This window comes from Mauremys reevesii, linkage group 13 (assembly GCF_016161935.1).
Source record: "Mauremys reevesii isolate NIE-2019 linkage group 13, ASM1616193v1, whole genome shotgun sequence".
In the NCBI taxonomy this organism is placed as follows: Eukaryota; Metazoa; Chordata; order Testudines; family Geoemydidae; genus Mauremys; species Mauremys reevesii.
Genome location: NC_052635.1, coordinates 865,396 through 936,540, shown reverse-complemented (window position 1 = coordinate 936,540; position 71,145 = coordinate 865,396). Strand labels below are relative to the sequence as shown.

General features: G+C 50.1%; 4 gene segments (V, D, J or C); all 4 read right to left on the bottom strand.

The window, feature by feature from the left end:
* Positions 1-37,813: 37,813 nt before the first annotated feature.
* LOC120380706 lies at positions 37,814-40,030 on the bottom strand. The segment is given in 2 exon segments: positions 37,814-38,166; positions 40,015-40,030. Coding segments are annotated over 2 exon segments (369 nt in total).
* Positions 40,031-40,188: 158 nt separating this feature from the next.
* LOC120380705 lies at positions 40,189-40,750 on the bottom strand. The segment is given in 2 exon segments: positions 40,189-40,484; positions 40,699-40,750. Coding segments are annotated over 2 exon segments (348 nt in total).
* A 5,091-nt stretch (positions 40,751-45,841) lies between these two features.
* On the bottom strand, positions 45,842-47,212 carry LOC120380704. The segment is given in 2 exon segments: positions 45,842-46,137; positions 47,106-47,212. Coding segments are annotated over 2 exon segments (363 nt in total).
* Positions 47,213-50,091: 2,879 nt separating this feature from the next.
* LOC120380703 lies at positions 50,092-50,997 on the bottom strand. The segment is given in 2 exon segments: positions 50,092-50,435; positions 50,940-50,997. Coding segments are annotated over 2 exon segments (402 nt in total).
* Between the last annotated feature and the right edge of the window lie 20,148 nt (positions 50,998-71,145).

Sequence of the window (71,145 nt, the reverse complement as noted above, 5' to 3'; positions counted from 1 at the left end):
TGGCAAATCCATGCTGACTGTTACTTATCGCCTTATTTGCTAGGATTCTGCAATTGGATTGCTTAATTGTTTTCTCCATTATCTTTCCAGGTACTGATGTTAAACTGACTGGTCTGTAATTCCCCAGATTATCCTTATTCCCTTTTTTCTAGATTGGCACTATATTTGCCCCTTTTCCAGTCCTCTGGAATCCCTCCTGTCCTCCATGACTTTTCAAAGATAATCGCTTATGGCTGAGATATCTCCTCAGTCAGCACCTTGTGTATTTTAGGATGTATTTCATCAGGCCCTGCCGACTTGAAGACATTCAACTTGTCTAAGTCATTTTTAACTTTTTGTTTCCCTGTTTTAGCCTCTGATCCTACCTCATTTTCACTGGCATTCACTGTTGGACATCTGCATGAAGTCTGCGTATATAGAGACGACTAGGGCATGTGTGCTGAGATGCCATTTACAGTTGAGGGCAGTGCAATATTTATAATCAAGCTTTAACTCTGATTTTTCTTGCTGTCTTTGGCTTATTTATTTCTTGTTTGGTTAACTGATTAATTGGGGATTTTAGTCAAAAAGTAAATGGCATCACCGTATTCTACACTTTTGTGTAGCCTTTGCGAGGAGAAGTAACTGTTCTGATTGCATGAAGGTTTGTTTAAATTAACATACTCTGTCTTCTTCAATGTTAGAAAAATACTCAAATATTTATAGTAAAAGATACTTGGCTAAAAGAAGTCCACATGTGTAGGATAATTCTTATTTGATCTCTTTCAGCCCTGGGTCCAGTGTAGTGATGGAACCAAAGAATAACCTAATGCCAGGCATGAGAGCACCCAGGTCCTTGCCATATAGCCTATCCTGGAAAAGCAGTAAGTGCAAAGGCAGGTGGTTTCCCCGTTCTTTAAGCTGGGGCCTACATGTTAGCTCAAAGTGGAACGGGATAACTTTTCTCTGTATTTGTATTCCGTGTGTCAGCATTCTCCTACATAAACTGAAATGCTTTTATTCCCACCATCAGCAAGTGGAGATGGAGAGCTCTGTAACACAGTCCTCCCTAGAAGCAGGTGTGTTTCTGTGGTGGGTGGAGTATCCTCTGTGTCCAGGTTTTATTTCACTATAGGCGGCATTGTGGCAAAGGTTGTCTGGCTCCATGTATTGCCCCCATTACTATGGCATCTGACATCTAAATGTCAGATTATTATTCACTGCTATTGGTTGAACAAAAGTCGAGGCTTACAAACAGGTCTGAGTTTGGCACAGTGGAGCTCAACACAGTTGTAGTTCTTCAGGTATAGCTGCTACGGGAGTCAGTGGAAGCTGTACATGTGTGTAGCAGCTGTAGCGTTTGGTTTGGTTTTGCAAAACCTGATTGAAATCTCATAGCTAGGGTGTGTCTATCCAAGGAAACCTACCAGTATTACTTCCAAGGGGATGTAACCTAAACTGAAAAGGCCTTTGTTATTTGAAATAAGTGTTCACATAGGAAACCACCCACATAGTGGTGTAGTAATGTGTACTCCTGAGAGAATTCTGCGCTAAAAAAATAAACATTCTGCACACAATATTTTAAAAATCTGCATATTTTATTTATCAAAATAACACAATATAATCACACCAGTTTCAGTTATTTTGGTAATTTAATTCAAAATACCTGTCAGCCAGCAAAAAAGATTCCCCCAGGAGTAGCGAGTCAAAGACACTCCTCCAACAGCCCAGTTCCTGTTTCTCTGTTACGCTTTTGTTGGGCACCTGTCTGAGTGTGTCACACATGTCAGCTGGACACATCTTGGGAGAAATCTCTGCTCTTCCAGTCCGACACCCACACCCCCAGCGTCCAGCGGCCGCTCCCCCTGAGCACATTTTCCAAAAGTGGCACCTTTCCAGCCAGCACTGGACTCCGGAGCCGGGTTTTGCATGCGGCCGCCGGCTGGCTCTCAGCTCTGCACTGCCTTCCTGCATCCCCAGCCCGGCTTGCTCCGAGGCTGCGAGGGCAGCGGCTGGTTGCCTGGCTCCCTGGGGATGAGGAGGAGGAGGCTCCTGCCTGCCCACCCGCAGCTGCCCGGCTCACTAAGCTGAGCCCCGGTTGGCACATGCCGCCCAGGCAGGGGTGGGCTCTGCCGGGAGGGGAAGGGGCGGCAGCACGGTGGGAGGGGGCTGAGAAGCAGCAGCCCCGTTGGCCCCTGGCAGCCCCATGCAGAGCGAGGCGGCCACACGGTGGGTAAGGTAGCTCTGAAGCCCAGCTGGTGCTGACGGAGGAGGTGGAGAAGGAAAGAAAAAGGCGGGCGGGGGTGTTTCTCGTGGTCTGTCTTCAGTGGCGTCTTTTCTCTGCGAGCAGCGGCAGCCCGGGGAATGACTCTGCTGCAGTCGAGCCGCCGCTCTGCTCCGGGGGGTGCGTGGGGACGCCGGCCACTGCTGTCTCTGTGCTCTGAAGTTGGTCCAGTGGAGCAGGGAGGCGAGGATGACATCGGGCTCTCCCCCACGGAGGGGGCTGAGGGAGTGGCAGGACCAGGAGGCAAAGGAGAGACGTTGGGTTATTGCCCCCCTTCCCGTGCTTAACCCCCTCCCCTCTTTCTTCTTTCTCTCTCTGTGAATTATCACTAATTCAAAATAGTAGTGTGCAAGTGGACTGGATAATGGTAATAGCATAATCTCTTGTTGTAACATTCTAAACCCTACTACCTAATTTTTATATTAAACACTTACTATACATCATACAATAAATCCGACAGAAACAAAACCTAGGAAAACTTTATTCTTTCTGTGTCTTATTTAAAGTTTTCCAGTAATCTCCTCTTGCTTCAGAATGCCTCATGCATCACCCATACTGTTTGCAATAGGATTCAGCCTGTGGCTTGGCTGCTGACTCTTCACTGCTTCCTGAAGAGCTGGGAGCTCAATATTAATCTCAGACAGATACTATATCCAGAAGCACTACTCTGTATATGGGGGGAGAGGGGGGAATTATTGACCTTGTGCATATGTAATGGTGTTTGGTGTTTGTAAGACAAGGGTTAATAATCACACTTCCAAATTGCAATGAACTGTGGAGAAGTTCCTGTTTGGTGTGAGATGTTACTTATACCTAGATGCACTCCCCTTCCCCACCCCCAGCTCTATGCATGCTGGCTTGGGAATATCACTGCTGTAGTGTCAACTTTTAGAGAGCTTCACATGCACCTCTTCTAGTATTACGGTAAGTTAAAACAAGCTATAGTACATTGGGACACTAATACTCTATTACAGTGTTTGCATTAGCATATTAAAAGCAATAACACTTAACAGACCAGTGTATCCAGGACATAACTAGCACACTTCCCCCACCGATACCTAGTAGTTGCACTGTTATCTCCCATAGCTACTTACATTGCAGCTTTTTTTTGTTAAAACTAAATTGGGAAGAAAGACGATTGATTCAGAACTTGTTTAATGGTTACTTTATTGCTAAAGGGTGTAGGCTTGAAGGGAGGAAGGTTTCTATGATGTAGGCAAGATCAGGTGTTTTATCCAAAACCAGAATATGAATGGTGCTCTTCTTGGTGGCTGGCTGACCTTGAATTATTGTCAAAAGTTAGAGGGTGGACGCCTCTCCTTCCTCACATTTTGGTTGAGGATTCCATTGATAAGAGGATTGGCCTCAAATACCTGGTTGTAAGACTCTTCCATGGTATAGTTTTCATCTTGGGTGGCCCGGTCCTAATTATATTAAAGCATGTACTTTAGTCTTTGTAATTATCTGTTATAACTTGGTAGCTTTTTATGAAGGCAGAAGTAAAATAAAAGCTGCAATAGTTCCACAGTTAACTCAAACTGAAAATTTACATAATTTAAATAAGACTCCTAATCTTAATTTTTGCTTAATAAATAAGTCCATAAGAAAACTCTGTTGGGAAACTGCTACAGTTTACTTGAGAGTGCACTTCTCCTATATAGGTCATAAGAATCCTATCTGGCTGAATACTGGTTGCTCTTTCTTTCTTTGATCTGCAGAGCGACTGATGCTTTTCAGATGTCAGTTATGGGTACAGGAGGGTTTCATTGCATCTTATCTCTTGGCCCCAGCTACTGTTCTCCCTTCTTGTTGCATTGATAGTGGGTGGGTGTGTCTCACCTTTTTTTTTTAAATCATATGTGCTAGGGCCAGTCATGTCCTCTTCTCTCCTGATGTCAGTGTAGATGCAGGCAGTGCAAAATGTACTAAAGTCATATAGTATCTCAAATGCAAAGCTGCATTTCACTGATCTGAGGTTTGAAGAACAATGTGGAACTAGCTATTTTATGGGATGTCTAGATTTCATTCCTGTAGTAACAGAATTGGTGATAGGAAAGCAGGAAGAAGGGTGTGTGTGTGTGTGTGTGTGTGTGTGTGTGTACACAGCTTAAATTGGTTAAAAACCCTAACTTTCAGGACTCAGTGTTTCAAAAATGTTAGACTGCCAACCTGTGTCATAGAGATGTCTTTTGTTTAACCCCCCTCCCCCCCCCGTGAATAAAGCTACTTTAGGGGAAATTACTGCTTTGTAAACCCCGAAGAGCTATGAGATCTTTGCTCACCAATTCTCATTCTTGTATTTGTCATGCCTTTTTGGTGACTTTAGTATTACAATCTATTATAAATAAAGTGTGTTTCATTGATTTTTAAAATGAAATTAGTAACTGGAAAAAATGTCACAGGTTTAAAAAATACCGGCCAATTATAAACTACTGTATTGTCATTTACTTCCTAGAATCTAAAGTATATCTAAGTATAATCTGTGCAAACACTTCTGTTGCCTGTATCATTCTTGTGTTTTTATTTTAAGTACAAAATAAATATGTATGAGGAATTTAAAAGTATGTAATTAGTAATTTGATATGTCGGCTAGTGCCTTTTTTAATGTGTTCACTCCCCCTGATATTAGAACCTGGCTACGCCACTGAGAGGGAGAAACAGCCTGATGCTGGGTCCCAGGCTTGTACAGAGTTTCCTGCATGCCACTTCCTTCCTTCAGGACATGCTGGGAACTGCACCTGCATGAAACAGTCCAGCTCCCCGTCCCCCTGGCAGTGTCATGTATTTGCAAGTTGGAGAGCCAGGCTCTGGTTGGTCCCGCATCTGCTACTGACGGTGCTGCAGAGCTGCTGGCTAATTCTGCTGGCCGGGGGGGTGGGGTGTGAGGGGGAGGAAATGAATTTCCCCTATATACAAGCCTGGGTCTGTGCACAGCAGTGTCTATGGATGAGTCTATTGTCATTGTTGGGGAGTGTGGGCTCAAGACTTGGCATTTTTCTCAGTCATCTGAGTCCATCCCTGATGTGCTGAAATAGCTGTTACCCCGCCCAGAGTCTGATCCTGGGCTTCAGCTCCATGCCCTACTGTGAATGCCCTATCTCAGCCCTTTGCTGCATGGCTGTCCTGCTTTCCTGTCAGCTACACATCATGCCAGTGGAGGGGATGGGGGTCTCTGAAACTGATGTCAGGTTGTGGGAACTGGAAAAGGTTCAGAAAAGAGAAGCAAAAATGATCAAGGGTCTGGAATGGCTTCCATACAAGGAGAGACTAAAAAGATGACTAAGGGGGTTACGATAGAGGACTATAAAATCATGACTGTTGTAGAAAAAGTGACTAGAGAAGCATTATTTACCATTTCACACAATACAAAAACCAGAGGGTCACCTGATAAAACTAATAGGCAGCAGGTTTCATACAGACAGAAGGAGGTACTTTGTCACACAGTGCACAACTAACCTGTGGAACTCATTGACTTGGGGTGTTGTGGTGACCAAAAGTGTAACTGGGTTTAAGCAAGAATTGGATACGTTCATGGAGGATAGATCCAGGGGTGAGCTGGAGCCGGTTCGCACGAACCTGTTAAATTGAGAAGCGGTTTTAGAACCGCTTGTTAACTGGCTTCCCTGCGAGGGAAGCTTTGATGGGCTCTGGTTGGGAAGGGTGTAATTCCTCCTCCCGGCCCCCAGGGGGCGCTGCGCTGCGGGAGCCATGTGAGCTGCCTCCTGGCCCTGTTGCTGCTGCTCCTCGGAGCTCTGACCCTGGGGCTCCCGCTGCTGCCTGGTGGGTCCCTGGCTGCGTCCTGCTGCTCAGGCTGCTCCCCTGTGAGAGTCTGCACCTCCCCACTCCCCGCCCCAGCCACCCCAGCCAGCTCCTGTCACCTCCCCAGCCCCTGCCTGCACCCCTGCCCTGCCACCCCCATTGTACCCCTGCCTGCACCCCTGCCCTGCCACCCCCATTGTACCCCTGCCTGCCCCCAGCCCCTGCCACCCTCCCTGCCACAGTCGCCTGCAGCCTGCCCACAGCCGCCCTCTGCCCACAGCCGCCCGCAGCCAGCCCCTGCCACAGCCAGCCCCTGCCGCCTCCCCAGCCCCTGCCTGCACCCCATGCCCTGCCACCCTCCCTGCCTGCAGCCAGCCCTGTCTGCACCCCCTGCCTGCAGCCAGCCCCTGTCTGCACCCCCTGCCTGCAGCCAGCCCCTGTCTGAACCCCCTGCCTGCAGCCAGCCCCTGCCACACCTCCTGCCTGCCCCAGCCCCTGCCTGCACCCCTGCCCTGCCACCCTCCCTGCCCACAGCCAGCCCCTGTCTGTATCTCCTGCCACAGCCACCCCTGCCCTGCCACCCCATTGCACCCTGCCTGCAGCCAGCCCCTGTATGCACCCCGCCACAGCCACCCCCATTGCACCTCTGCCTGCCCCCAGCCCCCTGACTGCACCCCCTGCCCTGCCACCCTCCCCGGCCCACAGCCAGCCCCGGTCTGTATCTCCTGCCACAGCCACCCCCTGCCCTGCCACCCCATTGTACCCCTGCCTGCCCCCAGCCCCTGCCACCCTCCTGCCACAGTCGCCCGCAGCCATCCCCTGCCCACAGCCGCCCTCTGCCCACAGCCGCCCTCTGCCCACAGCTGCCCTCTGCCCACAGCCGTCCGCAGCCAGCCCCTGCCACAGCCAGCCCCGGCCGCCTCCCCAGCCCCTGCCTGCACCCCTGCCCTGCCACCCCCATTGTACCCCTGCCCGCAGCCAGCCCCTGTCTGCACCCCCTGCCTGCAGCCAGACCCTGCCACACCTCCTGCCCTGCCCCCAGCCCCTGCCTGCACCCCTGCCCTGCCACCCTCCCTGCCCACAGCCAGCCCCTGTCTGCATCTCCTGCCACAGCCACCCCTGCCCTGCCACCCCATTGCACCCCTGCCTGCAGCCAGCCCCTGTATGCACCCCTGCCACAGCCACCCCCCAGTGCACCTCTGCCTGCCCCCAGCCCCTTGTCTGCACCCCCTGCCCTGCCACCCTCCCCTGCCCACAGCCAACCCCCATTGCACTCCCTGCCTGCAGCCACCTCCTGCTCCCAGCTGCTCTCCCTGTGTGTCTGCACCCCCCGCACCTCCTCTGCCCACAGCTGCCCCCTGCCACCCTCCCTGCTCGCAGCCTCTGCCCCCCGCCCCCAGCCAGCCCCTGCCTGCACCCCCTGGCCAGAGCCAGCCCCTGCCACCCGCCCCTGCCTGCAGCCCGCCCTTGCCCCGCCCGGCCATCCGTCCGGCCCACAGCCAGTCCCTCCCTGCCCTCCCCGCTCAGAGCCACCCTCTGCTCAGAGCCAGCCCCTGCCCACAGCCAGCCCCTGCCATCTGTAGTGCCATAGCCCCTGCCGTCCATCCTGCTCCCTGCCACAGCCCCTGCCACAGTCCCTGCCTGAAGCCAGCCCCTGCCCGCAGCCCCTGCCCACCCCCCTGACCCCTGCCACAGCCCCTTTCCCCGCCACAGCCTGTCTGCACCACCTGCCCATAGCCAGCCCCTGTCTGCACCACTTGCCCACAGCCAGCCCCTGTTGCAGCCAGCCCGTGTCACACTCCCTGCCTCCAGCTAGCCCTGCCCCACGCCCCTGTCTGCAGCCAGCCCCATGTCCACTGGTGCCCTGCAGTTCTCAGGGCACTAACCTTGCACACCTGCTTCAATGGGGGGGGGCAGGGAGCAGCTGGGACCCACACATGTGCACACCCTAGGATGACCAGACAGCAACTGTGAAAAATCGGGACTGGGGTGAGGGATAATAGGAGCCTATATAAGAAAAAGACCCAAAAATTGGGACTGTCCCTATAAAATTGGGACATCTGGTCACCCTAGCACACCCCAAGGGAGTGGCGGGGACCCACACATGTGAAATGGAGCTCATTAAAAAAGAACTTTAGGTCGGGTTAACATACATCTGTATTTTCCCAGAGATGTCAGGCTTTTAGGTTCTTAAATCCCTGTCTGGGTGGTAAATTTTAAAAATTCCTCCCGGGAAAATACGGACGTATGGTAACCCTATTGGTACAAAAAATCCATACTGTGGCACATCTCTTAAATCAGAACTTTTTATAGGGAACCGGTTGTTAAGATTTTAGCAGCTCATCACTGGATAGATCCATCAATAGCTATTAGCCAAGATGTTACCCCCCTGCTTTAGGTGACTCTAAACCTGTGACTGCTAGAAGCTGGGCATGGAAGAGAGGGGTGGATCACTCCATAATTGCTCTGTTCTGTTTATTCCCCTTGAAGCTCTGGTAGGGGCCACCAATGGAGACAGGATACTGGGCGAGATGGAACGTGATCTGACCTAATATGGCAGCTCTTATGTTCTTATGAACTCTGCCACATATGACTCTTCACAAGGTTTTGTTCTCTTAAAAACTGATTCAGTTGCCCAGTGTCCTAATGGCCCTGTCCCCAAAGCATGGAGTTCAGGGTAACTATTATTAAACCGCCTCATTGTATTCCATGCCATTTGGATCTTATGGAGGGAGTTTCATGTACTTGCACCGTACTTACTTGAAAATCTTTTACCCCTTAGACAGCAACAAGCACTAACTGGAAGGAAGTGTGACCCACTGAGCGTTTGTCTTGGTCCCCTTGTCAAACTGTAGCTGTGACATCCTGGCCATAAAGCTGTCCTGTTCTGGGGATGCCTGAGGCTTCAAAGGAATTCTCTTGCAATATCTTGCTCTCTTTCAAATGGCCATTAGTTTAAACGTTACCGGGGGGGTTATGGTCTTTTACTTCTGAGTATCTGACAAAGTTTCTGTGATCTGGGCATCTGTTCCCAGTGTGAGCCCCACCAGCTACAGAGACTCTCCTTGATCTTGGGCAAGTTACTTAAGCTCTCTGTGCCTCAGTTTCCCCATCTATAGAATGGAGGGATAGTAATACTCACCCTGCAAGCTAAGTATTACTAGCTATCTGAGAGAATCAACATGTAACTTATGAAGCATCCTCAGATGGAAGGTGATGGAGAAGCACAAAATAGCATTATTAGGGTTTACGCTTTGAGTAGGAATTTGCCAGTTTTAAAAAAAAGCAGGCCTCTACTTTTGCAGGAGATCCCCATTGAAGTACACCCGTTACTTGATACCAGCTGTAAATTGCCAGGCAAAAGCATGAATGAACTGAGGATGCAGCATCGTGGGCGCAGTTATTTGCAGTGCAAAATACACTCCACATAAATGGGGGCTTGGTGTGAAGCTCATTTCTGTAGTTTTTGCACCCTTTATTTTTATCACTGTATTTTGAGCTAGCAGGTCAGGATTCATGTAGCTGTAACTCTGAGGGGCTGAGTAAAAGAAGCAGTGAGAGATAAAAAGACTTCCTTTAAAAGGTGGAAGTCAAATCCTAGTGAGGCAAATAGAAAGGAACACAAACACTGCCAACTTAAGTGCAAGAGTGTAAGAAAGAGGAGTTTGAAGAACGGCTAGCCAAAAACTCCAAAGATAATAACAAAATGTTTTTAAGTACATCAGAAGCAGGAAGCCTGCTAAACAACCAGTGGGGCCCCTTGACGATCGAAATACAAAAGGAACACTTAAAGACGATAAAGTCATTGCGGAGAAACTAAATGGATTCTTTGCTTCAGTCTTCACGGCTGAGGATGTTAGGGAGATTCCCAAACCTGAGCTGGCTTTTGTAGGTGACAAATCTGAGGAACTGTCACAGATTGAAGTGTCACTAGAGGAGGTTTTGGAATTAATTGATAAACTCAACATTAACAAGTCACCGGGACCAGATGGCATTCACCCAAGAGTTCTGAAAGAACTCAAATGTGAAGTTGCGGAACTATTAACTACGGTTTGTAACCTGTCCTTTAAATCGGCTTCGGTACCCAATGACTGGAAATTACCTAATGTAACGCCAATATTTAAAAAGGGCTCTAGGGGTGATCCCGGCAATTACAGACCAGTAAGTCTAACGTCGGTACCTTGCAAATTAGTCGAAACAATAGTTAAGAATAAAATTGTCAGACACATAGAAAAACATAAACTGTTGAGCAATAGTCAACATGGTTTCTGTAAAGGGAAATCGTGTCTTACTAATCTATTAGAGTTCTTTGAAGGGGTCAACAAACATGTGGACAAGGGGGATTCGGTGGACATAGTGTACTTAGATTTCCAGAAAGCCTTTAACAAGGTCCCTCACCAAAGGCTCTTACGTAAATTAAGCTGTCATGGGATAAAAGGGAAGGTCCTTTCATGGATTGAGAACTGGTTAAAGGACAGGGAACAAAGGGTAGGAATTAATGGTAAATTCTCAGAATGGAGTGGTGTTCCCCAGGGGTCAGTCCTAGGACCAATCCTATTCAATGTATTCATAAATGATCTGGAGAAAGGGGTAAACAGTGAGGTGGCAAAGTTTGCAGATGATACTAAACTGCTCAAGATAGTTAAGACCAAAGCAGATTGTGAAGAACTTCAAAAAGATCTCAGAAAACTAAGTGATTGGGCAACAAAATGGCAAATGAAATTTAATGTGGATAAATGTAAAGTAATGCACATTGGAAAAAATAACCCCAACTATACATACAACATGATGGGGGCTAATTTAGCTACAATGAGTCAGGAAAAAGATCTTGGAGTCATCGTGGATAGTTCTCTGAAGACGTCCACGCAGTGTGCAGAGGCGGTCAAAAAAGCAAACAGGATGTTAGGAATCATTAAAAAGGGGATAGAAAATAAGACAGAATATATTATTGCCCTTATATAAATCCAGATGTGGTCTCCTCACCTCAAAAAAGATATTCTAGCACTAGAAAAGGTTCAGAAAAGGGCAACTAAAATGATTAGGGGTTTGGAGAGGGTCCCATATGAGGAAAGATTAAAGAGACTAGGACTCTTCAGCTTGGAAAATAGAAGACTAAGGGGGGATATGATAAAATCATGAGTGATGTCGAGAAAGTGGATAAGGAAAAGTTATTTACTTATTCCCATAATACAAGAACTAGGGGTCACCAAATGAAATTAATAGGCAGCAGGTTTAAAACAAATAAAAGGAAGTTCTTCTTCACGCAGCGCACAGTCAACTTGTGGAACTCCTTACCTGAGGAGGTTGTGAAGGCTAGGACTAGAACAATGTTTAAAAGGGGACTGGATAAATTCATGATGGCGAAGTCCATAAATGGCTATTAGCCAGGATGGGTAAAAATGGTGTCCCTAGCCTCTGTTTGTCAGAGGATGGAGATGGATGGCAGGAGAGAGATCACTTGATCATTGCCTGTTAGGTTCACTCCCTCTGGGGCACCTGGCATTGGTCACTGTCAGTAGACAGATACTGGGCTAGATGGACCTTTGGTCTGACCTGGTATGGATGTTCTTATGTTCTTATGAGTGATGAATATGTTTCAAAAGCATAATGTCTAACAGTCTGGGTGTAATACTCTGAGTTAAGAAAAATCTGAAAATTGTAATATACTATGGGGGAGGGGAGCTGAGAGAGAGGTAATAATTGGACATATACCAATCTCCTAGAACTAGAAGGGACCTTGAAGGGTTGTTGAGTCCAGCCCCCTGCCTTTACTAGTAGGACCAATTTTTATCCCAGATTCCTAAGTGGCCTCCTCAAGGACTGAACTCACAACTGTGGGTTTAGTAGGCCAATGCTCAAACCACTGAGCTATCTCTCCCCCCAGTTAATTTCTATGGAAATGTGTTTTCCTCAGCTGTTAGGCCTGCAAATTCATCATGATATTATTTATATTGTTGTTACAACCAGGATCACATGGTGCTAAGGGCTGTACAAACAGAACAAAAAGACAGTCCCTTCCCCAAAGAGCTTAGAATCCAAGTAAGAATCTGAAAGTCACGCTGGCTTGTGCATTGCCAAGAATTAGAGATTCTGCACCTGGAACTCAGTTTGACTAATCTGGCTGTACACAAGCCAGCTCTCACTCTCAGCTGTGCTGGCTTTGCAGTGCTAACAGAAGTAGTTTGGTCAGTAAAGTAAGCAGAAAGATAACAAACAAATACACCTAAGTAGCAGGTCAGAGTAAAGGGAACTGTCTAATATCCTCGATTTTTCAAGCCAGTACTATACTTTAAAAATGTCCCATTAAGTGGATGTATTTAGAGCAGCAGTGAAGTTTGCATTTTGCCTTCAAAACACCCCTCTTTCGGACTCCTTTTTAACCAAACCTGTTGGGTATAACCAGATGCTTAATCACCTCCCACATTGAAAAAGCTAGCCAGCCAGGCCAGGATATTGTACCAATTTCACAATAAAACCTGTTTGGTGCATGTGCCTAGGGAGTAGAGGATGCATTGTTGGCAGTCCTCTGCTTTTTTTAAATGCAGAGGTGCATGGATGGGAAATTAGTACTTGGAAAAACAACTGCTCATCAGCTATTGCTACAGTCATCATTATGGGCGGACTGGCTGTTTTATGAGATAATAGATCATTTCCAGATGCTGGAAAGTAGGTATCCTGCTACATGTGGACTCTCCACCTGGAATCATTGGACAGGTACTGGAACATTTCACAGACAAAACCTGCAATTGGTCTTGTCACTGTATAGGCAGGCCACCATGGGAGTGTGTGCACCTGTATCTGATTAGATTTTTTTTAGTACATTAATCTTGTGAGATGAGGTTTTCTGAGAAGGATACTTGAGAGGAAGGGGGAATGGCTTAGTTCAATGCCTGAAGGTCACAGCATTGATAAACACACACTGGAGATGAATTCAGAGGTGTCTGTGTACATTTGGATTGGTTGAGAGTGAGTTAAAGCAGAAGGACTTATTCCAAGTGTGTGGTAACCACCCTTAACGTGCCCAAATAGAGCAGCTGGTCATAGAAAGCTTTAGCCAGCTTTCTAGCCAAGGTGTGTTGAGGATCCAGTCTAGCAGGGCTTCCCAGAGACCTATAGAATGTACCTGTGCTTCATATTTGATCTTTCTTAATGAATCATTGCACTACAGGCTGATGCATGGGATCAGCCTAGTTCTGCTGGGTAAAGTCACAGCAGTAAGGACGGTTGCTTGGTTTTGATTCCACTGAAGGTGTTGGAGCTCCAGCCAGACAGGCTGGGTCTATTTTGGGGAAGGAACTAATGCTGAGCTCACTCGGGTTGGGCACTAGTCCTGCCCTTGCATGAGCACAGCCAGAGGGGCGGGAATAATAGCAGCACCACCATACATTGGGACTTTGAATAGAGCAGTGAGATGTCTGCTTCCCCCAGTTAAGGAAGCTTTTCCTACATGTTGCTTGTAAACAGAACAGTTTGTCTAAAGTGGAGAATAAATTCCCTCCTTCTCTGTGTATATAAAAGAGCCCCTAAGGCCTTATCTAGGCCTCCAGCCCCATCCCCCTGCTCCCTAGTATGCTGGCCAAGGAGCAAAACACTAGCTCCTCTGTGCTAGTACAGGTGTTGCTTGTGCTCTTGTGGTGGCAGCACGAGGAGTGCTGCTTCGTTGCCCTGGTGAGACCGCAAACTGCCTGGTTCTGAGCACGAGTGTGGAAGAACAGTCCAAGTGTCTCAAAGTTTCAACATAGTGATTGACTTGGGGGTGGTGTAGGTGCTTGTGCACCTACATTGAGTCCGAAGCAGCTTGTCTGATGCTTACAACTGGGGGATGATGTTAGAGCTGCTGCTATTGATTATCTAAAATGTCTTGCTTTGTAATCTAATTGCAGGAGCTGGTAACTGAAGAGAAGAGAAGAGGCTGCTATTGAATGCTCATCATCTGTTTCCTTTAGAAATGTGAGGTGCTGGTTAAGAGACTCAGACTAAACTCCCTCTGTGTTGGCTAAGCACTCGCAGCCCTAACCTTCCTGCAGAACCGTCCTTCACATATCTGGCTGCTGTCCTGAAATTATCCCAACCAAGGTAATTGGACAGAATGCTGTTAACCCGTGATACCAGAGACTCTCAAAAACTAAGTCCATACACGCTGGTGCTAAGGAGCTAGCAGAGTTCAATCGGTCTGGATCAGCGTGCTCTACAAGTTACCTCCTGTAGGGTGTTTGCATTAATCATTGCTGGACTCCTGCACGTCTTTGGATTAAAATGTGTTGTGGCTGTTTACCACTGCATGGTACATCAGTTTCTCTCATAGGGATTGCAGTGCCAGGTCAGACCATTGGTCCATGTGAGCCCCCTCACACTGGGGGTAAGCTCTCAAAGTGGTACGTCTCTCCCTGATGAGGAGTTAGGCATCTGAATGTTTGAGTCCCTCTAAGTTTCCCTCTAGAGCAGGCCCGCACAATATGCGGCCTGCAGAGCCTCACGGTGCGGCCCGCAGGGGGATTCTAAATCCCCCCCACACGGCGCTCTGCGGGCAGCCCAGAGCCCTTTGAATTCAAGCGGCGGCAGGGAATCAAAGGGCTCTGGGCTGCCTGCAGGAGCAGGGAGCCCAGAGCCCTTTCAATCTCAGCTGGGGCCGGGATTCAAAGGGCTCTGCGCTGCCCGCTGCGGCGGGGAGACCAGAGCTCTCTAAATCCCAGCCGCGGCCAGGAATCAGAGGGCTCTGGGCTGCCTGCAGCCGCGGGGAGCCCAGAGCCCTTTAAATCTCAGCCGGGCTGGGATTCAAAGGGCTCTGCGCTGCCCGCTGCGGCGGGGAGACCAGAGCTCTCTAAATCCCAGCCACGGAGGGCTCTGCGCTGCCGGTAGCGGCAGGGAGCCCACAGCCCTTTAAATCCCAGCCCCTGGCCGCTGATTGCCCTCTCCCCAGACCTCTGCCCCACTGCCCCCCAGGACTCCCACCCCCCTATCTAAGCACCACTGGTCCTTGTCCCCCGACTACCCCCTCTCGAGACCCCTGCCCCTAACTGCCCCTTGGGACCCCACCCCCTATCTAAGCCTCCCTTCTCCTTGTCCCCAACTGCCCCCTCCTGAGACCCCACCCAACTTCCCCCCAGGACCCCACCCCCTACCTGTCCCCTGATAAACCTCCTGGACTCCTATGCCTATCCAATTGCTGCCCCAGGCGAGCTTCCTTCTAGCCAGCGCCCTGCACGCAGCCGGAGTCACTTCCCCTTTGCAGCTTAACTGGCTGATCGGGCCCCCCCTTAACCCCGCTCTGTCAGGGCTGGTGCAGGGAGGGGATCGCAGGGTCCTGGTCTGGAAAAGGTTGGGCCCCCGATCTGGGGGGTGGGGGAGGGGTTGTGCCGCAGGGATTGGGGCCCTGCACGTAGCAGGGAAGAAAGGAGAATAGAATGGGGGGGAGGGTAGATGGAGCAGACAGACTGACCGACAGACCACGCCCCCTGCAATGGGGGGGGGGTGTCTCCATGGTCATTTTCCCCTCGTGAGCCCCCAGCCGTGCTGTGTGTGACACCCCCCCACACACTTTCCCCTCTCAGACATCGACGAGTGTAACAAGACCCCAGATATCTGCAGCCCCAACGTCACGTGTATCAACACCATCGGGAGCTACTGGTGTGAGTGCCGGGCCGGCTACGTCCCCTCCAACAGGAACACGGCCCTGTGCCAAGGTGGGTCCTGCCGCGGTGGGCACGGAGGGGACACCTGGGGGGCTGGACAGGGTCTGGGGTTACACAGGCAGAGGTCTTGCCCGAGGGGGCAGTGAGCTGGGAACTGGTCTGGGACGCTGCGCCAGCCCCCCCTGCCCTCCATGGACGGGGTCCCTCTGGGTCTCAGCCCTGGCCAGGGAGGGCTCAGCCTCAAGGCCCTCCCCTCCCACAGCCCAGCCTGTCCGTCCACTGGGGTGTTTCCAGTTGTCTCAGAGCCACAGGCACCAGCGAGCCCAGGTCTGGCTCTGGGAGCGGAGCAGGGCCAGGCCGGGGAGGGGTGAGCAGGGCAGCCCGGGGCCGGGCGTCTCCCCCCCAGCAGTGCCTGTATTCCTGCTGCAAGGCTGGATTCTCTGCCCTGGGAAGAGGCAGCAGGGGGCGCAGTCTGTGCTGTGGGGCAGCAGCAGGGTGGAGGGAGGGAACTGGTGGGGAGGAAAGGGGGAAGCCCAGCGCTGGGGTGGCAGGGGGTGTGGGTGGGGGGAGAGCCCAGGACTGGGTGAGCAGGAGGGTACCGGGGGAGTCCAGGGCTGGGAAGGGGGACAGCGAAATTTTTTTTTTTGCTTGGGGCAGCAAAAAACATAGAGCCGGCCCTGCCGGGTTCCCCCAGCCGCCAGAGCCCTGGGCCTTTTAATTTGACCCTAAGGGCTCCCAGCCACCTCTTTAGCTGGGAGCCCCTGGTTGATTTAAAATAAAGTATCACCTCCCCACCTCCAACCTTCCTTTTTGGCCCACAGCTGTTTTGGTGGGGCGGCGCTGGGGAAGAAGGGTTTGTTTCCGCAGGGCTGGGCAGCCCTGGGGCGGGGTGTTTCCTCGGGCTGGGAGGTTTCGGCCCTCAGTTGTTTTCTTTGGAGGAATGTGGCCCTCGCCGCTTTATGAGTTGTGCAGGCCTGTTCTAAAGCATGGTGAAGGTTTGTGACCCCTTGAAACATTTCAGTTTTGGTTTAGACCCGTGTGTGTGTGAGTGTGTGTGTGTTGTAAATATATTAATACATTAATGGTTAATGTACATTTTGTACATTAATGTATAAATACATTAATGGTTTTGAATTGCTAGAAAGAGTGACCCATAGCATTCAAACAACTCCTGGGTCATATTTAAACTGTCCAATAGAGTTCTGCCAACTCCTGTGTCCTTTAAACTGTCCAATAGCACTCTATCAACTCCAGGGGTTATATTTAAACTGTCCAATAGCATCTTGAATTCCTGAGGTTTTATTTCATTTCATATTAATCAGAACTCACCCACCCACCTCCCTTACTATGAGTGCACACCCATCAAATTTATCTCTATGGCAACAAGGATAAGTAATCACAGTTACCTTCACTATTCAGTGGGGGTGTGGTTAAAACCATTCAGTTCAACACGATGAGTCAACTCTATTGTACTCAAACACATGTCTGAACCATCCCTGTTTGTTTTACTGTTGTAAGCAGAGTCAGGATGAGATCTACCCTGACATTTGGTGGTGAGTTGTGGAAAATAACGTCAGGGGTTGATCTCGTTTGCACAGGCACACCCACCCCGCCTAGCATGAGCCCACAGTAGCCCAAATGGTCACTTTGGCTGCTGTGGGGTCCCCAGTTTCTCTGTTATTGAGGCAGAAAGAATAAAGTGTTGTTATCCTGATTATGTGAATCAAGGACAGTGGAACTGTACTTGGCCTTTTATGACAGAGGGACTCGCCATCAACTAAGTAGCACTTGCTAGGCAGGGGACATGGGTTCCAAAACTCAGCAAACTGAGAGAGGCTGGGGACAGGTATTTGTACCTGGTGGGCCCCATACACTAATTCCATCTCTTCTTCCTGTCTCCACTGTGAAATGTTAGTGCTAATTTTGATTCCCATGCAGAGTCTGATTACAGACTGCAGAGCTGAATTCACTTTGGGCTAATGGTGAACCAGCACTGAGTCCTCCCTACTACTTAACACAGTAAGTGGTGATTTTAGCTTGTAGTAGGGGAGCCTCAGTGCCCCACTGGCTGAGGGCTTGAGCCAGTTCTGCATTGTGTTATTGGAATGGAGTTCCTAGCAACTGAACACAGCTCTTGTTGCTGCCAACTCTGATGGGCAGAATGGTTACACTGTAAACACATTTTTAGGATTTTTCTCCTCCCACAACATACATTTCAGCTTTTTGCTGTAAATGGGTCTTTTTTACACAAAACTACAAAAGTTAGATTCTCACAAACCATTTTTTTTAATTTAAAAGACATACAGCTCCTTGAAAACAAACCAAGAGGCTCCATTAAAACTTTTAGCTCACTTAAGGGCCAGAGACCTTCTAACAGAAATGCATATAGTTACAACGCCCTTTTCAATAGATGTTTTTAATTTACATATTTAAATTTACAAATTTACCTATAAAGTTGAAGTTCAAATCACACAGTCATGGTGCCGTTGGGCTGGGGCATCTATGACATAGCCCTCATAATCTTCAAAAAGCTTTTCCCTAAGACAGTTATTAAGAACAGCATAAATAGCAATGCATACAATAGTCCACATAAATTTTTACGCTCACAATGTGGCACTGGCTCAGGGAGTTCCATGCCAAACCTTCTCTTAAACTCCTTATAACCTTCATCCTCGAAGTCCTCTTCAACAATTTTTAGCGGCGTTCAGCAAAAACAAGGCGGGCCCGGTTAATCTTTGCTGCTTGATGCAACGTTGTCCAGGGCCTCCGGGTCCTCTAGAAAGACATCATCGAGCTGTCTCAGACAAGAAACAAGTGTAAGTTCTCACTGCTTGTTATTTAGATTTACAGAACCCCAGGTTCCTAACCTCATTACACCTCATCATCAACTGTCGCTTCTTAATCATTCATTTACCTGAGCGACATCTTTTCCGTTCAGCTTGTCCGCCGGTAACTCCCCCAAGCAATGATCGCCTTCCTCCTCCAGGGTGGTGGACAACGAGAGGCCACCATGCTCATTGGTGTGTGTCTCATGAATGGTTGGGCTTTGGGTTCAGGTTCTGGCGTATCCATCAATGGCTGGGCCAAAGGAATCCCCTTGGCTGTTCCCTCATCCTCTCTAGAACTGTTGCTGCTGTAGCACTTTCTCCACACAAGTCCAAAGGTCCGCGGGGCTAAAACAAAGTCTGAAGTTCTCAGCAGGGTGGTAAAGGAGTCCACGTTTCCTCTCAGCCTTTCCACAATTTCTGAAACATGTTGTCTTGGTAAGAGATGGCCTCCTCTGTCCAGCTCTGGGACTTGTGCGGTGATGGTGATGCACTCTGATTGGCAGAGGGCATTGGGAGGAGTTCTTAGAGAGACTACCTTGTGTAAGAAGCTGGGCAAACAGAAAGACTGACGGACAGAGAGAGTTGGACTGATCGTGGATGGAGGCTGATTTCAGAGGATCCGAAGCGTTTCACAGCAGCTAAGAACGGGCCCGATAGAGTTAGACCAGAGCTGCGGTGATGGGACACAGATCAGAACCTCGCCCGGTGTCTTTTACAGCATGTTTCCGGCTGCAGGAAATCCTGGTACAATTTCCCAAGTATCGTGGGGTGATTTGTTTTATTGACAACATATATTTTCATATAAAGTTTGTAAATTCATGCATATATTAATTTACATAACTATAACTGAGATAATAATGCATCGGGTTTGGGAAGAGCAGAAGGAACTGAACTTGGCAGAGAAGTTTCATAAAGAGTCGAGTAGAAAAACAGCCTCTGAGACCCTCGGTGTGTGGGAGCACCTTGATCACTTCTTGTATTGCCGGAAATGCAACTCCGCCCCAGTGTGGATCTCGGAGCACAGTGATACATGGTTCTATCTTGGCGGGACACAGCCTCAATCTTCAAGAGAACTGTCTTATTAGAGTCGAACAAAACTGCTGAAAAGTTTCCAGAAGTGAAGATGTTCTTCTCAGCAGGAGATTGATACGCTGTCAATAAATGCTGGGGTGGTTGGTTCGGATACTGATGAAACCAGAAGAGCTGCTGAAAGAGGCGGTGAAATTACACTGCAAAGTGGCGGGTTACCCCTCTGAGATTTGCATTTCTGCAGGACACTGAAACATAGAATTACTTTGAACAAGACCTGTGGAGAGAAAAAACAGTTTTACACAAAAATCTCTAATGATCTGATGTAGAAACTGATTTCCATTTTAAAGCAAAGTATCTCGAAAGGAAAGCAAAGTTCTTTCTATTAACTCATACAGTTATCTGGTTCAGAGAATCTAGTTTTCTTTAAAAAAATGTGGGATTTTCAAAAGATCTTTAGAAATGTGGGTGCCTATTTCCCCTAGGCTTCTTTGAAAATTATAGGCTGTTATAACAGGATTTTTGTAGCTCTTAAATGCAATATATGAAATAAAAATGATCATTTCTCTCACCTGACATCACGAGTAGAGGACAGAAGGTAGAAGACCATTTTGCAACTTGAAATTAGCCTCATTTTTGCTAGACCCTTTATCCAATTATAAAAATAGTTCTTCCTCCTGTTTTGTTTATTAAAAGAAAGTGTATGCTGTAAAAGAGCCCTCTCTGTGACTTCCCACCTTCCTTCTCCTCTTTAGGACACGAGAGTCCCGAAAGAGATGCTATCCAGGGAAGTGTTGGATTCAAAATAAAACACAATGTAAAATGTAATTCCCAGAACGGCAGGCGCGCCCCCTTGTGGACATAATAAATCATGCAAGTAATTTTGACAAAGCAGCAAGAAAACATAAGAATGATCTGGCTCAGTAAGGCCAATGGTCCATCCAGCCTAGCGTCCTCTCTTCCAACAGTGGCCAGTGCCAGTGCGTCAGAACAGGACAATTATCGAGTGATCCGTCCCCTCTCGTCCAGTCCCAGCTTCTGGCAGTCAGAGGCTTAGGGACACAAAGAGCATGGCATGGGGCTGCATCCCTGCCCATCTTGGCTACTAGCTATCGATGGACCTCTCCTCCAGGAGCCATTCAGATATTTCTCTAGACGAGGGGAGGGTTATTTACACATGGAGTTTCACACATTTCTCTAAAGGGATCATCAGTTATTGATTTGGTGCAGGCGTCATTGAGAGAAATGTTCTGGCCCCTGTTATGCAGGAGGTCAAACTGCATGTGCATAATTCTTCCTTTTGACCTGGAAAATCTGCGTAACTCTGTGTTACTTGTCTCCAGAAGAGGTTATTTTAAGAACTCGGCTATTCCTACAAGCCATTCCTTAGTTACAAGAGTCTGTGGAAAGTGTTTCATTACTTCCTAAGGGGAAAAAAAATCTTCTCACTAGATTTCACCATTTAAAACCTGCTTAGTGTAAAGTACTGTCAGTATTAGTGGTTGTAACTCTGCCATAGCCAGTCCCAAGCCAGGTTGGAAAAGCAGGAGAGTTGGCATCAGGCTGGCAGCCAGTCATAAACCTTTGCCAAATAAATCCATGAAATGAGTCCTCTATAAGCCTTATATGTAGGCTTGGAAGGATTCGATTTTAGCAGTAGAAGTAAAAAATGTGGATTTCACCATATGCCAGACAAGCCCGGGTACAAGTACTTCCCTTGATAACCCTTTGCCTCGCTGTAAAATTCAGTTAAGAAAATTGCTGCTTGGAAACGTACTGGGGTTTGATTTAAGTCTGTTTACTTTGACATATGAAATGTTTCAGTGGTCACATCGATTTAACTTTTTTGATCTCCGAGTCTTCTGTCATTAAATAATTGTGCAAATCGCTCAAGTTCTGCGATGAGTGCGGGGCATGAGGAGGAGGAGGAGCACTGTGGGTACGTCTAGCCTCAGCTGATATCGGGGTCCCATTGTCCTGGGTGCTGCCCAGACACTGGTAGAGACAGACCCCGCTGCGATTAAACATTTGGGCTGGGATTTAGGAGCCCGAGGAAGGAAGGGCTCCATTCAGTCACAGGTATTTATGGATGCATGTATCCATTTGTTTTGATGGGTGGCATCTTCAAGAGACCTGCAGGCATTCTGCACTGTGTGTGTGTGTGTGTGTGTGTGTGTGTGTGTGTGTGTGTGTGTGTGTGTACACATTCTGTAATCTATCTGCGAGATGTTGACAGGGAGGACAGTACCGAGCTGCCTGAGCTGTGGCCCAGCGCTGCATCCCTCACTGGGGGCGAATGCTGGGTCCTGGAGACGCTCTCTCTGGTCCCTTGTCCATGCCGAGCCCCTGAAGGTGAAGGGAAGGGAGGGTTTGTGTACAGCTCTGCTCCGTGGCTCTGTCACTGTGCCCGCTGCAGGGCGCAGAGATACACCGCGGTGTCCGCCAGCTCCAGGGCTGTGATGCTCAGAACGGTGGAGCTGTCAGCAGCCTGCGAAGAAAACCTCTCCTGGGCGAAACCTGCGGTATCACTGAACGTGCTTCCTTTTGCTCCTCTCCGCAGGATGTACTGCGGGGCTCGGTTCGGGTACTGGCGGTACCAGTAGAGATAGACACTGGACGTGTAGCTGGTTTCATAAGAACAGCTGAGGGTCACGGAGCCGCCTTCAGCTCCAGACATCTGGGGTTCCCTGGGCTGGACCGAGTCACCCAGCACCGCACCTGCAACAAGAAATAAAATATCCTAGTTGTATGCAGTCTGAGCGCTCACCACGATAACCTTAGACAGGCAGATTGAGCGAGAGGAGATGGGGAGCAGAAAGAGACTGCAAAGAGAGGGGGAGAGAGATGGGAATAGGGAGGCGGTGTGTGTACAAAGAGAGAAAGAGATTCCGGAGCAGTGAGGCAAATTCTACGAGTAACTACCTGGATATAGAGTGAAAACAAAAAGGCCGAACATCAAACGTTTGCTCATCGTGTTAAGGAAAATGGCTCCGATTTCAATTCCGCCCTGAACCCTTCAGCCCTGAAGAGACAGCGTCCTTCCTGAATGTTACAGACTCGCCCAATTTCTTCAGCCACTGGCCTAATGAGGGGCCTATGTAGAACCCAGAGCCCTTCCTAGCCCACAGGAAACGAGACGTGGTTGGTTTCGCTTCTGAACAACGTCCTCGCCTTCCTCAACCCTCCTTTAACGTGTCTTGATTTGCTGGTAAGTGCGACTCTGTTTGCAGGAGGTTACATTAAGCAGGAAGCACAGTGACTAGTTGTACATAGAGTAAAATACACGTCGGAGAAATCTAGGACCCCACCTCCCTACGACCATTTTCTCAACAATTCTTGGTTACTGGTGCACAGTGAAGAGAGAGTCCCACGGATTGTTTCCCAGTAGAAATTGCGCTTCTAGCTTTCGTGCCTCGGAAAATCCCCGCTTCCACAAACATCACATTTAAATATCCAATGGACAAGGGCTTCAAAGCATTCCCTGAATATCCAGAAAAACAAGGAGGAGTCCTATGGCACCTTAAAAACTAACAAATAAACTTATGCCCAAATAATTTGTTAGTCTTCAAGGCGCCACAGGACTTCTCGTTGTTTTTGCTGAAACAGACTAACACGGCTACCCCTCTGAAACCTGACTATCCTGGTATCTGAGTTGGTATAGGTATCCCCCTTCCGGGAGTCGTCTAGGTTACTGAGAACCTGCCACCAACCCTCCAGATGTAACATTTTTAGGATTGTTACAAACAGTGGGGATCTGTGTTCAACTGTGACTGGGCAGAGAGGGGGACAGAGAGATGGGTGGGAGTACAACCATTTCATTAAAATGGAAAGGACTTCAGTCTTGCTGAGAAAAATGCAAATCTATTTTCGTTTGTTTTGAGCTTTTGTTTATCTGAATTGGGTTGTGCTGGATTCGACTGGGTTCGGTGTGTGTGTGTTGGAATGGGTTGAGTTGAACCGGGTTTCCTTGATTTGTATTCCTTTGGTTTGGGCTGTAATTACCCGAGCTGGGTTTGGGGTTGAATTTCATTGAGTTGGGTTACGTCTCTTTGGATTGGGTTTGATTGGATTGTGTTGAGATCGGTTCAGCGGGATATAGGGTTCAGCCAGGCTGGATTGATTGAGGGTCGGTTTGGACTAAAGTGGGATCAGGTGTATTGGATTTCAAGGGGGGCGGTGTGTGTGAATGCATGGCCATGCGTCTTGCAGCCTATCGGTTACACGTGTATTGACAGAGTTCTCTTCTCTAGAAGTGCCAGACTTGATTTCATAAACTCGTTCCCTGATCTATGTCATCACAGGGGGGAGGCTCCTGAATATATGAAATTATATTAGTGACAACATATTATTGAAAGTTAAATTAAATTGGAGCCCCTGTTATAGCACTTGCCACTTATGCCTTTTCAATAAGAAAAGTATTTTAATCCAAAGAATCTTCATTAATAATAAAAAATCAGAGGGATGTACAGTAGGGCAAAGTGCAGGAACTAAAGTTTCTTAGAGACGTTTAACAAAATATCAGGGAAAAAACATTTTCTTTTAAAGAACAGATTTTACAAACACCTGTCAAGGATGATCCATGTACATTTGGTCCTGCCTCATCACAGAGGGCTGGACTAGATCGTCTCTCGAGGTCCCTTCCAGCCCCGTGTTTATACGATTCTATCATAGTGCGGTAAACAGCCCCCCGCTCACTTTTTGTACGAGCGGAGGTGCAGTTCTCCCCCACTGTGGGTCTCAGAGCACAGTAATACACAGCGCTCTCCTGGTGAGAAACAGCCTCAATCTGGAAGGGAACCGTCCTATTAGCCATGTACAAAGATGCTGAGAATTTTCCCTGGACAAGCGTCTCATCCGGAGCACCAAACTTCGCTTTAGTCAGTATATGCTGGGGAGGCTGGTTCGGATACTGCCGGTACCAAAACAGATACGGGCTTGTGTCAGCGGTGGTGAAATTACAGTGTAAAGTTACACTTTGCCCCGCTGAGACTCTCACTTCTGGAGGAGACTGGTCCACGGAGTCACTTTGTGCAAGACCTGTGGTGGGGGAGAAAAGCTTTAAACATCGATCTATGCGTGGTTGGAACTTCTAAACTCAGTGCCACTTGGATCCCGCACTCCCTTGTGCTCCTGTGAAAAGTTCAGCCGGTATCGTATCGGTCTGAATCACTCCTCAGAAACATCCCTTCCTCCTTCCAGCAACCTGATGACTTAGTTTGTGATGCTAATCTGGCTGTCTCTTGGCAAAGGAAAATAAAATTCCTCCTACGATTTCTTTGTTCAGAGACCTTTATTTTTTTCTTTGTAAATGCCTTTACTTCAAATGAGTTTTTAGTCTCACCTGACTGAGGAAGCAGAAGCCAGAGCTGTACAGCCACGTACAAGAGCATTTTGCAGCTTCAGGTTATCCTGGTGTTGTTACTGAGATCTGCCGCTAGTTATAGAATATCTCCTCCTCCTCTGTTTCTGTAAATGACCATTCATGTCCTAAAGATGAAACCTGCTTCCTCCGTGACCTTTGTCTCCCCCCTCTCAGCTTGTGACGCTACACAACGAGGCAAACTCATTCAGCTTCCGATTCCAACTGTACTACACATATAAAATGGAATGTAAAACATGGATGATGTGAAGGTGTAGCGCGCCCTCTAGTGGATGTAAAACAACAATGAAACGCAAGAAAACCATGCGCTCGTCTAGGATATTTCATCTGGGGTCTCTCTTCAGAGGAGTTTTGAAAACGAGGCCATTCTTTCGTGTCTGAATTAGGGGAGAGTTGCTGGTTTTTGAAAGTTACCCCCAAAAGATACAAATTAATCTGCCTTTGAATCCATGCTCTGCTACAAATTTCCTGAGTGACTTTCGACAAGTCATTTAGGGTCTGATTATTATAGGTACTAAGGTGCTTAATGAAGCAAAATAGAGGCTTACTGGTATTTTAAAAGCTACTAGATGCTTAACTCTCATTGAATCCCTCTAGGCGCCTATCTTCATCTTCACACGCTTAAGGGCTAGTTTCAAAAAGGACGTAGGCACCTAAAGTGGCAAGTAGGTGCCTAAATCGTAGGATCAGGCCTTTCTGGTATTCACAAAACCCAGGTTCAGCTTCCCCCAAGCCCTGTAGTGGCCTAAAATCTCTCAGTGCCTAATTTTTTTCAGTAAAAGTTTTTTTTTTGGGGGGGGGGGCTTGTTTTATGTTTTTGCATCTGAGGATGCGCACTGCCAAGACAGGATGTGGAGGCCTAAACCCCCGAGTTATTCCCAAACTGGAGGAATATGGGTGATTCTGCACCTAACTCACCCGCTGGGTCCTGCCCAGTAAGTGTGCCCAGACCTCGCCTATTGGATCAGCCCCCATAGGCAGTTTACACACAAGCTGGGAGAGAGGAGGAGCCCCTCCCTCTTTACATTTATCTCAGTTTTTAGCGCACTCACCCGGGATGTAGGAGACCCCTGCTCAAGTCCCCCACTTCCATCTGAGAGGAAGCAGAGATTTGAGCAGCGATCTCTGTAACCTTGGTGGTGAGTATCCCAGCTGCTGGGGTATGGGATAGTCGGGGGATGGGGGAGGCTCCCTCAACTGGCCTGAAAGAGCTATTCCCCTGTGAATAAACACTGGAAGAGTCATAGCCGGGATGGGGGAGGGAATAAGTCTGTAGCCTGGTGATGAGAGCACTTACTGGGGAGGTGGGGGACCCAGGGGCCTCTGCTCCAATAGACTTTTCAAATAACTTATCCACAATAGAACAGCTTCAGTAGAAGACACTGAGGTTCCCCCCTTCCCCACCAGAATGCCACATAGCCCAGTGAGTACCTTAACTATCGGGTTAAACGTTACAAGGGATCCCTCCTTCCTCCCCCGCAGCTTAATGGCAAGAAAAGGTTTGCAAGTGAGACTCTAGAGAGGTCTTTCCCTACAGCCCAGATTTAGGCGCCTATCTCCCCGAGAGAGGCGGGGCTTAGCACACACCACTCAGCTTGGTATCTCCCTGTAGGCTAGTTTAGGGGAGGAGCTGCCTGCCTGCTGGCTTTTGTGGATCCCATTCGGAGGTGTCTGTCTCTCCCAGCTCATGGTATAGGGCAGGGATCAGCAATCTTTGGTGGTGGTGGGGGGGGGGGTTGTTTACCTGCCGCGACCGCAGATTCGGCCCCGTGCCAAAGGTTGCTGATCCCCACCCTGGGATAGGGAGAGCTGGGCACCCAGCTTGAGTTTTGTGAATCCCAGAGATTTTGTAGGCACCTAAAAGCATGTTCAGCTTCACCGCACCCAAGTTCCTTGGTGAGCTCGCCAGACAAACCTTCTAGAAACCTCACTCGGTACCTCACTTTCCCCGTGTATAATAAAATGAGGGTAGTAACACTTCCCAGCATCCCAGTGGTGTTTGTGAGACAAGTGCAGTAATGTTTGTGCAGTGCTGAGATTACACTGGGATACGGACCCGGCACAGAGACCCCAGAAGCAGGGAGAGGTGGTCAGTGCAGTTTAGGGCAGTGCAAAGGTAATAAAAACCTGAACTTAATATTAATCTGAACCCAAAATCTCAATCGTAAACCCTAAATCAGAATCCTAATGCTCTCCATAACGCCTCACTCTGAGCATAACCAACACTCGAATCCTAACCCCAAACCCTAACCATGATCTAAAGCCTAATCATAAATCTCACCCTAAACATAACCTCAGCCCCAGCCTTCAATCTAACCTAACTTTAAACAGTAATCCTAAAACTAACCCCTTCATCTAACTTTCTTCTAACCCTAATTATAAATTTAACCCTGACCCTATTCTTAAACATAGCCCCGGTCCTAACCAAAACACTAACCTTAAAAGGTCTAAATCTAATTTCCACCCCCTAGCTGCTGACTGTGCTCCAGCCCAGAGCGTTAATCCTAACCCTAATCAACCCCAATCATGCAAATACCTATAACACTACATTCTAAGCACTAGGTATAGTCATAGTAACATTTAATCCTTTACTCCTAAATGTAACCCAAATGCTACCCAGGGTTAGGATGGAAACAAGGGAGGGGGTGCAGAATAAAAAAGAGATATTGTACCGTAAGTACTAAAGCATAGAGATTACACGCTGAGTTCCTGACACCAGAAGTCTCGGCTATTTCAGTCCTTTGTGTTTCTGTCAGCCAGGGAGGTTTTTGTACAGCTCCCCAGGTGGCTTTGCTCACTGTGTCTCTCATGGCGCAGTAATAGACTGCAGAGTCGCTCACTTCGCTGGAGTTTTTCTCCAGGTGGAAGGATTTGGAGTCTTTCTCCAGTTTTGCAGAGAACCCTCGCCTGCGTCTCTTCTCCTCCTCGTCCGAGGCTTCATATTGTGTCAGCAACGGGCGAGGGGCCCCATGGGGATACTGCTCGTACCAGAGGAACATAGGAGTAGACCCAGAGTAATTAGAGGTGCAGTGGAGAAGTACGTGTTTTCCTTCCTGGATGGGAATGGTGCCTGTTGGTTGCGTTACTGAGTCTCCATAGGTCCTTTCTGCAAAGGAAAATAAAATTTTAAATTGATCAGGGCTGGAAGTTTCATAGTATCGTAAGGCATTTGGGCTCCCAAACTGAACTGTAGATCGGCTCCTCACTTCCTTAAAACCCTTATACAATTTTCAGCCAAACATAACATGAAACATTTTGCCAAGTGTTCCTCATTTCCAAAGATCTCCTTCAATTTACTACAGTTACCTACCCCCCATCCTTAAAAATTGTGTCCAGATTCCTTTTATTCTTAAACTATTTACGTCAGAAATAAAGAACCATTTACACATGAAGGAATCCCATCTCCTTTTCATTTTGTCACTTGAATAATTTTCTGTGTCCTTCATGTTGCGTCTCTCTCAGCTCTCCGTTTCATACCGAGGCATCGACAGGTTGGAAGAAAAGAAAAATGGAACAGAATGTATTGGCCACTGCAAAAAATATGACTTATAAAATGCAAAACCATAAAATAGTTCAAGTTCCCAAAACAAACTATACTCACTTGAACAAACGATTATCAAAACCATGAAGGAGAAAGCGAGCGGCATGGCCGTTTTAATAATTTGTTGTTTAGTAATCTTGCAAAATCTGCCCTTTTCCACATCCACAGCTGTGTCCTTTTCGTTCCCTGGTTCATAGAAGAGCAAAGACAAAAGTTTGCTTTGGATGTGACGCCTTTGAAAATGATTTATCTCTGCTTTTGCAAAAGCTTAGCAGCTGTGCTAGCGGTATGCTTGTCCCTCGTCTGTCTGCAATACCCCTCGAACGTTTTTTTGACAATGTCTGAGGAGAAGAGTTACAGGAGGAGACTGCAGAGGCCAGGAAAGGAAATACTCTTTTGTGTCACAGACAAACGGAATAGGTTTTACAGGTGTAACAGCGCCCCCGTGTGTGCTAATCTGTTAACCAGTGGGGAATATTTCTCAGGATAGCTGGAATATTTCTCCCTCTCTGGACTCCACATTGGAAGTAGTAGAGAGGAGTTTTTATAGGATCACTTAGTTTTACCCACAATAAAAACTGAAGGGTCAATTAAAATATTATCTGAGGGAGTAAAGGAAGTAAACTTCCTGCTCCAGGGTATAAAATATTGTCACATGAGTGGGGTGAGGTGTAGAAAGTAATTTTCCATAAGGGCAGGTTCCCCCATATCGATCCAGCAAAGGGTCCCTTGTACCTTCCTCTGAAGCATCTTGTACTGGCTACTTCTGGAGACAGAATACTGGACTAGGTGGAGCCTGATCTGCTATGATCCTGTGTTTCCCCATTTCCTTTTAAATTGTGAGCAACAGTGCTCAACCTTGACCATAATCTTAAATCCTAACTCAAAATCCTAACACTAAACCTAGGTCCCAACCCTGCTATTAATTCTGAACCTTTATCCCAAGACCTTGCCCTAATTCCCCCAGAACCATAACCTAATGCGAAATCCTAATCCTAAACAGAACACCAACCTTAACCTTAAACCTAACCTAATAATTGCCACAACCCTCACCTTAACCCTAGCCTCACTGTAACACTATCCTTGCCTAACCCTAATATCAAGTCCTAACCCTAATCCAAAACTCTAACCCTACTTTCCCCTAAACCTATCCCTATCCCTAATCAAATATTTAACCCTGACCCTAACACATAATGGAACCCCAATACTCTTCTAATCTTACCTCTAGCCCAGGGATCAGCAACCTTTGGCACGTGGTTCACCAGGGTAAGCACCTGGTGGGCCAGGCTGGTTTATTTACCTGCCACATCCACAGGTTCAGCCGATCGCAGCTCCCACTGGCCGTGGTTTGCTGCTCCAGGCCAATGCAGGAAGCTCTATGTCTCTCGTCGAGGTGGTTTCTTTAGAACGCTGCATCTGTGCAGTTTCTGCACACTAAGTGGCTTGGCAGTGTGTACACCTCAGGAGTTACAGCTGCTTTACTGCACACAAACTTGCCAGTGTAGACGGGGCCTTTGCCTAGGTCCAGCAGTTCATCCCCTCCCCCTTCAGTTACAATCCTTTTGTTTCTAGGTGTTTTCAAGTATCTCTTTGGGGTGGGGAGGCAGAGCTAAAGCAAGCCAAAGACAATGATTGTTTTCTCCCCTGCCTTATATAGAATTTCCATACGGCAGGAACCCTTTGTTTGATTCTCCCCGCCCCTGTGGAAGAGTTTAGCAGGCCAAGATGCAGGTAGGGATCAGGTGATCAGGTCACCTGATTCCTTCGTCCATGAGCCAGTAGCATTATGGAAGGAAGGCCAAGGCTTTTCACAGTCTATCACGGGAGTGGCCAACCTGAGCCTGAGAAGGAGCCAGAATTTACCAATGTACATTGCCAAAAAGCCACAGTAATATGTCAGCAGCCCCCCATCAGCTTCCTCCACCCCCTGCTCCCAGCACCTCCCGATCAGCTGTTTCATGGCATGCAGGAGGCTCTGGGGGGCAGGAATGAGGGCCCTGCAGGCTCAGGGGAGGGGATGGGAAGGGGTGGGGTGGTGGCAGGGCTTGTGGCAGAGCCAGGGGCTGAGCAGTGAGCACCTCCTGGCACATTGGAAAATTGGCGTCTGTAGCTGCAGCCCGGAGTTGGTGCCTATACAAGGAGCCGCATATTAACTTCTGAAGAGCCGCATGTGGCTCCGGAGCCACAGGTTGGCCACCCCTGGTCTATTGTATTTGCTGATAGGCCATTTGCACTGTCTGGATTTTCCATTGTAGTCCCTGAAGTGTCAGCAATGGGAGTGACCCAAAGGAGCAAATATGAAATACAGATACACAGGTCAATATTCCTGATTCAGATACAAAAAATGGCACATGCATACAAATGGGATAATCATATTCAGTAAATCTTAACCTTTCCAATGATACCTTACATGAGCCATCTTACATCAGTTATGGCATATTCATATCAAGCATATTTTCATAACGCATATGAATGATTATATCACACTGGGGAACAGAGGCCCCAAACAGTGTGAAATGTCAGCCTGAACTAATTCAAGGGTTGACTCTCACTTGATCCATCCTCTTCTTGGTATGGCTAATGTAAATGTAGAGCAACAACTATAATTTCAGCAAAGAGTCCTGTGGCACCTTATAGACTAACAGACGTATTGTAGCATGAGCTTTTGTGGGTGAATACCCACTTCGTCGGATGCATGAGACATTATAATTTGACATTTAAATGGCGAGGCCAGTTAACTGCATCTGGACTAGCAGAGTATATGGCTCTGATGCCTCCTTCCTATGTGTGAATCGGGCATTGAGTTATAATTATTCCTGACATAATTGGCATCACAGAGACTTGGTGAGACAATACACATTATTGGAATATTGGTATAGAAGGATAGAGCTTGCTGAGGAAGGACAGGCAGGGAAAAAAGGGAGGAGATGTTGCCTTATATATTAAGAATGTATAAACTTGGACTGAGGTTGAGATGATAATAGGAGACAGACTTGTTGAAAGTCTCTGGTTAAGGATAAAAGGGGTAAAAAATAAATGTAATGTCATGGTAGGGGTCTACTACAGACCACCTAACCAGGAAGAGGAGGTGGATGAGGAGTTTTTCAAACAACTAACAAAAACATCCAAAGCACAGGACTTAGTGGTAATGGGGGATTTCAACTACCCAGACATCTCTTAGGAAAATAACACTGCAGGGCACAGATTATCTAAAAAGTTCTTGTAATGTATTGGTGACAGTTTTTTGTTCCAGAAGGTGGAGAAAGCAAGTAGGGGACAGGCTGTTCTAGACTTGATTTTGACAAACAAGGAGGAACTGGTTGAGAATTTGAAAGTGGAAGGCAGCTTGGGGGAAAATGATCATGAAATGGTAGAGTTCATGATTAAGGGTATGTCTACACTATGAAATTAGATTGATTTTATAGAAGTTGATTTTTAGAAATTGATTTTATACAGTCGATTGTGTATGACCCACTAAGCACATTAAGTTGGTCGAGTGCATCCTCACTACCATGGCTAGAATAGACTCACGGAGTGGTGCACTGTGGGAAGATATCCCACAGTTCCTGCAGTCTCCGCTGCCCATTGGAATTATGGGTTAAGCTCGCAATGCCTGATTGGGCAAAAACATTGTCGCAGGTGGTTTTGAGTACATCATCAGTCTTCCTCCTCCATGAAAGTAACTGCAGACAATCATTTTGTGCCTTTTTGCCTGGGTTACCCATGCAGACGCCATAGAATGGTAAGCATGAAGCCTGCTCAGCTCACCGCTGCTGTTGCGAGCATTGTAAATACCTTGTGCATTATACTGCAGTATGTGCAGAACCTGGCTAAGAGATGGCAGCACAAGGTCTAGTGTGACGAGGACATGGACAAAGACGTTCCTGAAAGCATGGGATGCGGCAATTGGGACATCATGGCGGACATGGGGCTGGTTGATACAGTGGAACGGCAGTTCTGGGCCCAGCAAACAAGCACAGACTGGTGGGACCGCATAGTGTTGCAGGAATGGGATGATTCCCAGCGGTTGCGAAAGTTTCACATGCATAAGGCCCCTTTCCTGGAACTTTGTGAGTTGCTTTCCCCCACCCTGAAGCACAGGAATATCAAGATGAGAGCAGCCCTCAGAGTTGAGAAGCAAGTGGTGATAGCCCTGTGGAAGCTCGCAATGCCTGACCTGACAGCTACTGGTCAGTCGGGAATCAGTTTGGAGTGGGTACATCTATGGTGGAGGCTGCTGTGATCCAAGTAGCCAGTGTAATCACTGAGCTGCTGCTATCAAGGGCAGTGACTCTGGGAAATGTGCAGGTCATAGTGGATGGCTTTGCTGCAATGGGATTCCCTAACTGTGGTGGGGCGATAGATGGAATGCATACTCTTATCTTGGCGCTGGACCACCTTACCAACCAGTACATAAACCACAAGGGGTACTTCTCAATGGTACTGCAAGCACTGATGGATCAACATCAACGTGAGATGGCCAGGAAAGGTGCATGACACTTGCATCTTTAAGAACTCTGGGCTGTTTGATCAGCTGCAATAAGGGACTTACTTCCCAGACCAGAAAATTAATGTTGGGGATGTTGAAATGACAATTAAAAAAACCAGGAGTACTTGTGGCACCTTAGAGACTAACAAATTTATTTCAGCATGAGCTTTCGTGAGCTAAAGCTCACTTCTTCGGATGCTTTAGCTCACGAAAGCTCATGCTGAAATAAATTTGTTAGTCTCTAAGGTGCCACAAGTACTCCTGTTTTTTTTGCAGATACAGACTAACACGGCTGCTACTCTGAAATGACAATAATTATCCTTGGAGACACAGCCTACCCCTTGCTCCCATAGCTCATGAAGCCATACCCAGGCAGCCTGGACAGTAATATGAAGCAGTTCAACTATAGGCTGAGAAAGTGCAGAATGGTCCTAGAATGTGCCTTTGGACGTTTGAAAGCACGCTGGCGCAGTTTGCTGACTAGGTTAGACCTCAGTGCAACGATTATTCCCATTGTTATTGCTGCTTGCTGTGTGCTCCATAATATCTGTGAGAGTAAGGGGGGGACGTTTATGGTGGGGTGGGAGGTTGAGGCAAATCACTTGGTTGCCTATTTTGAACAGCCAGACACCACGGCGATTAGAAGAGCACAGGTAGGCGAACTGTGAATCAGAGAGGCTTTGAATACCAGTTTCATGACTGGTCAGGCTATCATGTGACAGTGTTTGTGTTTCTCCTTCATGCAAACCCAGCCCCTTTGTTGATTTTAACTCCCTGTAAGCCAACCAACCCACCCCCCTTTGATCACAGCTGGCAAAGGAAATAAAGTCACTATTGTTTTGAAACCATGCATTCTTTCTTTATTAATTTAAAAAAAGGGAGATAACTGATAAGATATTCCAGATGGGGCAGGGTGGGGTGGTGGAGGAGGGAAGGACAAGGCCACATTGCTTATTGTCGCCACACTACAAATCAAAACTGCTTGAATGAAAAGCCTTCTGTTGCTTGGGCCATCCTCTGTAGTGGAGTGGCTGGGTGCCGGAGCCTCTCTCCCCTGTGTTCTTGAGTATCTGGGTGAGGAGGATATGGAACTTAGGGAGGAGGGCAGGAGGTCGTACAATGGATGCAGTGGTGGTATGTGCTCTTGTTGGCTTTCCTATGGGTCCAACAGACACCTGAGCATGTCCGCTTGCTCCCCCATTAACCTCAGCATTGCATCCTGCCTCTTCTCATTGTGGTCACTTAATGCTTTCCTGGACTCAGCCACTGAATGCTTCCATGCATTCAGCTGTGCCCTATCAGTGTAGGAGGACTGCATGACCTCGGAAAACATGTCATCATGAGTGCGTTTTGTTGTTGTTGTTTTTTGCCTTCTAGTCTGCGATAACCTCAGGGACAGAGATGATAGGAGGAGCATAGACACATTTGCATCTGTGGGGGGATAAACAGGGAGAGTAAAATTTAAGATGATACATTTCTGAGAACAAAAGGGAGAGTCTTTCACAGTGAATCAAGCAATTCACAGCAGACAGCACATGTGCTTTAGGTACAAGGTGACATTTTGCCTTTTATATTGAGTGCCTTTTGGTATGGCGACACATCACACACGGCTGGGCAACAGCATTTGGTTTCTAGGCAGCCATGGTAAGCCAAAGGGTACGTGAGTTTGGCTTCTAATGCCTTGATAACATGTGGGAATGTTTTCAAACTGCAGTGCCCTCCTTTCCCATAGCAAGGAATCCCAGTTGGGTTTCACATTTAAAAGGAGGGGCTGCGGTTTTCAGGTGGATGTGCAGCACACACCTTCCCCCACCCCTCTGAGTGGCTATTTGGGATGATCCCTTTTAGCCAAGTGTGATGGAGTAGGAACTGTCTGTGGGGGGGATGGGAGAGCAGGGGGTGACTTTAGGTGAGGGACAGGACCTGAGCCTGTAACCTGAGCCAGGCAGGGGGCAGGGGGGAAAACACCTTTGCCCGGAAAGCTGGACAAAGGAGGGAGCCTGCTAGAGAGGGTTTGGGCAGTTTCGGTTTTGGGCTGGGTAGTGGAATTCAGGGAATCCCAAGCTGGGATCCAAGCACCCTGAACCCCCAGAAGGACCAGATTGAGGGGTCCTGGTTGTGCCTACAAGCTCTGCTGTAGCCTGCATTCCTGTTGTCCAATAAACCTTCTGTTTTACTGGCTGGCTGAAAGTCACTGTGAGTCCCAGGAAGAGGGGTGCAGGGCCTGACTCCCCCATACTCCATGACACCAAGCACAAACAGCCCAGCATGAACGGGGTCCTTTTCCTGTTCCCTTACAAAAATTCCCCTATTTCAACCAGGTGACCATGAATGTTATCACTCTACTGAGGCTAACACAGAAAAATATAGACCAAATTGCTTGAATGTGATCAAAACCCAGAACCCTTCGCTTCCATGCTTTGTGCTGCAATGATTCCAGAATACTTGCTACTGGCTTGGTGTGGTAAAGTGTCCTAGCATGGAGGATGAAATAAGGCAGCCCTGCCCAGAAACCTTCTGCAAAGGCTTTCAGATACCTCCAGGCGAGCTTCATGGAGATGTCTCTGGAGGATTCCTGCTCCATCCCCAGACATATGAACAGACCTTTCCAGTAGCTGTACTGGCCATGAATGCATCCCAGTTCTTCAGGGCAAATCAAACATTAAACACTATTGCTTTTAAACCCTGTACTGTAGTTACAAATGTGCACTCACCAGAGGGACCTTCTCCGCCTTCACAGTCGGGGATCCCGCCACCTTGGGAGGGTACTGGTTCCAGAGTGATGAAAAGGTCCTGGCTGCCCGGGAGAACGGATTCACTGCTTGCCTACTGCGCATTCTCCTCCTCCTCCTCCTCCTCCACAAAATACTCCTCCATGTTGCATGAGGCTCCTCCCTTGAAAGTGTCTATGGTCAGTGGTGGGGTAGTGGTAGGATCCCCCCTAGAATGCCATGCAGCTGATCATAGCAGCGGCATATATGAGGCTCTGAACCAGAGAGACCATTTGACTCCTTTGTCTTTTGGTAGGCTTGCCTGAGCTCCTTGACTTTCACACAACACTGCTGTATGTCCCTGTTGTAGCCTCTGTCCATCGTGCCTGTGTGATTTTGGCATATATATTAGCATTTCTTCTTTTTGATCAGAGTTCTGCCTGCACAGATTCCTCTCCCCATACAGCAATCAGATCCAGTGTCTCCGGTTCATTCCATGCTGGAGCTCGTTTACGATTCTGGGGGTAGAAGTTCTGCTGAGCTAGCCATGCTGACCAAACAGGAAATGAAATTAAAAAGTTCCCAGAGCTTTTCCTGTGTACTTGGCTGGTGCATCGGAGTTGAAAGTGCTGTCCAGAGCGGTCACATTGGAGCACCCTGGGATAGCTCCCAGAGGCCAATAATGTTGATTTCCATCCGCACAACCCCAAATTCGACCTAGCAAGGTCAATTTTAGTGCTTCTCCCCTCACTGGGGAGGAGTACAGAAGTCGATTTTAAGAGCGGTTTAGGTCAAAGGAACGGGGTGCTTGTGTAGACACATTCATTATAAAATCGACCTAACACGGCTAAATTCCATCTAATCCTGTAGTGTAGACCAGGGCTTGGAAAGGGCAGGTAACGGCAGGTGAGACACTGCCAGAAGAGGGCGCTCCTGGACTGAGAGAACTAATTCCTTAGGATGGCCATCAGGAGGCGCTCCCCCTGTGAGTCTGAACCTCTGTCACACTCTTCTACCTATTCTCATGTTTAATAGCTGCAAAACCTGACTCGTGTTACGGAAAGGGATTTATGTGGGCAGTTCTTTGGCTAGTGTCCTCTGTTGTTAAACGCCTTAAGTCCCCGCCCCCCAGTAGTGTTCTAAAGAAGAATTATTTTGGTCAGTTATTTTTACGAGTTCCTTCATGCAAGCTCCAGCTTCATTATTCACTCACGTCCCAGACATTTCCATCTTTTCTGGGTATCTTGGGAGATAAGAACATGTTCAGCTTCCTTAGTCATTTATTACAAATAGTACCTAGTAGTTCCCTGAGGAATAACCTTTTCAAAGCATTAAGATGTCTGTCTAACTGCAGTAGATTTTCAGATTTCAGATTTATATGTTAAGGTAGAAATAACATTTGAGTAGAAAGTTCATAGTTTGGCCCTTAAATTGTAGCTTTCCAATGAACAAGTCTTGTTTAAACCGGTAAATGGTTGATGGAAATTCATTATCATGTTAGCCAATGACCCTTTGGAACTCACTGGCATAAAATATATAAGTGATGTCAACAGTTTAACAGGTCTTTAAAAAAAAGTGAGATGATTTTATGGATAAATTCAAGAGTTTCCCTAATGAAGACTTAAAAATTGAAAGATGGATAAACTTTCCAATCTCAGACAAACTGATATTTGTCCAGGTTTAGGGGAGAAACACCCCTATCAGAGATAATCCCATAACAACTACCCATTGGAAGGTGTCTTATCCCTTCCGCTGGTACCGCTGGTAGAAGATAGTCAAAGAGCGAACACTGAACTGAAGGCCCTCTGTCCTGATCCAGTGTGGTAAATCCAGTGTTTCTATCTTCCCAATTTCTACCTCATTCCATTTTTGAAGCCTTCACATAGGAGACACCAGGGGAGTTGCAGGAGGAATGAATTGCAATTCATTCACAATGTCACATAATTTAATTGGTCAGAGCCTCGCTGTTGCGAACTGGAGTAGCTCAACTGTTTCCTTTGAAGTGCACTGCTTCAAAACAAATGAGAAACTGGACCAGTTAAAACCAGCTTGGGCTTTGCCCCTTCACTCCAGGAGATAGGCAGGCAGATTTCCACCACTAGGAATCTGGCACATTCACTCCATAGTTGCCACACAAATGTATATCATTTGGTCAGCTAGGCCACAAAAATCTGTGTCCTGTCATCTTCCCCTAGTGGTTTTTTGTGCAGCGACCCTGCTGGGTGCAATCACTGTGTTGCTCATGCCACAGTAGTAGACAGCAGAGTCGCTCAGTTCACTCGAGTTTTTCCTTAGGTGGAAGCTCTCCTGTTTCTCGGGTGTGGCGGAGAATCCTCGCCTGCTCTTTCTCTCCTCATCATCCGATGTTTCATACTGTGTCAGCAAGAGGCGAGGGGCTTCATTTGGGTACTGCTCATACCACCAGAGCGTGGGAATCGGGGTGTTGTCATAGGTGCATTTCAGCAGCACTGGTTCCCCTTGGGATACAGTCACTCCGTCATCAGGTTGTGTCACTGACTCTCCATTAGCCCCTTCTGGAAAAAAATAGAAGTTTACGTAGAGACATGGATGGCTCTTGGCTTGAACTTGCAATGTTTATCTACCTCCCAAGCTTTCAGACGCTGGAGGGAGGGGAAGGTTTATAAACAAATGGTTACAGAAAGAAAGTAGGGCTAACTCCGCATCGCCTGGAACAGGATGCAACTGCATTTCAGTTATGGCCATTTACACCAGATGCCACCTGGCCCCATACAGAGCTGAAATGGCCCAGATACGCTACTCACCCAGAGCTGGAAGTAGTGTAAGAACGGACACCCAGGGGAAGAACATATTTCAGGGATGAAGTGGGATGGAACCTTCTCCCCAATCCCCACAGCCCAAGGAGGAAGCTTCTTCCTCTCCTTCCCCAGCTGTGAGGAGGCGCTGGGAGAAGGAGGTTTTACTCAGGGAGATGATGCCTTAAATACATAGGCAGCTCCCTGCTTACTGGCGCTGGTCTCCTCTGGTGAGTGACTGCGGTGCTAACTACGCAGCCAGTCCGGTGCTGCCCCCGCCCTCGGCTCTCTGGCTGCTGCACAGAGCTGGAGGGGAGGGGGAGGAGAAATTGCGGGGGGATCCGAGACCACGTTAAACAGCGGGGCTCTGAACTACCAGCCTGAGACAGCGCTGCCTGGGAGGCGGGTCGGTGATAGAACAGCGGCCCCTTGTGGGGAAAGTGGAGGAAGTTTTGCTAAGCAGCTCGCAGTGTTTTTTCTTACTTTTACTCCAGTCGGACTATCCCGTGTTCAGTTACTGCAAAATCTGGCTGACGTCATGGGAAAGGAATTCGGGTCAATCCCGCAGCTGGAGTAAATCAGTGTAGTTCCTGGAAAGAAGGCAAAAAACGGTTGTTTGCTCTTGCTTTCAAGGTGGGAGCGGAGAGTGAGGACATGTACCCAAAACCACCTGCCACAAGGTTTTTTCCCCATCAGGCATTGGGAGCTCAACCTAGAATTCCAATGGGTAGCAGGGACTGTGGGATAGGCAGGGGCGGCTCTAGACACCAGCGCGCCAAGCAGGCGCTTGGGGCGGCCGTTTCCCGGGGGGCGGCATTTGGCTCCGGTGGAGCTCCCGCCGGCATGCCTGCGGCAGGTCCACCGGAGCCCGGGACGAGGGGACCCGCCGCGGCTCCGGTGGACCTGCCGCAGGCATGCCGGCGGGAGCTCCACCGGAGCCGCGGGAAGAGGGGACCCGCCGCGGGACCGGGGAAGGGCGGCGCAGCGCTCCGCGCTGCTTGGGGCAGCCTACTGTCTAGAGCCGCCCCTGGTTGTGGCGGTGAAGCAGGCAGAGCGCCATTTAACTAGGGCAGGGCGCTCGTTAAAGGAGAGACGGTCCTGGAGGGAGGTGTGAGGGGAGGCCCTCTGTGGGAAGAGCATGTGGTTGTCAGGCTGTCACCCACAGACGGTAGGGCAGGTTCCTGTGGGGAGAGAGGGGGTCCCTGAGCTAGGGCCTGAAAGAAGCGAGGAGTCCCTGCGGCAGGGACGCAGCAGGACATTATGCTGGGCAAGAATAGAGAGAAGAGGAAGCAGGGGCCCAGAAGCAGAGGATTTCAGCGGACCCAGGCAGGGGTAGGAAAAGCTATTTGGACACTTGCTTTGGACTTTAAGTTGCCCCGTTTGTTAGCCCAGAAAGGGGGGCGAGCTGTTGAATAACTTGGCTGGCGCCCGGAGGCCACAGAACATCCAGTTGGGAGTGGACACTGCAGCCAAGAGAAGTCTCCTGCCACGCCAGACCCCGGACACGAGCGGGGAGGACTCGGGCATGTACCGCTCCCTGGGGCAATGCTGCCTTCATGGCCCAGCTCAAACCGCCTCTGGCAGAGCTGGGAGCCGAAACCACGTTACCTCGGTCCCCTCCCATCGCCCTAACCAGGGAGCCGCCCCCTCAGCAGGGCTATAAACGCCTGTCCCCGTCTGCCCATGGGGCTCTGTCCCACCCCACCCTGAGCGCCCCCAGCGCCCCGCAGCCCCTCCCGGGTAACACCCAGAGTTATTGGACTGGCTGCGCTGCGCCCTGTGTCACTGTGTCTCCACGGCGCACAGGTAGCGGGCGGTGTCCCCCAGCTGGCAGCCGCGGATGTGCAGGGAGCTCCGCTTCTGCCCCGGATCGTGATCCGCAGTGAAATTCGGTTCTTGTGTCTCGCTCCTCTTGCCGTGCAGCATCAGCAGGAAAAGGGGCCGCTCCCCAGGAGCCTGCCGGTACCAGTGTAAACTGTTGATGGCGCTGGAGTAAGTGCAGGTCACGGTGCCATTCTGCCCCTCGGAGACACCCCGCCATTCCGGGCTCTGCTCCACTGAGACCTGCCCGCTGGCCACTGGGAATAACAGAGACACGGGGGAACCGAGTCAGCTACTGCCCCGAGCCACCTGCCCCCAGCAATCGCGGGACAGGGTGGGAAGAGAGACAGGCTGTGGGGCAGAGACCGACCGATCTCCCCATTTCACTCCCTTCTTCCCCACCACACAGTCAATGAAATCCAGCCCCAGCTCCCTGCCAGTAACCAGCGGGTCTATCTCCCCAGCCCTTACCCCACACGTGCATTAGCTGGATCACCCAGGACAGCCCCCATAGTCTCCCCATCCCTGCGCTCCCTGACAGCCCAGGGCGCGGGACGCTGCTGGGTTCTCCCCTGGGGCTGGCCCGTGTGTTGGGTCTCCTGTGCTGGAGGGATCGGACACGTTCTTCTCCCCCGTCGTGTGCCCAGCCAATCAGCGACCAGCCCCTTCTCTCCCATCTCAGCCGTGTGTCACTGCCTAGAACTCCTTCTTAGTGCCCTTCACCTTGTGAAAGCTGCCCCCGTGTGGCCAAGTGTATAAGCGAGTGAAGAAATATTCAGTTCTTTTCAAAGAAGCGTCAGGAGTCCAACTCCCATTGACCCGAGTGTCCAAATCTCTTAGGCAGCCTCCATGAAGAAATGACTCCTCTCAACTATCAAACTAAAGATGTGGGGACAGATTTCTCCAAAGTACCTAGGGGATTCAGGAGCACACGTTCCATTAATAATACTGTCCAATTGATTCTTATTCATAGAGGTTAAGTATACAAGAATCCTTTAGTCAAAGAAATCAGGTGCCCTCCTGGCCCCGGAAAGAGACAAAGGCCAGAGGAGGAGGGTCTGGAGGGGGTTTCAGTTTGGGGCTGGCTGGAGACGAGGAGTAAGTGCAGATGTGGGTGTCTGTCTACTCCTCCCGAAAATGAACCCGGCTGAGGGGGTCCCGTTCTCTGTACCTACAAGCTCTGTTTTAGACTGTGTTCCTATCATCTAATAAACCTCTGTTTTACTGGCTGGCTAAGAGTCACCTCTGACTGCAAATTGGGGTGCAGGACCCTCTGGCTTCCCCAGGACCCTACCTGGGTGGACTCACTGTGGGAAGCACATGGAGGGGCAGAGAATGCTGAATGCTCCAAGGTCAGACCCAGGAAGGTGGGTGTGAGCTTCTTGCCCTGAAGACAGTCTGCTCACAGAGAGGAGATTTCACCAGAGTCCTGACTGGTTTTGTAGGAGCAGTTCCAGAGCATCACCCGGGACTCTGTGACACTAATATGCAACCTAAATCTCCTGACTGCAGATTTAGCCCACCACTTTTTGTCCCAGCCTCCATGGACATGGACAACAATGATCACTGTCCTCTTTATAACAGCCCCTAACATATTTGAAGCCTGATAAGTCAATCCTCATCCCCCTCAGTCTTCTTTTCTTAAGACTAAGCAGACTCATTTAAAAAAAAATTCCTCATAGATCAGGTTTTCTAAACCCTTTATCATTTTTGCTGCTTTCCTCTGGACTCACTCCAGTTTGGCTACATCTTTCTAAAAATGTAGCACCCAGAACTGGACACAGGACTCCAGCTGAGGCCTCACCAGTGCCAACTAAAATAGGACAATAACCTCCTGGGTCTTACACATGACACTGCTGCTAATACATCACAGGACTGGAAAGGACCTCGAGAGGTCGTGTAGTTCAGTCTCCTTCACTCATGGCAGGACTAAGTATTATCGAACATAGGGGGGAAATCAAATCAGTATCTTAGAAGTTTGTACACTCATGCGAGAAGTATGGGGAATAAGCAGGAAGAATTTGAAATGCTGTTAGTAAACAGAACTATGACGTAGTTAAAAGCAACAAAGAGTCCTCTGGCACCTTATGGACTAACAGAAGTATTGGAGCATAAACTTTAGACATGCGTCTGACGAAGTGGGTATTCACCCACGAAAGCTTATGCTCCAATACGTCTGTTAGGCTATAAGGTGCCAAAAGACTCTCTGTCGCTTTTTACAGATCCAGCCTAACACGGCTACCCCTCTGATACTATGACACGGTTGGCATCACAGCGACTTGGTGGGATAATACACATGACTGAATATTGGTATAGAAGGGTACAGTTTGTTCAGGAAGGACAGACAGGGAACAGAGGGTGGAGGTGTTGCCTTATACACCTCTACCTCGCTATAACGTGACCCGATATAACACGGGTTCACATATAGCACGGTAGCAGTGGGGCTCAGACAGCACTTTAAAGGGTCCAGGGCTCTGGCTGCTGCAGGGAGCCCCGGGCCCTTTAAATCACTGCTGGAGCCCTGCCGCCGCTACCCCAATATAACGGCATTTCACCTATAACACGGTAAGGATTTTTGGCTCCCCACAACCGCGTTATATCGGGATAGAGGTGTATATCAAAAATGTATAAACTTGGACTGAGGTTGAGATGGAAATAGGAGAGACTTGTTGAAAGTCTCTGGGAAAGGATAAAAGCAGTAAAAAACAAGGGTGATGTCATGGTAGGGATCTATACAGACCCCTAACAAGGAAGAAGAGGTGGATGAGGCTTTTTTAAAATAACTAACAAAATCATCCAAAGGACAGGTGTTGGTGGTGATGGGAGACTTCAACTACCCAGACACCTGTTGGGAAGAATCATATTAGCCTTTTTCACAACTGCATCCCATTATTGACTCATATTCAGTTTGTGATCCCCATAAACCCCAAGCTCTTTTTCAGCATTACAACCAGCTAGATATTCCCCATTTTGTAGTTGTGCTTTTGATTTTTTTCAACTTCCTACGTGAAGAACTTTGCACTTGTCTTTACTGACTTTCATCTTGTTGATTTAAGACCAGTCTCTATTTTGTCAAGGTCATTTTGAATTCTAATCCTGTCCTCCAAAGTGTTTGCAAACCCTTGCTGTCATCTGCAAATTGTATAAGCCTACTCTCCATCTCATTATCCAAGTCATTAATGAAATATTGAATATTACTGGACCCAGGACTGACCCTTGTGGGACCCCACTAGATATGCCCTCTGAGTCTAACAAAGAACTACTCTTTTGAGTACGGTCTTTCAACCAGTTTTGCACCCACCTTATAATAGTTTCATGTAGACAATGGTTCCCTAGTTTGCTTATAAGAATGATGTGAGATTGTCTCAAACACTTTACTAAAATCAAGGTCTACCATGTCTACAACTTCTCCCTATCCACTAGGCCAGTAACCCTGTGAAAGAAAAGCAGCTAGTCTTGGTTTGAAGAATCAAGAGATACTTTTTTTAATGCTTCATTTGAATTTGTCTGGCTTCAGCTTCCAGACATATTGGTTCTTGATGTGCCTTTCTCCACTAGATTAAACAGCCCATTTAGACCCAGGAGTGTTCTCCCCAGGAAGGCATTTATACACCATAAACAAGTCATCACTTGCTCTTTTTGATTAAACTAAACAGATTAAGCTGTTAGGCATTTTCTCCAGCCTTTGAATAATTTTCTGTGGCTCTTTTAAGCACCGTCTCCAATTTTTCAACATCCTTTTAAAATGTGGATATCAGAGCTGGCCACTGTATTCCAGCATTGGTGTCATCAATGTGGTTTACAGAGGTAAAATCACCTCTACTTTTACTCACTACTCCCCTGTTTATACATCCAAGGGCTACATTAGCCATCTTTGAACTGAGAACTCAGGTTCAGTTCCTTTCTACTCCACATCACAAATTCCTCATGGGATTTCAGGAAGTTTCTACATCTTCTCCTGTTTTGGGTCACACACAGCTCTGCTTGGAGGACGTTGTGTTCATTTGTCTTTATTTAAGGGGAAAGCAGGGGTGGCTACAACTGTGAATGTCTTTCTCATTATCACAGGAAAGTTGAGTCAAATGGGGAGCCTTTTCCAGAATTCCCTAATAAATATACTTTTATGATCATCTGGTCTGATCCCTGCATAGCACAGGCATCTAGTACAAAGACTGCAGTTCAAATTATATTCACCATAGAATATCAGGGTTGGAAGGGACCTCAGGAGGTCATCTAGTCCAACCCCCTGCTCAAAGAAGGACCAATCCCCAGACAGATTTTTGTTACAGATCCCTGAGGGATAGCTCAGTGGTTTGATTGTTGGTCTGGTAAACCCAATGTTGTGAGTTTAATACTTGTGGGGACTACTTAGGGATCTGGGGCAAAATCAGTATGTGGTCCTGCTAGTGAAGGCAGAGGGCTGCATTCAATAACCTAAGTTTGCAAGTCCCCTTGTTAATAAATGTGGCTAGAACCCAGCTGCAGAACTTTTGCATAGCCTGAGAACCACCCTGTGTCTCCACTGCACAGAAGTAGCTGGCTGCATCTCCGAGCCTGGAGTTGCTCATATGCAAATAGCTCAGCTTCTTGTCTGGAAAGAGCTGTGCTGTGAAATTTCCGCCCTGTGCGATGTTCTCATCCTGATACGGCATCAGGAGGGAGGCAGGGCTCTGCCCTGGGGGCTGTCTGAACCAATGCAAACTGGACAGGACCAGAGCCTGGTATCGGCAGGCGATCCTGCTGCTCTGTGCTTCCAGAGTGCCCACCGACATGTCCTCATGCACCTCCACTTGGCAGCTCCCTCCGAGTACGAAAGAGAAAATAAATCCAAGATGTTACAGAAACCAAGGATCATCTCATGTTACTGATCACGAACCACCTCCGAGCTGGTGTCAATCGGCCATAGCTCCATTGACGGGTCAATGGACCTCGTCTCCAGCTGGTGAACAGCAGACATCGCTCCAATGGAAACTTGCACCGTTACTTAGAGCTGACAATGTTTCCTTTTTAGCAAATAAGCATTGATTCTATCGCACTCAGTGTCTGGTTTCACTAGTGCTCCCCGGGCAGGGCGTCCATAGCTGTTCTCATTGCTGGTAGCGATCTGCTGTGGTTCAGCAGAGAAACTAGGCAGCGAGGTTCCGAGAATCAATGGTTCCCCCCGCAAAAAGTTCAAGGCTTCAAACCAAGATCTGCGAAGACTTTACTTCCCTGATCTTCCTGAGGTCAGAGGAAAGCCCAGGGTGCAATTTATCCACTGCTTCTGCACTTAAGGTAACATTTTCAAAAGCACCCAGGCAATTTAGCATCCTCAATCCCATTGACTATCAAAGGCTCAGGTTGCTAAGGGACAGATTTTTAAAGGTATTTAGGCACCTAAAGAAGCAGAGCAGCATTGAGTGGGATTTTCAAAAGCATGTAGGAACCTTATTAACAGGAATTAGTCACCTAAGCACGTTTGAAAATCCCACTAGGCACCTATCTCCTTCTGTAGGCACCTAAATACCTTTCAAACATGCCCCTAAGCCCTTTCTGAAAAGGGGCTCCTAACCTTCTTAGGCACCTTTGACAATTCCAGCCTACAGTTTTTGCACAGGCTGGGGTGCCCTTTGTGTCACTGTGTCTCCACTGCACAGAGGTAGGTGGCTGCGTCTTGCAGCTGCGCCTCGGTGATGTTCAGGCAGCTGTGCTTGTCTCTGGTCCGGAGCTCAGCTCTGAGATTCAGCCCCCACGTGGCACGCTCGTCCTTGTACAAAATCCCCAGGAGGGTGGGGCTTTCCCCTGGGGCCTGGCGGTACCACTGCACATTTCTCGCCGTGCCGGAGTAACTGCAGGTCAGGCTGGAGTCCTGTCCTTCAGAGCCGCTCAGGGACGGCGGGCTCTGCGCCACATTAACCTGGCAACTTACACCTAGTGGGAAAGGGAATTTAGATTTATAAACAGAATGATCAATGAATCAGGTCCCTCCATCATCCCTAAATCCCAGGAGAACAGAAGAACACATCATTTTCACATTATTCTGGCATTCATCACCTCCCCTAGGTTAAGATTTACAAAAGTGACTCATGATTCTTGGGTGCCCAACGCGAGACACCGTAAAGAGTCCGATTATCAGAGGCTGTGTCCCCAGCCAGCCAGAAAAGAGCGACAGGGATGATTTGAGGTGACTTTAAGACTGTGATGCCAAGTATGACGTGCGCATGGGATTTCAGTGTGAGCTGTAGTCTAGCCTATAAAGTCTCTGGGAAAGGGAATCTCCTGTCCCGTGTCTGGACAGAGCCTTGCTCAATGGGCTCCTGGTTCATGGCTCGGGCGCCTAGGCACTGGGGTAATACAAATACTAGTGACATCTGATTTCAGCTCGGGAACATCAGTTATAGGGCAATGCTCTAGCGTGTGACTACAGGAATGATTTAAGCCACTCTTGTAATAATTCTTCAAAGGTAACTTTATCCCAGTCTCTCTGCATCTAGGTGGGAAGGAGATTTCTGAGTAACTGGCTCTTTAATATAGCAGACAAAAGCATGACAAGAGCCGATGGAGGGAGCTGAAGCTAGAGAAATTCAGGCTAGAAATAAGGTGCCACCTCTGTAATGGTGATTAGCCATTGGAGAAACTTACCTAGGGAAGTGGGTGGATTCTCCAGCTTGGAGTCTTTAGATCAAGACTCGATGTCTTTCTCCAGCTCGACACAGAGCAGGGGCCCAATCCAGGAATCACTGGAGAAGTTGCCTGGAGCGCAGGGCGTCAGACTAAATGATCACAATATTCCCTTCTACCTTAAAATCTATGAAACGGGGGCACCCGGAATCACTCGTCACTTCTGAGAATCTTGGCTCCCGTTATTATCAAGGGGTTTAAACTGCCGCGGGACTTACAGTAAAGACGAATGACCAGGATCACTAGTAGAGCCCCAGGACACCTCTTCCTTGCGCTGCCCCTCATTTCTGTGACCCAGGACCTAGAAGGGTTCCTGGCTCCTCATGTATTTATCACCTGCAGGCTCCTCCGTCCTCTCCTGGAGCTTTTTAAATCTACTTGCATTTCTCCTACCAGCAGCAAGGCCCTTCCCTCCCAGACAAAACACAGACTCACTGCAGAGACCCATGCAATTACCTTCCTCCCCAATACACGGCTTTCAAGGCGCAACACTGCCCCCTAGCAGTTACAGTTTTTGTTCAGGAGGGCGGCCACTTTGTTTCCTGTGTCTCCACAGCGCAGAAATAGCCGGCTGAGTCGGCGAGCTGAAAACCGTCGATGTGTAGATGGCTCCGTCTCTCCCCTTTCAAGAGCTCCGCTATGAAATTTGGCCCCTGGGTAACATTCCCATCCTTATACAGGCTCAGCAGGAAGGCAGGACTTTCCCCAGGAAACTGCCTGTACCAGTGTACGTAGGACACTGTTCCTGAGTAGCTGCAGGTCAGAATGGAGATCTCTCCTTGGGATCTGATCAGAGATGGAGGACTCTGATCCACTTTAATTTGGCAGCTCACCCCTGTAGACAAAGGCAAATGGAGAAGCAACAGATGAGCTTGTTCTGTTCTAATCAGCCCCTCATCTTCCCCAGTGGTTGCTCCTTATCACTGTTTCTTCTTCAGCCAAAATAAATCAGAATCTCTTAATACTGTGGGCCTTGGTGTAAATGTATGTGGTTCCATCAAAGACAACAAACCTACCCTGATAAGCAGCAGCTGAGTGCCTGCTCCGTTCCTGTGATGCTCAGCACAGCATCTCCTGGAGAATGGAGAGGCCTCTTAGGTCATCAGGGACTAGCACTGCTGGGTGAATTCAGCTTCCTGCTCTGGGGAACTGAGGCACCAAGCGGTCAGGGAGGGGGTTTCCATAGGAGCCAGGCACTCAACGTATATTGCAGTTTCAATGGGATTCAGGCACCTGAATCTGTTGGTCTCCTTCCAAAATCCAAGCCTAAGTCACTTGCCCAAGGTCAGGTAGTCTCTGGCGGAGCCAGGAAATGAGCTCACGTCTAGTGGCTAAAGCACCAGACCTTCCTCATCCCCACATTATTATTATCTCAATAGTGGAGTAACTCAGTGCAACTCTGTGGCCTGTTCGGTGCACAGGAGGTCAGATTAGAGCCTTGCCGGCGTTAAACTCTATGAGTTATTATTATAGCACCTGGAGACCCAGCTGAGATCAGAGCCCTTTGTGCCAGGCGCTGCAGAGACACAGAATACAAGACAGTTCCTGTCCCCCAGAGCTCAACAGACAAAACCTCCACAAACATATAATAGAACTGAAGTGAGCTGGGGGAGGGGCATTGTGCCGGACTCCGCAGAGACCCCCAGGAACTGAGATCCCTGTTACTCCGGGCACTGCACAGACACCATGGGGAAAAGCCCCCTCCCTGAGACACTCACAGTCTAGACAGACAAACTCCCCCTACACTTACAGTAGAACTGAATGGACAGTATCACTGACAAGGCTGTCAGCTGCCTCTTCATTGCTGCTCCGGGTTACCCCTCAGCGCACTGAGGCCAAGGGATGATGCTTTTCCCTGCCTCCGGGACAGCAATGCAGAATCTGTCTGCAGCCCTCTTTGCTGGAGGGATCAGACACATTAATGAGCCCAGCCAATCAGGGACAAACCCCTAGTCTCAAAAAAACAGAACCATGCCCTGGAGTAACCCTTTGCCTCTGGTGTCTTAGGGGAAAAGCTGCCCTCTGCCGGGCCCAGAGACAATAGACAGGTGCAACTGTATTGACCCCAATCTCCTTCCTCTTCGTTAGAAATGCTGCCCCCTCCTGGCCAGAGACGTACACCCTGAAGTGAATCCCCCTGTGGTTGTCACTGTTGGTACATTTTGTGTCTGTGTTAAATAGGTCCCTTTTCGCTGGGTTTAACAGTCTAACTTGCCTCCCCCTGGACAAAGGGGTGATCCCCAGAGCTGGGCTCCATGGGAACGGGCAGTGCCAGCTATGCACAAACACTCTGCCGCTGTCTCAGCCTTGTGTTCTAGAGGCGCAGTCTGTGGCACTCGGAGATCAGTCTCGATTTAATCCTCAGTGTCTAATGGTCCCCCAAGAAAGGGGGCTATTTTGTGCCACTGGAGTATTTTTTTGAATCTCCGTTTCTGTTTCTTATGTCTGGCTGCCTGTCCCTCTCTCTCTGTATCTATAAATCCACCCATCTCTTTTTTCTTTTATTTTCTCCCTGTTCATTTGTTTTTATATTTTATCTTTTAATTTCCTTCCTCCCTCCAAACCTTCAGGCTCCTTAGACCAGTGGTTCTTAACCAGGTCCCGAGTACATGGACCCCTGGGGGTACACGGAGGTCTTCCAGGGGATACATCAACTCATCTAGAGATTTGCCTAGTTTTAAACAGGCTACAGAAAAAGCACAAGCCAAGCCAGTACAAACTAAGATTTCATACAATGACTTGTTCATACTGTTCTATATACTATGCACTGAAATGTAAGTACAGTAGTTATATTTCAACTGATTTATTTTATAATTATATGGTACAAATGAGAAAGTCAACCATTGTTCAGTACTAGTGTGACTGGGACACTTCTGTATTTTTAGGTCTGATTTTTGTAAGCAAGTAGTTTTTAAGTGAGGTGAAATTTGGGGGGTCCAGAAGACAAACCAGACTCCTGAAAGGGGAACCCTCGTCTGGAAAGGTTGAGGGCCACTACCTTCGAGGTCTTTCCCTAACAGGTATTCCCGAAGTGCATTCCCTCCTCAGCCTCTCTCTGTCTCAGCTCTTGGCCCGTGCGATGGGGATCCTCGCACTGCCCTGCCTCACCAGGGTGCTGGGGTCTGATCATGACAAGGAAGGCGAAGCACGCTCAGGGAGGCACTGTGTAAGTAGGTGGTGTTGTGCCGCCAGCCAGCCTGACAGTTACCCTCTAGCTGGGGAGTTTTTGCACAGGCTGCCAGTGCTCCTGTGTCGCTGTGTCGCCACGGCGCAGAAGTAGGTGGCTGCGTCTCCCAGCTGTGATTCTCTGATGTGCAGGGAACTCAGCCGCTTCCCCTTGTCGAGCTCCGCGGTGAGGTTGGGCTCCTTGATTTGTTTCTCATCGGACACCAGAATCAGCAGGGAGACAGGCTGGCCTCCGGGCAGCTGCCTGAACCACTGCAAATTCCAGAAATTGCTCGCCGTGTAGTGGCAAGAGATGCTGCAGTTCTGCCCTTCCCAAGTGACCGCAGACAGGTTCTGGTGCACCTCGGCCTGGCAGCTTCCCCCTGTGGGCAGAAGAGAAAAGACACACCTCATAGATGACAGGGCACCTCTGCTCCGTTCACACACTGGCTGGATGCAAAGCCCAGGGGAGTTTCTCTTCATTTCCAGGGGCTTTGCATCTGGTCCACCACTGCTATTTCCCTATATTGCTGTATTCCTAGATAGCCATAATCTGGGGTTAGGGGTTGGGGTTAGGGGGTTAGCCCTAGATTATTGCTGGCTGCGAGATTCCAAAAGGCACAATAATAAGAGACAGCCCTTACCCCAAAGAGTTTACAGATTAAATAGCCAAGCACAGGGGGGAGGGGAAACTGAGGCACACAAAAGGGAAGGAACTCCAGCAGGCCAGAGCTGGGAATTGAACCCAGGGGTCCTGTATCCCCACCCAGTACAGAGAACGGTGCCTGATTAGCAAAGCAAAGGGAGAGTCAGGGAATTAGTCCTTGTCTATTAAATCCACCATCATGTTCAGCATCTTCTGTGGCGTTTCCTGCCCCCAGACTTACAGGGAATGTTCACCAGCAGTAGCAGCAGGCGGGGGAACAGCTGCCAGGGTCTCCCCATTGTCCCTCAGCAAAGAAGCTGTATCGCCGGGTGTTCCCCGTTCAGTACAAAAGGTTCAGCCCCCTCGCAGGTAGATTTACTTCTCCCTCCGGGGCAAATTTACCAGCTCCACCTCCTGAACCAGGAGCCTCTTCGGGACCCACTGGCGGCAGCTCCGGGTAGCCTAACACAGCCGGGAAATGAGTCCCAGGGGGTCACTTTGCAGATCTGCTCTGAGCAAGTGGGTGCTGTGGGCGGGCGGAGCCTGGCTTCCAGACACAGATGGATTGTGGGGAAGAGCGGGGGCCTCTTTCAAATTCGCATCCTTGCTGGGGCTACACGGCTTTACAGCGCCATGTGAATGGCCCACGGGACTAGTACAGACAAACCCGGCCACAGGGCTTACTATAATAATGGCGCAAACTGCTGAAGAGGAGCCTTTTCCCTCCCCTGAAATGTAACCTGTGACAGGGGATGGGTCACTTGCTGATTCCCTGTTCTGTTCATTTCCTCTGGGGCACCTGGCACTGGGCACTGTTAGTGGATAGGATAATGGGCTAGATGGACCTTTGGACTGACCCGGTATGGCCATTCTTATGTTCTTAAATAGATTTCACGTGTCTGGATGAATAATCCGCAAGTATAAGTGTCGCAGGCTACTTCTACACAAGGAAGTGATGTTTCCTGCTGTGTCTTCAATGACAGCGACTTCTTCAAAACGATCTTATATTTGAGTGTTTGGTTATTAGAATGTGGAGGAAGGAAAAATGTCTCTTCTCGTTCGTTGCAGTCTTCATGCTTCATTATCGAGCTCCCTCGCTTTCCTGAGCCAGTATCTAAATAGCTAGCTAGATTGCCTGCTGCACCTCTGTCTATGCATCCATTTAGCCACCCTGCCCGCTGCTTTGTCCGTCCCTCCCTCTTGCTGCACTATCTGTTGTGCTGACACTTATCTCCGTGGCATGTGAGCGCTGAGAGTAAAATCGTTTCGCACACAGGCCCGAGGGCTCTACAAGTCTTTGCACGCACGCGCACACCCACCTCCCTGACAGGCTGCAGTGGGTTTTGTACTAGTGCAAGTACACGGCTGAGGGCCCAGGCTGGCTGCTGGGGAAGCTGAGCGAGCTGCACCGGTGGGTGGTTTCCAAGGACCCGGTGAAGGAATCTCCCTGTTCCCAGCCACCCGTGATCCTTAATATCATGAGCTGCGGGGAACCGCCTGGGACCTGGTGGTAGCAAGGGATGCTCCGCGCTCCCCACGGTAACTGTCCCTCGCTGGAGACAGCAGGTTTGTCTTGAATGACGGCGTATGGGCCGCGGGCCCCTGTGGGGGAAACAGGGCGAGGGAGGCCAGCGGACGTCAGGCCCAGGGAGGGGCGGGCGTTTGGCTGGAAGTCCCCTTACAGTGGAGGGCTGGAGATGAGCCAGCAGGAAACAGATGGAATTTTACAAACTGCACGTGTCTGTTGTGCTCAGTAGAGCTGACAGGAAGAGATGGGACTGGCGTAAACTCAGCTCTTTGCTTGTAAAATACCAAGGGACGCCAAGCTCTTAAATCCTGCCTGAGGGTGAGGGGGGAAGTGTCTGTGTGTGTGAGAGAGAGAATAACAAAGACTGGGTACAAAAGGGAGTAATACCTGGCAGGAGAAGGAAGTTCATGGGTGCTGTGGGGTCTGTCAGACCCTGGTAGGACTGGGTCCCTTTGCCGAGAGATCTACGTCTGACACAGGAAATTCTCTGTGTGTGGGATGCATTCGGGGGGACAGGCTGTTTATCTAGGAGTGTGCCGTGTTCTTGTAGCTGTGGTGGTCCCACACTATTGGAGGGACAAGGTGGGTCAGGTCATATCTTTCAGTGGAGCAACTTCTGCTGGTGAGAGACACGCTTCCCAGCGGAGGAAGAGCTCCGTGTAACTGGAAAACTTGTCTCCCCAACAGAAGCTGATCCAATCAAAGATATTATCATCTAAGAGGGTGTATGGATCTCTTTGACTCTGAGATGAAGTGTGTGTGTGTGTGTGTGTGTGTGTGACTGATGGTGTGGATGCATAGATATCTATATTTCTGAGTGTGTATGATGGGGGATATATATCAGAGAGTGTGCGTGTGTGATTTCAGTGTATAGGTTTCTGACTGTGTGCTAGAATCTATTTGTGCGTGTGAGTCTAGGTGAGAGATGCGCCAGCCTGTCTCACTAGCAGGCACAGAAAATTGTATCAGGGATTTAAAAAAATAAAAAGATGAGGGGAAGCGAAAGAAAACAGGATTTCAATGAATCGCGGATTGATGCAGCTGAAGGTGGTTGGAGTGGAATGGCCGCTAGGGGGCAGCAGCGGGTGAGGAATATGGGGCGAGGCCTGGTTTTACCCTCAGGTGTATCCCAGGCGAGAATGGCTTGGCCGATCCATTGGCTCTGGCGTCCCATCTCCAGAACAGGCTGATGCCGCATTGTGATTACTCCAGCAGGGGCCTCCCTAGGCAGCGTGACAGGTGCTTTAAAAACAGATCGCAACAGAGGCTCCCTGCCCCTAAGACATTGCCTGTGCAGCAGGGAAAGGCAGACAAGGGGATGGGAGGGAAACATGCACAGAGAGTAGAAAGGACTTGCCCAAGTTCATATAGCAGCTCAGTGGCAGAGACGGGCAGTCACCCTTAGACTGTAGGTTCTCTAGGGAAGAGACTGGGCTGGGGGGGGGCTGTACTTCTACACCCCCTAGGTCAGGGGTAGGGTTTAGCGTTGTGGTGATTGTACCATTCGCATTTTGGTTACAGTCTTGCGTAAGGGTTTCATTCAGGGTAAGGGTTAAGTGTGGGGTTAGGTTTACGGTTCAATGGGAATTGAGTGTCTAGTTTCCTTAGGCCTCTTTGAAATCCCAGCCCAGTTCCCTAGGAGAACTATCCAAATGCTGAGAATAAAACACGTCTCCATATTTTTTTTTATCTATACCGACGAAGTTTCAAACTCCCAGCTACTGCCGCTGACTCAGATAAATATAAAATTAACGTCTGTAAGGGCAGCTACAACTGTGTAAAATTCATTAGAAACCGGCGAAGAAAGGAGGGAGTTTGGGGAAACTCAGCACAGATCCAAAAAACACAGTGGGTTCAGGTCAGCCTGCAGCTGAGATATTAGTATTCTTAAGGGGAGAGGGATGGACTTGTGGACAAGGATCTGCTCTGGGATTCAGAGACCAGCTCTACCACAGACTCTGTGTGTGTAACGATGTGTAATCCCCCTCCTCCATGCCTCAATTTCCCTAGCTGTAAAAAAGGGAGGGTTTTTTTAAACTCATATAGAGACGGTTAAGATTTTTTGATGCACCCACAAAAACAACAAGGAGTCCGGTGGCACCTTAAAGACTAACAGATTTATTTGGGCATAAGCTTTCCTGGGTAAAAAACCTCACTTCTTCAGATGCACCCAGGTATCAGTGGAATGGGGCATGAATATGTTTACAGGCAATAACGTCTGGGATTATCACAACAAATGTAATGGGATGAGGCACCCAACTCCATTAACCTCCTTTGAAATTCCCAGTCAGAACTCCTGAAAGAATTGTTTAAAATCATTTTCGTCTTTCCTCTGCTGCCTTTGCCGGCAGCCTGAGTGAAACCGAAGACACAGAGCGTGGAAGGGTTTCCAATGACAACCTGTGTTTATATTTCCAACCAGCAGATGGCGGTGCTTTGTCATGACTTTACCACGTACCACGTGATTTTAGAGTTCACGGTTCTTGGGGAAAGTGTCTTGCAATTAAATAATTTCCAAACAAATCTACCCAAAATGCAAATGTCTCTACAACAGGAGCATTGATTTGACTCTGGGAGAGTTGGTAACTGCAGCTTTACCCCACCACTCAAAACCGAGTATTTCGAATTATTTCCCCAGTATTTTAACTCGCGTATTTAACCCCCATTTCAACATAAATGAGCAATTTAACGGTTCATTGTCCATGTGTAAAGGGATGTTTTCATTCGCATTTTATCTCAATTTGCATTTTCAACAATGTCACTTCATCTACATTTGTACTTACCTTTAACCCTTGTTTTACTACAAATGCTTTTCCCCCCCGCAACACAGAACAGGTCATCTCGTCAGCTAAGAAAATAGTTATTAATAGTTTCCTAATTAAAGATCAGGCCCATTATATTATCCAAGGATTGTGTTTAAATTAGCTCTTTACAGAAACCTGTAACTGTTAGGAGGAGATGTATTTTAAGCAGCGTCAGTACTCAGGCTGTTTCAAGGCGCTGCAGCCCGTTTTAAGGCCTGTGGCATCCCCTGCAGCAGGGCTGGGAGGTTTTTGTGCAGCTCTGCTGTGAGGCTCTGTCACTGTGCCCGCTGCAGGGCGCAGAGATACACCGCTGTGTCTGCCAGCTCCAGGGCTGTGATGTTCAGAACTGTGGAGGTGTCGTTCGCCTGCGAAGAAAACCTCTCCTGGGCGAAACCTGCAGTATCACTGAACGTGCTTCCTTTTGCTTCTCTCAGGAGGATGTACTGCGGGGCTCGGTTCGGGTACTGGCGGTACCGGTACAGAAAGACACCGGCAGTGTAGCTGGTTTCATAAGAACAGCTGAGGGTCACGGTGTCGCCTTGTGATCTGGACACTGCGGGTTCATTGGACCGGATCGAGTCACCCAGCACCGCACCTGCAACGAGACACTCACAGTCAAGGACATCCAGGTGCATTGGCAGGTCTAGGCTGTGAATTTTAAAATAGCCCAAGGGGTTTATCCGCCTGATTTCGAACAAATTAAGGTTAGCGCAAAAATTAAGGTTAAAGCTAGCAGGGGCGTTCAGATCTGGGTCAGGGTTAGGATCTGGATTCGGATTCTGGGTAGAACGGGAGTTGGGAGCCGAATTCCATGACGCTTCTTCAAAAAACCCAGAGCCCGGTTACCTAGTAGGTTAAAGATCCAAAGGTGGAGAATGAAACGCGTCTCCATGGTGCCTCAGACAGCTGGAGCCCGGACAAGCTGAGAGGCCGCTGCGAGAAGAATTTAAAGGCAACTTCCCGGAAGGACTGGGAGAGGTTAGTGCTAGACCGGCCTAGCAGAAGAGGGAGGGGTTCGGGAAATGTGTAACAGACACAGGAAACGAGCTGGGTTCTGCAACTGAAGCGCAGGTGAGAACTCGTGGGACCAATTCCTTCCTCTGCATTTCCTGGAAGGTCGGTTTCTGGCTTTGTGTCGTTTTTTCTGATTCATTTTCCTTTTTATTGTACTTCTTGTTGCTACGTGGTGAGAAGTGAATTAAATACATTGTGTGAAGACTTAAAAGCTCTGTGTTGTGTGTGCCGGTTTTGTGAGTGTGGGTGTGTTTCTATCTGTCTCTATTGTTTGTGTTTGCACGTGCGTGTGTGTCTGCATGCTTCTGTGTGTTGTGTCTTTGTGTATCTGTCCCATTGGCCCCATGCTGGTTTACTCTAGCTGGGGGAATCCAGCGCCAATGGAAGTACAGCTGATTGAGACCTGGCCCAGCTGACTCCATCTGCCACATAGTGATTCACCGCAGCTGAGGAGCAGACCCAGAGTGGGTAAAGTGACATTAATCTGAAGTAACACAATGGTGAATTAGGGCCATAAATCTCCATGGGTGTCAATTCGTGTGGTTTATACCAGCCCCATCATCTGGTTTAACCATCTGTCTGTTGCCTGGGAATTCTACTCTGCAGTTGTTTTTCTCATGATGATAAAGCCCAGGGGGTGGTTTTTTGTACAGGGCTCCCTATTAAACGCCTCACAGTGTCTTCCCACAGAGCATAGAAATACATCGCCAAGTCCGTCGGCTCTAGCTCTTTAATGATCAAAGTGAAGAATTTTGAGGATTTCCTGAATTCTGCAGAAAACCTTCTCCTGGCTCCATTCTTTTTAGCGTTGTTCTGAAATATTTGGAAGAGGAAATCCATTGCCCCTGATCATTGCTGTCTGTACCAAAATAAGTAATAATACTGGTATCCAGTGGAGAAAGTACACTCCAGGGTGACAGTCTGACCCCCCAACTTTGCCAGCTGCCCTTAGGTAATAGGTAATAATTGGAGATATACCCCAATCTCCTAGAACTGGAAGGAACCTTGAAAGGTCATTGAGTCCAGCCCCCTGCCTTCACTAGCAGGACCAATTTTTGCCCCAGATCCCTAGGTGGCCCCCTCAAGGATTGAATTTACAATGCTGGGTTTAGCAGGCCAATGCTCAAACCACTGAGCTATCCCTCCCCCCTTGTGTTTACGTGACACTGCCTTGTCCCTGGCTGGAACCTGCAGGGAAGGAAAGAGGAAAAAGTTCACCATAATTAAGCATGTAAAACTATTGCACATTTACAGCCAGTCTCGTGTGAGGAGAACAGAAGCCTTTTAGGACTCAGGGCCTCCCAGAAATGGAAAGATTGTTTTTACGCATCTTGTACAAAGAGAATGACGCAGGCACAGGCTGAGGGATGGGTTTGCCTCACGCTCTAGGTAAGGCAGCAGTGAAGTTGGGAATGGAACCTCGGAGTCCTGAGTCCTAATCATCCATGCTCTACCCACTACAGCATGATCCCCACTCGGGGCTGGATATAGGATCCAGGAGTCCTGATACTCAGTCTAACTGCTCTCAACCACTAGACTCTCCTCCTGTCCCAGAAGTGGGACGAAAAGCTCAGACCCCTTCTTTTAACCTGCTAAATCGCTGCTCTCCTCCCTGGGCTATGAACAGAACCCAGGAATTCTAGCTTCCAGTTTCCCCCTTTTCAAACCCATTAGGTAACAGAAGTTCTAACTTTCGTTTCCCTTTTTAGCGGGCACTTACTCAAAGATAGAAATGCTGTTGCTGTCCAAATCAAGATTTCTGGAGCCTTCGTGGTTAAATATATTGTTTCCAGATCTTCAGGGGGCGAAAGTCACCATAATGATGGGTGAATACAGGAACCTGGATAGAATAGAATCTTATGGTGAAGTTTCTCTCACAGAATCAAACCAGAGAAATTAAATCTGTGGCAAGACCATTTCATCCTCTCGTACAGACCCCAGTTAAAGGCTGTTTCCCTCGCCATGTAACAGCTAATACCCTCCGGTAGCGTTTACCCTGCTCATGGTGGATTTGGCTTGTTCCTGTCACGTGACACCTTTCTAACCTCCAAATCTCTTTAGTAACTCAGTAGAAGTAGTTCTGTCCGCAGAAGTAGTTCTGTCTCATCTTCGAAGACAAGAGCTCAGCAAGAATCACAAGGTCGACCAGGGGTTTACTTTTTAAAAAAGCTAACACCAAAAAAAAAAATCTAGTCAGGACCCTCCCTGCTCACAGCCCAGCGAAACATTGTGTGCGGGGATCTTTCTCCAGAGTGAAGCAAAATTAAGCTAATTGATTCAAGACATGGGGATTTGGGCCATTGACTCCAATGGCGAGACAGCTGATTTATGCCAGTTGGGGTCTGGCCCATTGAATCCAATGGAGCAACCTTGATTTGCACCAGCTGATACTTTGCCCCATTTACGCTACTGGAGCGAGATCTGATTCCTACCTGCTGGGGTCTGGCCCCAAAAGCAGACGGAGCTATTCATGGGAATTGCGGTGTGACAGGTACTGACATCGGGCTCATGAGATTCTGGGTGTTTTGGGATAAGTAGGGGGATGGTTCCTGGAAAAGGGTAACATTTCCACACAGTTAGTGCCCGTGCGGTTTCAGTCACACCCTGCATCGTTTGATTCAAACCCCTGCTTGTGGTGTCTCTTTACACTGATTTCTATCTGCGCAGGTTTTGTCTCCGAGTCAAGAAAAAACTGAGCACTGGATTTTATAAAAGCCCCTCTATTAACCCACCCGCCGTGGTAATCTAAGGCCCTCTCAGAAACACGTCGACTAATTTTTCAGTTCTAACACCGCAATTCTCAGACCCACGTATTTTTCGACTCGCCTGAAATCCCGTAACAACCGATTCCCAGCCCCGTTGTGCTCGGTTCCAGCAGACCTTGGGAAGAGGTACTTCGTCTGCCCGCTGCCGTCCTGTTTGTACCAGTGTATGTCATAACCTGCATCTTCAGTCGAGAAAGTACTGCCCAGTGTGACAGAGTCACTTTGTACCCCGGTCAGCTGTCCTTGTCTCTGGGTGACACTGTTCTTCTCGGTACTTGATCCTGCAAAAAACAGTAGATGCAAATTCACTATAAAATTAGCACAGTTGTGTCTGCTGTCAACTGAGAATCTCAAAGGGTTTTCCAATAGATGTGATCTATCTGTCTATCTATCTATCCTTCCCCGTTCTGGAATATATAATTATTTGTCTATCTCTGTATTTTTTCTCCATCATTTTTTAGAAAGGCTCAAGCGGAGATTTTCAAAGCTGCCCAAGAGATGCAGATGTTTTAAAATTAATGTGATCTGGCTGTCCAAATCCGATAGACAGCTTTGTAAATCCCAGCCCTAATACAGAATGGCATTTTTTCTTCATATTAAACGGCGTGTCTCTTTGTAAAAGGAGGATAAATTTCTTCCCTCAATACCACAATATTCAATTTTATAGTTCAGGGATTTTCGTTTTCACCCTAAATATGTTAAGAGCTGAAGCTGCGTGGCCTTTAAAAACACATTTCGACTTTCATACTTGTATTCATTCATAAAGAAAAACACAAACATTGACCTCACCTGATAACAAAAGTAGAATATAGAGCTGTACAACTAAACACAGCATGCTGCAACTTCAAATTAACCTCGTGGTTACTCTGTGTCTGTAGCAAGCAAGAGAAGATTTCTTCCGCTTGTGTTAGTTTGTTTGTTTTTTCTATTTTTAATTATTCTGCTTGAGGTAAAGAGGAGCCCTGCTTTTCCTGTAAGCCCATCTTCTATTTCTTTCCTGCCCTTTGATAGCGGAGAAGGATGGCTCAGTGGTTTGCGCATTGACTTGTTAAACCCAGCGTTATGAGTTCAATCCTTGACGGTTCCATTTAGGGAACTGCGATTAAAAAGAAAAACAGTACTTAGTCCTGCTAGTGAAGGCAGAGGGGGCTGGACTCATTTTAATGGGAATCTGGTGTCCAAACCCCCAAATCATCTTAAAACTCTGAGACCAAGCATTTCCTGTCTACCACACAGTTGGGACTTGATGATGATGATGACAATGGCACCCAGAAGATAAAAACTGAGATTTAGTCAGCCTGTGGAACTCCTTGCCAGAGGATGTTTTTGAAGGCCAAGACTATAACAGCATTCAAAAAAAGAACTAGATAAGTTCATGGAGGATAGGTCCAACAATGGCTATTAGCCAGGATGGGCAGGGATGGGGTCCCTAGCCTCTGCCAGTATCTGGGAATGGGGACAAGGAATGGATCATGTGATGATCACCTGTTCTGTTCATTCCCTCTGCAGCACATGGCATGGACATTTTCAGAAGACAAGACACTGATCTAAATGGACCTTTGATCTAACCAGGTATGGCAGTTTTTATGTTCTTATTGAACTTTAGGGCTTCAGTAATTCAAACGTATTTTTATTTAAATCAAAAGAGCAAAAAAATTTCCAGTGCAACTAGACAAGATCCACCTATAGGCGGACCACCAGAATGGAATCAAATTTAGACCAAAAAAAATTGTCAAGTGGAAAAACAGAGTGCCTTCCACTCTATGTTGCCCTGAGCAATCTTTCACTTTTTGTACAGGTACAGCTATTACCCTACTCCACAGTGGGTCTGATAACACGGTAGTTCACGGAGGAGTCCTGGAGAGACACCTCTTCAATTTTCAAGGTCAGACGCATCTTATTAATAAAATAATCATTATCCTCCCAAGTACAAAACTGCTGAGAATTTCCCAAGAGCAAACTTGTTCCCATCAGCAGACATGAAAGCAGTGAGTCTGGGGGGTGGGGTGGGGTGGGGTGGGGGAAGATAGTTAAAGGCAAAGGTTTCGGTGTTAGAGAGAGACCAGAAGGTTTATTTAGCAATGAGACAAGCTGCTTGAACAAAATCACAATCACCTGGGCACAGAGTCACTATAGAAAAGCTTAGAATCAAACAGGGGCCCATGATTTCAGCAAAGCGGTCCCCATTTTGAGATTCACAAGGCGGCAGTGCAGGGCCGTCAGGGGACCGGCGGGGGAAGCAAGTCGGGCAATTTGCCCCTGGCCCCGCAGGGGCCCCACCCATGAGAATTTCGGAGGCTCCCCCTCCACCTTCCCCCATACCCCTGGTGCCTCAACGCGCTGCATGCAGGAGTGGCCCTGGACAGAGCTAAAGTGGCGCGGCTCCTCTGGGGCCTGAGCACCTCCCTCTCGGAGCCAGGTGGTAAGGGGGCAGGGCTGCGAGCTGCGGGCTGAGGGGCTGGAGCTCAAGTCCGGTGGAGACACGCAGCTGCCGCTCTGTCCAGGGCTGCTTCTAGATGCGCTGCGCTGAGCCTCTGGGAGACGGGGGAGGTGGGAGTAAGCAGCATGGTCAGCCCCTCTGAGCCGGGCACCCCCCTGATTCCCCACTCCGAGCCCAGCCCCTCTGAGCCGGAAACCCCTGATCCTCCCCCACAGCCCTGACCCCCAGCTCCGAGCCCAGCCCCTCTGAGCCAGGCACCCCCCTGATTCCCCACTCCTAGCCCAGCCCTTCTGAGCCGGAAACCCCTGATCCTCCCCCACAGCCCTGACCCCCAGCTCCGAGCCCAGCCCCTCTGAGCCCGACACTCCCCTGATTCCCCACTCCGAGCCCAGCCCCTCTGAGCCGGGCATCCCCAACCCCATCCCCCACAGCCCTGACCCCCAGCTCTGAGCCCAGCCCCTCTGAGCCTGACACTCCCCTGATTCCCCACTCCGAGCCCAGCCCCTCTGAGCCAGGCACCCCCCTGATTCCCTACTCCTAGCCCAGCCCCTCTGAGCCGGAAACCCCTGATCCTCCCCCACAGCCCTGACCCCCAGCTCCGAGCCCAGCCCCTCTGAGCCTGACACTCCCCTGATTCCCCACTCCGAGCCCAGCCCCTCTGAGCCGGGCATCCCCAACCCCATCCCCACAGCCCTGACCCCAGCTCTGAGCCCAGCCCCTCTGAGCCAGGCACCCCCTGATTCCCCACTCCGAGCCCAGCCCCTCTGAGCCTGACACTCCCCTGATTCCCCACTCCGAGCCCAGCCCCTCTGAGCTGGGCATCCCCAATCCCATCCCCCACAGCCCTGACCCCCAGCTCTGAGATCAGCCCCTCTGAGCTGGGCATCTCCGACCCCATCCCCCACAGCCCTGACCCCCAGCTCTGAGCCCAGCCCCTCTGAGCCAGGCACCCCCCGACCCAAAGCCCAGCTCCCCACCCCGCCATGGGCAACAGCAGCGTGACCCTGAGACAGCAACAGCCCATTGGCACCAACCATCACCATCACCCAGTGACAGCCCATTATGTAATTGAAAATGTATTAAAACATTTAATGTTTTTAAATAATGTATTTTGCATATTTTCAAATTATTAAAAATTAATTGTTGAATGTATTTCACTGGTTATTTTTTACATTTCCAAATACATGTTACTATAGTATTGCAACTTTTTTTTATGGAAGGGGTCCCCGAAATTGCTTTGCCCCAGGCCCCCTGAATCCTCTGGGTGGCTCTGCTACTAGAAACACCATAATGTGGTCTCATTTCTGGAGCGTTCCTGTCACTGCAGCAACACCCTCTGTCGGGCTCTTGTCTGAGCTGCACAGGGGTACGGGGGAGCAGAAGTGCTGGCTTTCATAAAGGAGTCATGGTTTTTAAAGGAAGGAGAGTGGCAGGAGGGGCTAGGTTAGTTTTGTTTGTTTATTGTTGCTATTGAACCACGGGTGATCTTACAGCTGAAGCCAGAGATATTTTGCATTCAGCTCCCCTAAGGGAAGATGGTTTCCCACTGGAAATGTTTGGTGTCACGGACTCACAGATCGTGCCCACTCATGGCCCAGTGTGGTTCATGGGGGGTTCCCCTTTCAGTGCGACAGCCCTTCTCGGGGGGCTGCTCTCTCTCTCAGGGTCAGGCCCCTCCACCTCCTGGAGCTGCACCTCTCTGAGCCTTAGCACGTCTGTCTCTGGCCATGGGCCCCCTCAGGGAGTCCATGTGCTCTGGACCTCCGGGGCCTCCTCACCCCCGAAGGGGTTGATGCAACCCTGCTCTCTAGACCGGAGTGACTCTCAGCCAGCATAAAACAGGAGGGTTTATTGAGAGTTGAACACAGCACAGGAAACTCTCAGGGCCTCAGGCCTGGCCTCCTCAGCACAACATATCCCAGTCCCCCTGCATCCAGGTGGGCTCTGCCTGCTTCCCATCGCCTGCCCCAGCCACCCTGCTTCCCAGCTGGGCCTCTGATATCCCCGGCCCCAAGCCCCGCCTCTGTCCATTGTCTTCTCTCCAGGTAAACAGGGTTGTAAACAGGAAGGCCTGGGTCTCCTGTCCTCTCATCTCTCCTCTGGCTGGAACCGGCTGGTCAGGTCACTGGGGTCCTCTCTCTGCAGCCCATTGTCCTCCCACTGGCCAGAACCGGCTGTGTCTCCTGAGCTGGGTCTCCAGGTCACCAGTCACCAGGGTCTCCATCCTCCAGGCCATTGGCTGAGGTCCCGAGTCCCTCTCTGGTCCTCTGTAACAACAAACTCCCTCTCCCCTCACCTCGTTAAACCAGTAACGCCCAGGGACATTGAGTCCCACCCGCTGTGCATGCAAACCACTGGAAAACACAGAAAACCCCAAGAAAAACCCCCATTTTGTCACATTTGGTAATGAACTTTCCTTTAGAAGAAAGAACAGGAGTACTTGTGGCACCTTAGAGACTAACAAATTTATTTGAGCATGAACTTTCATGGGCTCAAAGACACCATAATAGAGGCACAACTTAAATGTAAAACCCAAATTAAAAAAAACAGTAAAAGAACTAAAAAAGAGCCACCATGGCTTAACAACCATGTAAAAAAAGCAGTGAAAGATAAAAAGGCATCTTTTAAAAAGTGGAAGTAATTTCCTAGTGAGGTAAATAGAAAGGAGCATAAACATTGCCTAATTAAGTGTAAAAATGTAATAAGAAAAGCCAAAAAGGAGTTTGAAGAAATGCTAGCCAAAAACTCCAAAGGTAATAACAAAATGTTCTTTTAAGCACATCAGAAGCAGGCAGCCTGCTAAACAACCAGTGTGGCACCTGGACTATTGAGATACAAAAGGAGTGCTTAAAGACCATAAAGTCATTGCGGAGAAACTAAATGGATTCTTTGCTTCAGTCTTCACGGCTGAGGATGTTAGGGAGATTCCCAAACCTGAGCCAGCTTTTGTAGGTGACAAATCTGAGGAATTGTCACAGATTGAGGTGTCACTAGAGAAGATTTTGGAATGAATTGATAAAGTTAACAGTAAGAAGTCACCGGGACCAGATGGCATTCACCCAAGAGTTTTGAAAGAACTCAAATGTGAAGTTGCAGAAATATTAACTATGGTTTGTGACGTATCCTTTAAATTGGTTTATGTACCCAATGACTGGTAGTTAGCTAATGTAACGCCAATATTTAAAAAGGGCTCTAGGGGTGATCCCAGCAATTACAGACCAGTAAGTCTAACTTTAGTACCAGGCAAATTAGTTGAAACAATTGTAAAGAATAAAATTATCAGACACATAGAAGAACATAAATTGTTGGGCAAAAGTCAACATGATTTCTCTAGTAAAACATGATTTCCCTTTAATCTATTAGAGTTCTTTGAAGGGGTCAACAAATATGTGGATAAGGGGAATCCAGTGGACATAGTATACTTAGATTTCCAGAAAGCCTTTGACAAGGTCCCTTACCAAAGGCTGTTATGTAAATTAAGTTGTCATGGCAGGGCCGCCCAGAGGATTCCGGGGGCCTGGGGTCTTCGGCGGCGGGGGGCCCTTCTGTTCCGGACCGCGGCCGAAGTGCCTCGAAGACCCGCGGCGGGCCCTGCCCCCGCCGCCGAATTACCACCGAAGCGGGACCCACCGCCAAAGTGCAGCCCGGTCTTCGGCGGTAATTCGGTGGTGGGGGGCCCCCACCTCGGGTCTTCGGGGCACTTCGGGGGTCCAGAACGGAAGGGCCCCCCGCCGCCGAATTACCCCGAAGACCGAGCTGAACTTCGGCGGTAATTTGCCAGTGGGGGGTCCTTCCGCCCTGGAGCGGAAGGACCCCCCGCCGGCGAAGACCGGGAGCGGAAGAAGCTCCTGGGCCCGCCCCGCGAGAGTTTTCCGGGCCCCCTGGAGCGAGTGAAGGACCCTGCTCCAGGGGCCCCGAAAAACTCTTGTGGGGGCCCCTGTGGGGCCCGGGACCTGGGGCAAATTGCCCCTCTTGCCCCCCCCCCTCTGGGCGGCCCTGTGTCATGGGATAAGAGGGAAGATCTTTTCACGGATTGAGAACTGGTTAAAAGACAGGCAACAAAGGGTAGGAATTAATGGTAAATTCTCAGAATGAAGAGGGGTAACTAGTGGTGTTCCCCAAAGGTCAGTCCTAGGACCAATCCTATTCAATTTATTCATAAATGATCTGGAGAAAGGGGTAAACAGTGAGGTGGCAAAGTTTGCAGATGATACTAAACTGCTCAAGATAGTTAAGACCAAAGCAGAACACAAAGAACTTCAAAAAGATCTCACAAAACTAAGTGATTGGGCAACTGTAGCGATGCGAGGACTCACCCATGCAGTACATCCTGCTGGTCATCCGGGGAATTAGCTCTTCCAGCCCAGAGCACCCTCTGCAGGCCAGTGTCTCACCTGCCATTGTCCCTTGTGTCCCTCCTGGATCCCAGTGTGCCTCTATGTCAGAGTTCTGCCCCCACCAGTAACCCACAATCTGGGTCTTCCCACCCAAGGGAACCCCCAACCCTCTATACCCACCTTGCCTCAGTGTCTACTGCCAATCACCATCTAGCCCCTGCTCACTGGGGCAGACAGCAGTTGTTAAACCACTCATCATCATCAAGGGGGGGTTGAACCAGCTGCCTCTGCTCTGAGGCAGCTCTAGGCATTTTGCCGCCCCAAGCACAGCAGGCAGGCTGCGTTTGGCGGCTTGCCTGCAGAGGGTCCGCTGGTCCCATGGCTTCGGTGGACCTCCCACAGCCATGCCTGTGGGAGGTCCGCCGATGCCGCGGGACCAGCGGACCATCCGCAGGCACGCCTTCGGGAGGCCCACCGAAGCCGCGGGACCAGCGGACCACCTACAGGCATGCTGCTGAAGGCACCCTGCCTGCCGCCCCAGCGGCGATCGGCAGAGCACCCCCCACGGCTTGCCGCCCCAAGCACGCGCTTGATGTGCTGGGGTCTGGAGCCGCCCCTACCTCTGCCTATTCCCAGGCTACACTTCTGTAGCCCCAGTACCTTTCCTGGCCTTTAGCACAGCCTGCAGCCTGGGTGTTTTTCAGGCTGGAGGTCTCTAGCTCGTCTGGCCTTCCCCTAGCCCTGCTCCTCTCTAGGTACCCTGCTTTGCTCCCCAGCAGCCAGGTCCTTCTCTCTCCACAGTTAAAGAGAGACTCTTACAGCCTCTGGCCCTCAGTCCTTTATAGGGTCAGGTGTGGTCTGATTGGGGTGTGGCCCCAGCTGTGGCTGCTTCCCCCAATCAGCCTAGCTTTTCCCTGCCACATCCCTCTCCCAGGGCTGTTTTTAACCCCTTGAGGGCAGGAGCAGAGGTCCCCCCTGCTTCCGGGCCTGCTCTGTCTGCTAGGGCTGCCCTGCTGGCTGGAGTACTCCCCCTTCTCTGGCTGCCTTGCTGGCTGGAGCTCCTTCTCCCTTCCTGGGCTGTGCTGCTGCTGGCTGGAGTGCTCCTTCCTGGACTGCTGCTGCTGCCACTACTGCTGAGTGGGGGGGGGGGGGGCTGCTGGCCGGCCCCTACTCCCCCACCTCTGGAGGGAGAAGCCGGGACCCCAGCACCACCACCACCGCTGCTACCACCTGTGGGGGGTCCTTCCTGCCTGGCCACCAGGGCTGCTGGAGGAGGAGTTGCTGCCGCTGCTGGAGCTGTGTTTGTCCTGGGGAGCTGCTGGAGCCTGGAGTAGGAGGAGGAAAGGGACTGAGAAGACCACCGGCTGCTGGGGAGCACACAGAACTCTGAAGACCACTGTGGAGGGGGCCTTAAAGACTGAGTAACTCTCTAACTGTGCTCTAGTGGTGGGGGTTTAGACTGTGTTTGTGGGGACACATGGGGTGTGGCGTGGAGCCTGCCCCCTGGTCCATCTGGGTCCCCTCCAACCCCACCACCACCGCTGCCCCCCACCACCCCTGCAGGCCCCTTACCATCTGCCTCAGTTCCTGCCTCTGGGACTCAGCTGCTCGCCTGGCCTGCCACGCCCTATTGCCACCGTTTGGGCCTCCGGCAGCAGCCAGCCAGCCATTGGCTGTGCACAAGTGCTCGTGGGTGCACGCACCCCCCCCCCTTCCCCTGGACTGACTCCTTCCCCTCTGCAACAGGCCCCCTAGCTTTTCCCCTTGTTGCCTGCCCCGTTCGCCCCTTGTAGCCTTCCTCCCCGCCCCGCCCAGCTTCAGTTTGTTTGCCTGCCCCGCCCGTCTCCCTTTGCAGCTTTGTTTGTCCTGCCCCAGCCCTGAAGCCAGCCCCTTGGTCCCTCTGCCCCACTCCCAGCCTGGTTGCTCCCCTCCCTCCGCGGCCCCTCACCCTGATTAGCCCCTCCCCTCGTGCGCCCATAGCCCCATCAGTGCGCTTGTGCCTCTCCCCTGTTTAAGTTGCCCCTCTTGCACTGCACCCCCCCATTGCTCTTGTTTCCCCCCCCCCTCCCCTAGTGCAGCTAGAGGAGCCAGATTTCAATCCTCTGTCGGTGACTGACCCCCCACCGAAGTCCTCGATAGTCCCCGTATCTGCCCCGTTTTGGCACCCTCCTCCACAGCCTAGCAGAGAGAGTGGGTGACCTGTTCTTCCCCGTCCCCTTTCTCTGGTGTTTTCCTCCTCCCGACTCATCATGGAGGGAGACACGGCGGGTGGGACCCCTGGGACAACTCCCGTCCCCCCTCCCCCACCTGCTTCCCCCAATAAACCCCCGGTCTCGACCTCAACCGCCCCTGCCGGACCACCTGCCACCGCTCCTGCTGAGGCGCCGGCAGCGGCGACTGACGTGGTGCCCTCCGCTGCTGCCACGTCCCTCACCCCTTCTGCCTCTGGGGGAGACTCCCAGCCGGCGGAAAGGGCCAGTGCAAAAAGAAGGGAAAGGGCCCCGCTAGAAAGACTAAGCCCTCCATGGCGGAGGCTGCCACCGCTGCCATGGCCCCGCCACCGGCCGCGGCGTCCCTCCCCGCTGTCTCCTCCACCAGCTCTGCGGGTGCCCCTCCCTCGGCCCCCAGAGTGTACGCCCAGGTGGCGGCGGCCCCCCCGCCCGCCGCTACGTCATCTCCCCCGACCGCCGCCCCCGCTACCATCTACAGTGGCCGGGGCCCCTTCCCCACCTTGACCCGGAAGCACGGCATCCATTGCCTCCTGGTGCCCGCCTCGCCCCACGTGGAGACCTACGTGCGGGCGTTGGCGAGGGTGGTGGGGCCCACGGCCATCATGGCGGCCTCCAAAATGTACGGCAAGGTGGTCTTCTTCCTTGCCTCGGAGGCCGCCGCCCAGGAGACGGTGGAGAAGGCCTTGGCGGTGGGGGGCGTGTTCGTACCCCTGGAGCCGCTAGAGGACCTGGGTGTCCGTGTCGTCCTGACCTCCGTCCCTCCCTTCCTGCCCAATGTTGCCCTATTAGCTGCCCTCTCTACTTTGGGGAAGCCCATTTCCGTGGTAAGCCCTCTCACCTTGGGCTGCAAAGACCCCACCCTCCGTCACGTCCTCTCATTCCGCCGGCAGGTGCAGCTTCAACTGCCGCCAGCTGCGCGTGGCGGAGAGGCGCTCGAGGGGTCTTTCCTGGTCCCCTATCAGGGGGCCCAGTACCGGGTGCACTACTCCACGGGGGAGGCCCGGTGTTACCTCTGCCGGGCGACGGGGCACGTCTGGAGGGACTGCCCCTTGGCCCGGCACGGAGGAGCGCCCGGGACCCCCGAGCCCCAGCAGAGCGCCAGCCCTGTCATCGCCGGCGCCCCCGGCCGCCCGGTGCCCAGAGCCGCCCCTCCTCCTCCTCAGCCCATCACTGCTCCCGCTCGGACCTCAGGGGGCTGTCCTCCAGGGTGCCCAGATGAGTGGGAGAGCCCTGCCTCTGCTGCCTGCACTCTGGCGGGGCTTGTGGAGGAGGGTGCGGCAGGGGTACTGCCGGGCATGGGAGGGGGCTCTCCCCAGGGGGATTCTTCCCTCCCTCCTGCTGTCCCACCAGTGACTCTCCAAGCCCCCAAGCTGTCATCCCTGCCCCCTGACCCACTCCCTGTCGACCAGCCCGAAGGCGATGCCATGGAGGGCTGGACCCGGGTACAGGGTAAGCGGGGCAAGCGGAAGGCTCGGGCTCCGCCCGTGCCACCTGAGGCGGAAGCCCCCCGTAAGACCAGAAAGGGGGGCTACGGACACCGAGCCTTCCGCCGTGCCCCAGGGGTTGACCCATCTGCCAATGACGGCTAGGGCAAACGTGGCAGCACCGGGGGGCACCACCATCCCTCCTCCGCAGTCCCCCCCTGCGGAGGCCTCCGCTGCGGCCCCTCCTGTTCCCTTGCCGCCTGTACCCCCTACAATACCCGAGGTGAGCGTCGCCTCGGGCGCGAGTGGGGAGGACCCCGGGGTGGTGGGAGGTGAGCTCCCCTCCATCTTTGCGGAGATCGAGGCCCTGGGTCTGACCCCGGTCACCCCGGGGGAGGACGACCCTCTGCCCACGGGCCTCGATCTAGCCGACCTCACCCCAGCTTCCCCTTCCCCGTGCTCCACCGACCCTCCAGCTGCGTCTGCTCCCGCCCCCGAGGGTCCCCTGGACCTCTCGACCTGCCCGGCCGTGGACGGCACCCCGCTGATGGCCGCCGAGCCTGTTGCGGCAACGGCCGGTGCCTCGTGGCTGGGAGACGAGCTACCAGAGGTGTCCCTCGGTGGTACGGGGCAGCCAAGTTCCTTCCCGGCTGGGGGCCCCCCAGAGGGTTCTGCACTTCTCACTGCCGAGGCTGCTCTACCTGCCGTTGAGCCCGAGCCCGGCGTCACTGGGGACCCCCTCCCTACCCCTCAAACCCCCGTGCCTGGCCGCGAGGAGCCACCCACTGAGAGTCCAGCTCTTGCGGCCCAGGGTCCCATCTCTGTCCCTGACCCCGTCCCTGCCCCCTCCACCTCCCATGATGTTATTGCCGCCCCTGGAGCTGTCTCCTTCCCTTTCCCGGAGGATGTCTCCCAGGGAGCGGCCTTTCAATTCCACAGTCCCGACCCACTAGGGGCTGCACTCTTCCCTCCGCCGCCCCCCACTGAGCCAGGGTCCGCCCCTTGCTTGCCCGTCCCAGTAGGCCACGGGGCTGCGCCAGAGGCCCCACCCCCCCATACGCTGAGAGAGGAGTTGCGGGAGTTCCTGGAGGATGTCCGGGGCTCCCGCAAGAAAATCCCGCTTGCTCTCCAGCGCTGGGGGGGCTTCCACAAGATCCTCCTGGCCACGAGGGCCCTTGTGGGGGAGGGCAAGAAGGCCGGGAAGCAGGGCGCCGCGGCTTACCATCGGGTGCGCAAATTCTGTGACTCGTTGCTCACCTTCGGGGTGGGCCACGGTTTGCTGCGCGGCCCAACGGGGGCCGCGAGTGCCCCTGCCGACAAGGATCCCCCCCAGCCCTCCTCATGGCACTCGTCACCTTTGCCACACTGAACACCCGGAGCTGTAGGGTGGGCTTCCGCAGGAGCCAGGTGCTCTCCTTCCTTCGGGAGGGGGGGTACTCTGTGGTTTTCCTGCAGGAGACCCACACGGATCCAGCCGCCGAAGCTAGCTGGCGGCTGGAGTGGGGGGACGGGGTCTACTTCAGCCATCTCACAACCCGTCGGGCTGGAGTGGCTACCCTGTTCTCCCCCGACCTACGGCCCGAGGTGCTGGGGGTCGCCGAGGCTGTGCCGGGCCGCCTGCTGCACCTCCGGGTCCGCATGGAGGGGCTCGTGGTCAACCTCGTCAACGTCTATGCCCCGACATCGACCCCGGAGCGGCTGCAGTTCTATCAGCAGGCGTCCGCCTTCCTCGGCTCCTTGGATCCTCACTAGTGCCTGGTCCTGGGCGGGGACTTCAACACTGTCCTAGAGGAGCGGGACCGCTCGGGGACCGAGCAGAGCCCAGCCGCCGCGGACGTCCTCAGGGAGATCGTCGCCCATCACTCCCTGGTGGACGTCTGGCGCGACCACCACCCGGACGATGT